Raw genomic sequence first — 72089 nt, forward strand, 5'->3', positions numbered from 1 at the left:
ATTGTTATTGGTCTGTTCAGATTTTCTGCATCTTCTTGGCTCAGTTTTGGTAGTTTGTGTGTGTCCAGAAATTTATCCATTTCCTCCAGATTTTCAAATTTGTTGGCATATCATTGTTTATAGTAGTCTCTAAGGATTCCTAGTATTTCAGAGGTATCACTTATAATATCACCTTTTTCACTTCTAATTTTTGTTATTTGGGTCTTCTCTCTTCTTTTTTTAGTTAGCTGTGCTAAAGATTTGTCAAGTTTATTTATCTTTTCATAAAACCAACTATTTGATTCATTGATCTTTTGTATCATTTTTGGGGTTTCAATTTAATTAAGTTCTTTTCTGATCTTAAAGATTTCTTTCTATCTGCTAACTTTGGTTTGGATTATTCTTGTTTTTCTAGTTCTTTGAGGTGAAGTATTAGGTTGTTCACTTGCCATCTTTCCATTCTTCTGAAGTAAGCATTTAATGTGATAAATTTCCCCCTTAGTACTGCTTTTGCAGTATCCCACAGGTTTTGGTATGATGTGTCATTGTTTTCATTCATTTCAATAAATTTTTTGATTTCTTCTTGGACCCATATGTCATTAAGTATAATGCTGTTTAATTCCCATGTGTTTGGATAGTTTCCAGAATTTCGTTTGTTATTGATTTCTAATTTTAATCCATTGTGGTCTGAAAAACTACATGGGATAATTCCAATTTTTTTGACTTTGTTGAGACTTGATTTGTGACCTAACATGTGATCTATCCTGGACAATGTTCCATGTGCTGATGAGAAGAATGAATATTCTGAGGTTGTTGGATGGAATGTTCTGTAGATATCTGCCAAGTCCAATTGGTCTAGAGTGTTGCTTAGATCTTGTGTTTCTCTGCTGATTCTTTGTCTAGATGATCTATCCAATATTGATAGTGGGGTGTTCAGGTCTCCTGCTATTATGGTATTAGTGTCTATTTCCTTATCTAGGTCTAATAGAGTTTGCTTTATAAATCTGGCTGCTCCAACATTGGGTGCGTATATATTTATGATTGTTATGTCTTCTTGATGGATCAATCCTTTTATCATAATGTAGTGGCCCTCATTATCTCTTTTTATGGGTTTTAGTTTAAAGTCTATTTTATCAGGTATAAGAATAACTCCAGCTTGTTTTTCATTTCTGTTTGCATGGTAAATCTTTTTTTTTTTTTTGTCTTTTTCGTGACCGGCACTCAGCCAGTGAGTGCACCGGCCATTCCTATATAGGATCTGGACCTGTGGCGGGAGCGTCGCCGCGCTTCCAGTGCCACACTCTCCTGAGTGCGCCATGGGCTCAGCCCTGCATGGTAAATCTTTTTCCATCCTTTCACTCTTAATCTATGTGAGTCTTTATAGGTGAGGTGGTTCTCTTGAAGGCCGCATATAGTTGGGTCCTCCTTTTTAATCCAGTCAGCCAGCCTGTGTCTTTTGATTGGGGAATTTAATCCTTTTACATTAAGATTTGTTATTTAAAAGTGTTGATTTTCTTCTCGCATTTTACAGATTTTTGTTTGGATGTGTTAAGTGTCTTTTGTTCCTTTCTTTGTGATTTACTGTTTGTCTTCTGTATTCGTTGTTTCCTTGGGTTGTAGATAAACTTTTTTCTTTCTCTTCATTGTTGGCATTTTTATTTTACTTGTGGGTTTTGATTTCTCTCGGGTTTTTATGGCAGTGGTAGTTATTTTTCTGGTACCAAACCCAGTACTCCCTTGAGAATTTCTTGTAATGGTGGTCGTGTGGTAGTGAACTCCCACAGTTTTTGTTTGTCTGAGAAATGTACTATTTGCCCTTCATTTTGGAAGGATAGCCTTGTGGGGTAGAGTATTCTTGGCTGGCAATCTCTGTCCTTTCAAGCTTTGAATATATCATCCCATTCCTTTCTGGCTTTTAGGATTTGTGATGAAAAGTCTTATGTGAGTCTGATTGGGCTCCCTTATAGGTGACTTGATGCTTCTCTCTTGCAGCTTTTAAGATTCTCTCCTTGTCTTTGAGTTTTGCCAATTTGACTATAACATACCTTTGAGAAGTCCTTTTTGGGTTGAATACAGTTGAGGATCTTTGATCTTCCTGATTCTGAAGATCTGTGTCTTTTCCTATACCTGGGATGTTTCTGCCACTATTTTGTTGAATATGTTTTCAGTGCAATCTCCTTTTTCCTCCCCTTCTGGAATACCCATGACTCAGTATTTGAGCGCTTAAGGTTGTCTGATATCTCTTTTAGATTTTCTTCAACGTTTTTAATTCTTTTTTCTTTTCTTTTTTTTTTTTTTGTCTGCTTGTGTTATTTCAAGCAGCCCATCTTCAAGGTCAGAAGTTCTCTCTTCTGCTTCTACAAGCCTGCTGGTTAAACTCTCTGTTGTGTTTTTTTATTTTGTTGAATGAATTCTTTAGCTTGGCAAGCTCTGCTACATTCTTCTTCTGAGCATCAATTTCCTTGTACATTTCTTCTTTCAGGTCCTGTATATTTTTTCCTTGTTTCATCATGTTGTCTAGCTGAGTTTTCTTGTATCTCATTTAGTTTCTTTAGAACCATCACTCAAAATTCCTTGCAGACATTTCAAAGGCTTCTTGTTCTATGGGATCTAGAGCTTGAGAGTTATTACCCTTTGTGGTGTACTTTCTTGACTTTTCATATTTCTGGTATCTTTCCTTTGGTGTTTAGTCATCGTGGCATGGGATTTCATGGTCCACTGGTTTGACACTATGGTCTGGCTAGGATGCTGCTGGTGCTGCCAATTTGGCATGGCTGCCTCAGTGTCTGCTCAGTCACCCACTGGTGCCTTGGATGCATGGTTACCTCGGGTCTTGGGTCTCTCTGAAGAGGAGCCTCTCTGGTCAGTGCACACTTGGCCAGGCTGGGGATGGAATGTGGCAGTGGCAAGGCCTACCTGCCAGGTCACACACTGCACCATGGGGTGCATGGTCTTTGCGGATCTTGGGCCTGTTCAGTGGGGTGCCTCTCTGGTCCTAATGAGTCTCTTTTAGAATATTTCTCTGGCTCTTAGGGCCTCTAAGGATCTTAAAGGCATTCTTTTGTCACAGATTCTCTTTTAAACAATAGGGTTTCAGAGTGATATACCTCATAAACATGTATAATTATTGCATGTCAATTATAAAATAAATAAATTAAAAAACACAATAGGGCTTATAAGAATCTGAAGAGCATTGTGCAGCAGTAGCCTCAAAGAGAGGTAGAGAAGGCTTATCTTGAAGAATTTTGTTGTTTGGCTTTTGTCTGGTAGAGAAAACTCTGCTAAGATTGATAGAAAACCCACAATGTTTTAAAGAGAATTTTCTAATATAAATACTTCCAGAGTGGACTGAAATAGAGACATCTAGTAAAAAAATAAGAAGAGGATTTTTACCATAAAATTTCTATTAATCAGGTTTAGAAAGCCACCAAGCTTTAAACATAGGCTACTTTTAATGAAAAGTCAGAAGGGGAAGCCAAAACTTTGGAGGATAATTCTAAGGAATAGGATTTAGAATGAATCAAGCAACTGGAAACACATGCCTAGCTGGATTTAAGAACCATTATGGAACAGTGAATGCCATGCAACACCTGTTCTTACATTTTTGAACACAAATGTCTAAAGTAGTCATTCTTTGTCCTAGCATTGTATGTTGGAGATGTGTGTGGTGAGATAATTTTTCCCTTTAGTTGAAGGAGTGCCACTCTGCTGAACTGGACTGTTCCATGTTCTATGTTTTTAGAATGAAAAGAATGCTTCTTAAAGAGCCATATCTGAGGAACCACACTTGAGGACTTTCATTCACACCTGGATCTAATTTAGGAGACAATTTTCTGAACCTTGAGCTTAAATCTTTTGCTGTAGAATGAGATCTGAGGTCTTAGGGGAGCAGATGAGTGTATTTTTCATGGGGGGGGGGGGCAGGACGAGAGTTTTGTCACCAGATGGAGAATTGTAGCAAATTTCATGTTCTAAAGACAGTTGAAAAAGTATCTCTCATTCCACATGCTCTTATGGAAACTTACCACTGTTCCATCAGGAGGTAAAGTCTGTTTCCTTGCCTTGAATTTGAGCAGTGTTCATGATTTGCTTGACCAATAGAGTATGGTAAAAGTGATGTTACATAACTCTGAGTTAGGTCATAAAACTGTCATGTTCTTCTGTTTTTTTCTTTTGTGATTTCAGCACTTGGAACCCAATCACCATGCTGTCAGGAAGCACAAGCAGCCTGAGGAGGCCTCAAATGGAAGAATGTGCCTGCAGTGTAAGGGAACCATGCTAGTTGAGACACCTTGTTTGATGCTTTGCAAGAAAGAGATGAGACGTCCCTGCAACACCCTGTCCACTCAATAGATTCTTGAGTAAAATGAATGATCATCATGGTTTTAAGTGAATGAGATTTGAGACAATTTGTTTTTGAGCAATAAATAACTGAAAGTTGATCATTTTAAGATACTGTACCATTTTATTCTAGCTTACATTCTTGCTGCTCAGAAGTCATCTGTCAGTCTTAATCATGTTCTTGTACCCTTACTTTGCCTTCATGCTTCTCTTAAGAGTTTTTGCTTTGTCTTTCATGTTTTCCAGTTTCATTCTGTTGTATCTAGGTGCCAATTTATTTTTATTTATCTTGCTTGGGACTCACTGGGCTTCTTGAAACTGTGCATTGGTCTTTCACCATATCTTGGAAAACTTTAAATATTGCCTGTGTTCCTTCTTCTCCTCTCTCCACCTAGAACTCTAAATACTTATGTTTTAGTGAATATTTGTTACTTATAACAATCAAATATCTAGAGTTCCAGCAAAGAAGAAAGAATGGAGCACAGGCAATATTTGAAGTGATAATGGCTGAAATTTTTTCAGATATACTCACTCTAATCTCCATGTCTCCTAACTGTGTTTAATATACTACTAAACCTCTCCACTGAATTTTTATTTTCAATTATATTATTTATTTTAAAAAACTTATTTGCCTCCTGCACAAGTGTACATGATCATTCCTTGTCATTTCCTTTACTTCATAGATATTTTCAAGCCTGGCTTTAATTTTTCCTCAGAAATATTGATTATTGTTCATGGTTCCTTATCTTTCGGAGAATTCATTGTGGGAAGTTTTATGAGGTCTGAAATAAAGACAAATTCCTCCATATAGGATTTGAGTTTGCTTTTGCCAGGTGCCTGGGAACCATCCCAGCCTTAACACTCCCTAAAACTAAATGCACTGCTTGAATTTGCTAATGTGAATTTGGGCAAACACTCTGTGCAAGTGTTAACTTCTCCTTTCTTCCTTCCTTCTTTCCTTCCTTCCTTCCATCCATCCCTCTGCTTTGCTTTTTGCCAAAATAACTAAGCAATTTTCCTTACAGTCTCCAGTAAGGGGTGGGGGGATAAGTTTCCTTCCAGTTAATTCTTAAACTGAAAGTAGAACTCTTTGGGATCCCAGCTTTATGAGGGGAAGGCCTATTAGACCACCCACCTTGTCTCTTTTCTACATGCCTTAATGAGAACTTGAAAATCACTACTCAAGTTCCTACTTTGGCAAATGCTCTCAGGCCAAAGGGGCTAAAGCACATTGATTTAGCTTATTGTAGCTTCCAGCTTCTACTTAGATTTTGGCCTCAGACTTTCTTACTATTTTGCAGCTCATCAATGCTGTTAGGTAGATGTATTTTTTGTTTGTTTTCATGAGCAGTTTTAGTCATTTTTCATAAAAAATTCAAATCTAATCCCCAGCCCACCATGGTACTAGTAATGCCTCTCTCTCTCTGTGGCACAGTCAGGCCTTCTAAGTGCTTTCAGGCACCATTTAAGTCCTGTGGGCCTTGTTCCATGTGAATTTTACAAACATTAATTTAAGCCAATGGCCAGATATGGAATATGGACTAAAAGTTTGCTAGCCCCATTAGAGGGAACAGATGGGATCTGCTTTCATTGCCGCCCCACCATGGAGAATTTTGAAAACTGAGGGGGCTTCGAGCAAAGTAACCAACGTTATATCACCGCCTTTTACACACATGGTATATTTAATCAGAAAACAGAATTAAAATCCTATATGAGTGGCCTTCAATAGTCGTTGGCTTTTGATTAGGGATTGAAAAAAAAAAGTCCCCTAAATGTGGTTGTTTGTTCTTTTACTGGCTTAGAGTTTCTAAATGCCATCTAGGGCAACTGTTCACTTGTGGTAGAGATGGCCTATTAAAAATACAGATGGCTGTCAGATGGACTTCATCTTTGTTCAGCTTAAACCCATAAGAAATTTCTAGAAGATAAGAAAATTAGATGATAATTTAAAATAGTGGAAAGAAAATGAGATTTGCTTTAGAATGTATGTGTTTAAAGAGTATTTGAAGAAACATCCAGGCACAATATTGCCTTAATTTCTTTTCCATCTTTCTCACAATCGTACATCTCATTCTGGAGTCAGTATTCATGATTTTGAGAAATGTTTATGTATATTTTGCAGTCTTAAGAAATACACAGCAGTTCCCAAGGGTATAATTTCACAAGAAAAAAAAAAAAAAACTACCCACAAAATTAGGATTTACTAATAGATAAAAGGAATCCTATAATGACATTTGAAAAGAACTATCAATTACCATGAACATAATTATAGATGATTGGGGCTAAGGACAGAAAGGATTTACACTAGCTCTGCACTGCATAGTTGATCCTTTTCCAAGTGCCTGCCACATATACTCTCTCCTTCTGAGCATAAAAGCAATAGGCTGTTTTGTATCTAGATTTCTGTGCATTGGATCATAACACCCTGTAGATTTAGCTGCTACTGATGGGACTGGAGATGGTGTGTGGACATTAGAAAGGTGAATGACTTAGGATGTCATCCTGCATAAGTAGCTGTGCCCAGTAGGGACATTCTGCTCTTGCTGGTGGTGACTTTAAAGATCTCCTCTTTTGAAAAATTTTGGTGTAAGATAAGAAAGATCAAAATAAATAGTAGAACATAACAGAATCCAAGAGATGCAGGCAGAGTAGGATATCAGCAGAAAGCAATAAAGCAGCAGAAGCTATGGATTGGCAGAAGCCACGAGGTAGCACAGGAAGCAGTGAGAGGCCATTTAGAGTGGCCACAGAAAATGGAAAAGGAGAAGCTGAGAAGAAAGTTGCTGGATAATAGTACTGTTGTTGTGACCCTAGTCTTGCTGTAGTTTCATGAACAGCATCCAGCTCTCCATTAAGGCTGTTTTCTTATTGCATCATTTTTTATCTTAAATTGTTCACGTATCATTCCAATAAACTCTCATTACTTAATAAAATGTGTTTCTTAATAACTGAAAGATATTAATCAAACCAGCTCTGAAGGAAAACAGACAATGATCAAATGGGCATTTTAATAAATATGTCATGAGTAAATTAGTCAAGGTGGCACAGCAGGTGCATATTTTGAGACCTTTTTCTCTTCAAAGAAAAGCAATGATATACTTATATATATGTGTGTGTATATGTGTATGTGTGTATATATGTACACAGATGCATCAGTATGTGTGTGTGTGTGTACACACATACACACACACACACACACACATATATATACTGATGAGAGTTAAACATTTAAAACATGAAAAAAAATTAAAGTGATGGCCACAATCTAATATCAAGATACATCCCTAAAACTGAAGCTGAGATAAACGTAAGTGATACAAGAGCACTTATAGAACTAAAAAGGATAGAGCTGTAGAGTCCAGGTGAGGAAATGGGCAGAGGCGCCTGAGTGTTCTGTTCCTGTGTGTTAACAGAACAAGTGCTCCGTGTAAGGTGGGTGACTGTGAGCAGCTTTGCTTCTTTAAAGCAAGTGAAAGGAAAAAAGCTGTGACCAATTTCTTCCTGAGGCCCCCATATTAGGGAATGAGGAAGAGGCAGATTCTACCTCACCAGTAGGATGTGGACCAAATCACCCATTTGCTCAGAGATAGGAACAATCATGTCCTTAATGTAACCTCAGGATAGAACCTTGAGTAGCTAGATGGAAGCAAATGGAAAACTGCTAGAAAGAGAAGGGTGATCTGAGAGCCAGAGAGAAAAACAAAGTAGCAAACAAACTTCTATTCAAACAGCACAGAAGATGCATCAAGGCTGCAACATCAACTTTTGCCTGAGTTTCCAGCCTCTCTGTGGGCCTTTCAGATTCCAGACTTGCTACCCTCATAATATTGTGAGCAAGTTCCTTAACATAATCATTTCTGCCTCTGTCCCTACGTGCACGTGCACGTGCGCATGCACACACACATACACATACATATACGTATACATATACATACATGAGGGTTCTTCAAAAAGTTCATGGAGAAATGGAATAGAAAGATAATATGAGTCCTTCCATGAACTTTTTGAAGACCCCTCATATATCTTATTGGTTTTGTTTGTCTGGAGAACCCTAGCTAATATGATAAGTATGGGTGATAGAAAGCCTGCAACATGGGTCCAGTTGGAGTTCCCACACGCATGCACACACACACACACGCGTGCATGCACACACATACACATCCAAAAACAAGAGAGGAAAGAAGAGGGAGAGGAAACTTCTGCTGTGCTCTGATGCCAAAAAAATTCTAGTATTCTGATATGTTAGCAATTTCTTACCTGAAAAATCCAACTCAACTCACTTGTCGGGGTTCTCTAAATTAAATTTCAGTCAGTGTTCAAAGCAGCCAGTCTAGTGCCCCTGTATATGGCATGCAGTAGAATATTCCAGAAGACTCTGGTCTTGGGAAGAGAAGAGCTTGTGAAATCATCAAGGCAAAAAAAGTCATTGGGCAGAGTGACCATAAAATGGAAATTTAGGAGGTCTCAAAATTCATTGCTCATCGATTGTTTCCTGTGACCTTTGTTTTCATTTTTCTTCTTCTCCAACCTCTACTTTTGTCCTTTTTCTTTCTTCCAAATAGAGAAAGACTGTGAAAGCACTAGGTGAGCACCCTCCGGTCTGTGTATTCATTCTGGGGAGCACCCTACTTTGCTTACCTGGAAGACAGATCCTGTCAATGGTGTAAGTTTAGAAGGTGTGTAAAGAGCACACCTGTAGAAAGGCAAAGATGTGAAATCACCCCTTCCTTAAGAAACTGGAAATCCTTTAGGGAAGATAGACCAAAGATTGAAATATTTCAATACAATGCAATGAGCACGGTAGGTAGGCAGCCCTTGGGAGAGACCAAAAACTCATCCCTGGAAGGTAGTGAGGAGCAGGCGGTAGGGCTTCTGGGCTGGAAGAGGAGTCACACGAGCTGATGGAAGTATAAGAGCTTTCAGGCTGTTAAGCTAGCTCACTTAAGGTCAAGGATCATTTTTAAGCTACTTAAAACTGACTACTTTTTAGCCAGATTTATTCCATCCTCAAATTCAGCAACTATATCATGGCAGTGAATTGTGTAGTTGGAACAGTCGAACACTTTACTTCTAACCCATTAAGTTGGACACGAAAACTCCCAAATAGCTGTAGCACATTAGCTGGATTTATTTAATGTCTTTATTTTAGGGAGATCCAAGCTTTATAGACAGTTTCATTTATTCTTACATCAAATGCCACTGAAAGGTTACATTTGGTGTTCAGTGACATTCTCCAGACAACCTTTCCAAAGCTAAAACTGAAGATAATGGATGTGGCATTTCTTCCAGGAAATCTCCACAACACCCAATCTTGAACCCTTAGAGGACTCAGCAGTTTTAGACTGTATCAAACCTGCTGGTTTCTTGTGATTGGAGCTCTGAATATTTATACTTCAAATGGAAAAAGTGTCAGGGTATATGGATTCCTCCAGATGGCAAGAATTCAAAGGAGGGAGGAAGGAAGGGAGAGAGGGAGGGAGGGAGGGAGGGAGACAGAGAGAGAGAGAGAGAGAGAGAGAGAGAGAGAGAGAGAGAGAGAGAGAGAGAGAGAGAGAGAGAGAAAGTGGCTACAGAACAATCTGTCTCTCCCTAAGTTAAGTTCTCACTGGATGCTTGTTCAAATCTATTTGTTCAACAAGTATTTATTGAGTGCCTGTTATATTTTAAGCACATTAAAAAGGACAGAGCAAAGAGTGTTCCTACTCTTATATTCAGTGAGGGGAATAAGTGAGGGGAACAATGCAGAGAATGTATCATGATGATAAGAGCTAAGGAGAATAATTATGCAGGTGCCAGGCAGGTCACTCCAGGATGGAGGGGTGGGGCTGTTATTTTGTTATAGGTGGGCAGGGAAGGCCTCACTGAGAAAGAACATTTGAGCAAAGACTTGAAGGAAGAGAGAACAGGAGCCCTGTAGGTACCTGGGAGAGGAGCCCTTCAGGCCATAAATACAAAAGCCCTCGCCTTTGGGGGTCAGAAAGGTGTGGCAGGGGCAGACTATGGAGTCCTTCATGGTCCTTGCAGGTCATTGTGAGGATCTAACTTTTGCTTTCAGTGAGTTGGTGGCACCTTAGGAAGGTTCTGAACAGAAGAATGATGTGTCTGACTTAGATTTTTAAGACTCACTCTGACATATGGATTGAGGATATTCTGAACGTTGGTGTTATGGGTTGAATTGTGTCCCCTCCAAAAGATATGCTGAAGTCCTAACCCCACTGTACCTGAGAATGTTACTTTATTGAAAACAGGGTCTTGGCATATGTCATTAGGTTAACGTAATGTCATTAGGTTGGGCCCTAATCTGATAGGACTGATGTCTTATTAGAAGAGGAGAATGTGGACACAGACACACAGGGAAACCTCCATATGATGACAGAGGCAGAGAGTGGAGTAATGCAGCTACAAGCCAAAAAATGACAAAGATTGCAGGCCACCACCAGAAGCTAGGAAGAAGCAAAGAAGAATTCTTCCCAGAGTTTCAGAGGGAGCACGGCCCTGCCGACACCTTGCTTTTGGACTTCTAGCCTCCAGAACAATACATTTGTGCAAGACAATAATCTATTGCTTCAAGCCACCCAGTTTGTGGTACTTTGTTTTGATGGCAGACAGTTGGCAAGGGTGAAAAGAGGGAGACTCATTCGATAAGCGGCAGACTCATGCAAGAAGCCACTTGAGAGATGTTGGTGGCTCAGACCAGTGTTAGAAATGGAGTTGGTGAGAAGTGGCTGGATGCTGTATATATTTTGAAGGTAGAACCAGTGGGATTTGCTGAGTGGAATGTGAGGTGTGAGAAGACAGGAGTCAAGGAAGACTCCAAGGTTCGGGCCCGAACAACTGGAGTTACTATTTACTAAAACAGGAATATTCCAGAAAGGGGGAGGAGTTTGATTCAGGCATTTGTTTTCTAAGTTTGAGATGTCTAGTCGGTATCAAAATAAAGACGTCAACCACAGAATCAGATGTACGTGTTTGGAGGAACGGCAGGAGTTCAGCTGGGAGGATAAAGTTTTGGGTTATCAGCAAATAGATGCCATTTAAAAGCATGAAACTTAGTAGGATCTTTCAGGTGCTAAATGTATAAAGAAAATAAAAGTGAGCCCAGGACTGAGCCCTGTGAAGCAGAGGAGACAGATATCGCATATTACAAACAAGAAAGTGAAGTCTCAGAAAAGTTAAAGAATTTGCCCCCAAAAAAGTAATTAGAAATAATGTCAGGATTTCAAATCAGTTTCTCTGCTTCCAAATTCTGTTGTTTTCTTTTTTTTTCTAATAATGCAGTGTTCCATAACAGGAAAAGTTTGGTCAATACAAACTCGTTTTAACCTGTTCCCTTTCTTACTGCAGTCCTTTGAAAGGGGTACTTACATTTAATTTCTAGATATTCTATAAACATAGGACTTTTTTCTCTGACTTTCCATAATAGTCTACGTTGTCACCTCGTCCATACATTTAACATCAGAAATAAGTTTGCACTTGAGACGATCTAAGTAAACTTCATCAGATACAGATCTAATTCTGGACTTTATTAAAATGAAGTTGTGCTTTGAAAGTCTTATCTGATGGCATCTCTTTGATGTTCTTCCTATTCTCATGTTGGGAATGGATAACTTATGGTTGGCTTATTGTATACTGCCTTGTGCAGTAGCTATTCTAAAATATTTTTGGTTAGGTGCTCAATGAAGTTTTGCTGAGTCAAATGCATTTCACATTCCTGCTTGGTACAGTAATTGTGTACTTTTAAAGCTGCACACCATTACAGCACAGTTAAAAAAACAAAACAAAACAAAAAACCAAAACCACCTTTCTTCTGAAAATTCCAGAAGCATAACTCCTAGAATGTTAGAATGGAAAGAGACTATACAAATCATGAATTTTAAACTTTTCTGTTTAGAGTACCTACAGCTTCACTTTGGAGAAAAAAGACCTCGAGGAGTTTAGATGACCTACCCAAGACAACACAGCTGGGTACAGGTCCTCTGGGTCTAGAATTCCAGCCTCCTGATTCCCAATGTTGGGGTCTCATCCCCTATATGAGAAAACTGAGAAACAAGGAAGGTGGATCAATGCCCTTGGCTGATGCCCTCAAACATCTCACTATAGTCTAGATTTAGAGAACAGAAGATCGGGAAAGAAATAAAAATGGCAAATTTTCTGCATTATTTGGAACTCAATGAGCAGCACAGCAAAGCCTAGGGAACAAACCCTGTCTTTACCACTTACTTAACAGGTTATTTCAACTCCCCGTGCTTCCATTTTCTCTTCTGTAAAATGGAAATAAAAATATTGAGGCTGTTTCAAGGATTGAGTATAATAACACACAGAAAACATTCAAATATGAGGGGGTCTTCAAAAAGTTCAAGCAAAGATTATATTATCTTTTAATTCCGTTTTTCCACAAACTTTTAAAAGTAGCTTCATAGTGCTTGGGACAAAGTAAGAGCTTAATTAATACTAGTTATTATTAGTAATACTTTTTAAAATGACAAAATCAATGTATTAGTCCATTTCTGTTGAAACTGGGCGATGTATAAAAAACCAAAATTTATTTCTTACAGTTTTGGAGGCTGGGAAGTATGTGGTCTGGAGAACACATGTGTTCTTCAGATGAACACATGGCCTCCTTCTTGGTGGGAACTCTATGCAGTCCCACGGAGACTAGGGTATCATATGGTAAGAAATGGCTGAGCAAGAGAGAGCTCACCTTCTCACCTGCTCTCCTTTTAAAGCCATCAGAACCATGCCCATTACTCCATGGATGGATCAATCTGTTCACGAGAGCACAGTCCTCACACTCTAATTACTTCTGAAAAGCCCCACCTTTCAAATACCATAATTGGGTTTCCCACCCTCATAGCACTGTTACAATGGAGATCAACTTCCCATACATGAACTTTTGGGGACACATTTGACCCATAGCAGTCAGAATGCAGTCAGATGTGCTAGCTCTTCCATGGGCCCTGTCATCTCAGATAAGTCACTGAACTTCTCGGAGCCTCAGTTTCTTTGCTGTAAAATGGGATCATTATACTTTGCCTGCAGATCTCATGGCGTGCATGAGGACTAAATGAGAATTGGAGGTGCAGGGGTCCTGAAAAGGAGAATTGCTTTATACAGATTCTAATTTCCATGACCTGTCTATATTGTTCTCTTCTCAAATGCCTTGTCTGAATACATTTTTAATCGAATTGTTAGCATGATTGTTTCTATATTAATTGAAAGAATTAAGAGAAAACTGCTTGTTTTGGTATGTAAGGAAAGGAAAAAAGATGCTGTTAAAGACCACATATTAGAAGTCTAAAGAATGTGGCTGAGTGGGGAAAACACTCACACGCACACAGAAACTGTTTCCTCTGCTCTTACAGCACAATCATTGTGACAGAAGACAGACTTCGGTAACCAAAGTCTGGGAATTTCTCCCCATGAGCAAGCAATTAAGCAGTTTCTCAATGGATACCAGCTGGGTGTCCTCTAATTCAATTCTGACACTATCTACCTGGAGACAGTGTCAGATCCCACAAATTGAGGGCTCAGTCCTCAAGACGTACCCCCCACCACCTTCTGATGCCAATTGCAAGCTACAGGTTGTTTTACCTGTGCTTCTGACTGACTGGCTATAAACTGGGGCTTTCACAACTCCTCCTTTGGTTTCCATTGATTTGCTGAGCAGCTCAAAGAACTCAGAGAAACACGTACTTAAATTTAGTGGTTTATTATAAAGGAAATGACAAGGGGTACAGAAAAAGTGATGCACAGTGTGAGATATGGGGAAAGGGACACAGAGCACCTATGCCCTACCCTGGTGCCACCCTCCAGGAACCTCCCTGTGTTGAGCTATCTGGAAGATTCCTGTACCCCATCCTCTTGGGTCTTTTATGGAGATTTCACTGGATAGGCATGACTGAAGTATGGGCAACCATGTATGAATATGATTGGACAAAAAGGGTATGATCTGATACTAACAGACTGGGTGGCAAAATCCAGCGAGGCCTGTTTGTTCAGTTTCTTCTTGACCTCTCTGTGTGGCATTCTTTTCTTGGGCATAGGGAAGACCTCTTCTGGGATGGGGATCTTGTGACCTACAATCAGATAAGGTGGGTCAGAAAATTTTTTTCTGGCCAGCTCCAAGATAGAAAGATTAGGGCTTTATGGATGGCTTTGGGGCTGGTTTCAGTGACCCACCCTGGGAAAGGGGGATTCTAGTTTCTCTGGCTTGCCTTAGCGAGACAAAAGAGCAGGTGAAAGGAGGGTGGGAGAAAGTCAGAGAGAAAGACTTGGTTTTCTGAGGCCCAAAGTGCCCCAATATTATAATAAAAGAATAAGAGTTATTGGAGTTATGAGCCAGGAACTGTGAACACACACACACACACACACACACACACACACACACACACACACACAATGTATATGTGTATATATATATATAAAATAATATCACAGTGGCCTAACAAATTATATCAAATGAAATTTTTCTAAAGTAATTAACAAAAAAGTACCCATTAATGTAGTTTTCCTGGCACAGGGACAAGTTTAATCAGCTTGGATTTTTAAAGCAGTTGAATGTATTTTATAAAATGTTAAAATAAAACATTCTGAAAGAATATGGTAATTGTGAAACTTCTCCTAATGGTTACATTTTAGAATCCATAAATGGGACAGAGAATGATCTTCATTAACCAGTGAATAATTAGGGAACCAGAAGACATGATGCTTGTTTTTGAGTTCCATTTGAATTTTCTCTAGGAACTTTCTTCATTTATGCTCCATTTATTTCATCTTTTAAGATAATTGAAAAAAAAGATACTGTTGGTTTTTAGCTTTTCTACCCACAACACAGAATTGTGAGATTTGTCTTCTAATAGTTCCCCTGATTTAGTAATAGAATATTAACTATTTTGATATCATTACTCTTGTGTGAAAATACTATTCCAATTGTATAAAGGAAACATGATTAAAATTACAAAACATAGATGTAGTATGACACACTTTTATGTATTTATAGTCTCACTTTTCAGTGACATCCTCATCATATTTTTTGTGTCATCTTTTTCACAGTTTTAAAAAATTAATTACTTTATAAATCAGGTTACTGGTGTCTAGCAAAAGATTTTACCTAAAAGTTTGAGTTGAGGAGTCAATATCAGTTTTTTTCTATCATGTCAAACATCAGACACATCAGATTTCTGTATCGATTTTCAATGAAATATGTTTTTCTAAAAGAAGTTCTAAAATAAATGGCAGATTAAGCAGACTGCTTAGTAGGATGTTCCCATGGTAAAATTGTGATGTATGTATAGTGTCTTGGCATCTGCTTTTCCTATTTCTGGGATCATTTCCCATTTTCTTGGTTTTCCCCTCAATTTCCCTTTGGCAGGTGGAAACTACTTTCTTCTTTCCCTCTCCTCCCTCTCAGTTTTATCAAAACAGGGACTAAAGAAGGGCTTTGATTTCAGTCCATTTTTCTGTACGTGAACTGAAGCTAGTGAGTTATTTCTTCCATGGTTATTTACATTTTGTCTTAGCAATAAATATTGAAGAAAATGCTTTTTTCCTGGTAACCTACATTTACATCCTTAACAGGCAGAGAAAGCATATTTTTAAGTAGAAAATCAAATCTTCTTCAGTCCCTCTATCATACATTTAATGCTTAAGATGGGTCATAATGACCAGGACCATAACAGACACGTCTATTCAAAATGCCAATGGGATAAAGAGAGGAGATATGTGAAGAATTTTGTCTTTGAGAAACAGAGGCATATCTGAGACATCTTTGCGGCTCTGAGAAATTGACATATTTAGTTCTGATTGAAACTCTCAAGCTTGGACTGAGGTCTTGTTCTCTTGAATTTTATCTTTCTTTAGCCAGAAAGCTCTGCATCCTCTTTAGTTGCTTATTTTATTGAAAAAGTCATTTTGTTTTACTTATGTGCTCATTCTTCCCAGAGAACAAGAAAGATGAGTTATATTTATATAATATATAAATGAAAAACATTCCAGAAGAAGAATGATCCTGTAAACACAGACCATTTGTTTCAGGTCAAGCCATCAGCTCATCAACGAAACTGTCTCTGACAGACAAATACGTTTCAATGGGAAGGAAAAACATTATACCTAGTAAATAATTGTTGGAAAATCAAATATGAAATCTGAATTATATGCAGGTCAGAATGTTCAGGATCTGTGTTCTCACCACTAGTTTAATTCTGCCCCCTTGTGTGTACAATAAACATCATAGGAAACAAGGCAAATCTAGTGTCTTTCCTTAAAGGATTTGATAAGAATAGCCTGCAAAAATTATTTTCAATGTGAATTTCTGTATCTTCCAAGATAATATTATAATGGTATTGATTAAATAATTTCAGAAGTATTCCTCTATGGAAAAATATCACACACTGTATCAAAATCATATTCAGGAGTAAAAAAAATCTTTCCAAAATTAGTATAAACTTTGTACTCCATAGTGAAAATGATATCCTGAGGATCAATTTGTACAATAGACCAATGGCGAAAAGATAAGACATATGAATCTAAACCCAGGTGGTTCTTAGGATAACTCCCAGACTTTATTACATTCTCCATTAAGGCTGTACTTACTGAAAGAGAAAACAATTTTGACTTAAATTTCAACTTAAAGGAATATTGGTTTTATTCTAATACATTTACTACAGCCACTTTAAATACCAAACAACTCTTAAGTTCTTTTAAAGTCAATGACTTTGTAAAGCAAAAATATTAACAGTGTACTGAAGTGTTTGTGATATATGTAGAGATAAAATACACAACGATAGCAACACAAACATGGAAGAGGCTGTAAATGGAATTATACTGTTACAAGATTCTTACCTTATATGTGAAGTTGTATAATATTAATTCAAGGTTGACTGTGATCAGTTAAAGATGTATAATATGATATATATCTAAGGATTGAAATACACAATATGCTATTCTGAACATGAAAATTAAATTAGCAAAATTACTTACATAAAGTAAATCTAGAAAATTCCCAAATATTGAGAAATTAGCAGCACAACCTCAAATAATTAATGAGTTAAAGAAAGCATCACAGGATAAATTAAAAATATTTTGAATTAAATGTTACAAAAATACAACACATCAAAATTTATGGGATGCAGCTAACTCACTGTCTGGAGGCAAATTCATGACTATAAATACTTAGATTAAGAAGCTATAAAAAGAAGCTTTAAAAAGAAAAAAATTCTTAAAAATAAGAAATTAAACCCAAAGTTGTAGAAGAAAATAAATGATAAACATGAGTAGAAATAAATAAAAGGGAAAATAATGAAACAAATCAACAAATTTTATATGAAAAAAATAATAAAAGTTAGAGTCCACTGTGTAAACTCACTCCCCCATTCCCCACATGAAAACAAAAAACAAAAGAGAAAGAAAATACAAATGACCAGTATCAGGAATGAAAGCTAACTCACTACCAATCCTATAAGCAATACAAAGGTAATAAAAGCATTGTGGGCAACGTTGTGCAAATAAATTCAACAACTTAGTTAAAATGGAAAAATTTCCAAAACAAATACAAGAAAAAATAGAAAATCTCTATAGTTACATCCATTAAAAAATTGAATGTTTAATTAAAAATCATACTGTAAAAAATTATCAGGCTCATGTCTTCCTTGATTAATTCTATCAAGCATTTAAGGAAAAATCATACTTATTTTACACAAATTATTTCAGAAAATAGAGGGAAAAAACCCCACTATTCAAACTCCTTTTATGGGACCAGTGTATCCTTCATACCAAAACCTGATAAGGACATTATAGAGAAAGAAAATTTAGACCAATATGTCTTTTGAACTTAGAATCAAAAATTTTCAAAAAGTTACAACCAAATCCAGAAAAGTTAATAAATGAATAATTCATCATGACCAAGTGGAGTTTATCCCAGGAATGCAAGGCTAGTTTAACATGTGAAAAATCATTGAATGCAATTTACTATGTTAACAAAGAAAGGGAAAAGAAAACATACAAAAATGTTTATATATGCCATGGAAGTATGACAAAATTCAACAGATATTCATGATTAAAAAAACTCTTAGCAAGGTAGGAATTGAAGGAACGCATATGTAAAACCTATAGTAGACTTTACACATAGTGCACATACATAACACCTCATACACATACATTATACATGAAAGAATAGGAAAAGGCAAGGATGTTTGATATCACTTTTATTTAACATTGTGCTAGAGAGTCTGCCTCATGAAATAAAGCAAGAAAGAAAAATATGCATATAGGTTTAAAATAAAAAGTAAAACTCCTGTCAGATAAGAGATGGATAGATTGATAAGACAGGTGATGAATCAAATAGGGTAAAATGTTATTGGTTGCACATAGGTATTGGTCATGTGAGTATTCACTACAAAAAAATATACAGAAAAGTTAAAAGTTTAAGTTTCCAGGGACTTTCGGTCAAGATGGTGGAATAGACGTTTTACAGCATCAATCTTTCTGACAAATCAACCAATTTACAACTATAAAAAAGCAATGACAGCCAAGCTGGGGCTACTAGAGCTTAGGAGAAGAGGAGGAGAGACCTACAGAGTACATAAAGGTGGGAGAAGCCACAATGAAAGAAAGAAAAAACCCCTCCAACTATTTCGCATCCTGGCTGTTTACAGGCTGGAGCTGCTGAGTGCATGGAGCAGGAGCTGGCAAAAGCTGCAACTGTGCCTTTCGAATGAAGTTGCTTGGAGATGACAGGGGAGAAGAGGGCCTTGGTGGCCCCCAGGCCAGGAATACCACTTATGGGGTTCCCATGGACCCACATAGGACAGAGGGGCCACAACAACTGAAAAAAATGAGCCACTCAGAGGCCAGTGAGTTATTGCAAGGGACCTGAGCATAGTCTGTCCTATGGGAAATGTTTGGTGCATGAGAGGTGGGGGAGATGGGCCCACTGGGGGAACACTGTAGCATAGTAAGGACAGCTGATCTGCCCCCCAATCAGTGTAGGACCACTCAAAGGAGACTGGTCAGGAATATAGAGTTGCATGCAGTGCAATTTGATGAAAAGACTCAGGCCCAGACCAGTATTTCTGCACAACCCAGGTGTACCAGATTTCACTTGAACCGGAAGTATCTATAAAGTCAACCATTAAAACCTGAGCTGCACAAAAAGCCTTCCCTAGGGAATCGGCAGCAAAGCAGCAATTTAGCTCGACCACAGAGCTCAAGTACTGGTCCTCACAGGAAGTTCCTCATTTTAGAAGTGAGCAAAGGACAGCAAATTAATTCCAGCACAGAGCTGGGGTGGTGGGAACAGCAAATAATCCAACACAGAACTGAAAGAAAAACCAAAGTACCCACAACCAGAGACAAAATTTGATATTAACTAGTAAGAGTCTCATTTCACCAAAGAACACCTATAACACCTAGAAGGACTGGAAGTCCCCTGGGCTACCAAACAAGAAAGGGGGGTGGGATGGGGGCCTCAGCCATGCCCCCTGACACTGGCAACCAGTCTCAAGGGTGGGGGCTGAGGGCCTTGGCCATGCCCCCCCAACATGAGCAACCAGCCCAACGACGTCCACTGAGCCACTGTAGGAAGCACCCCAGGCTCTCCTGGGCTTGGGCAGTGAGGGGCCTTGGGTCTTGGTCATGCCCCCCAGACATGAGCAACCAGCCCAGCTGGTACACCACTGAGCCACTGCAGGAAGCACCCTGGGCTCTCCTGAGCCAGGGTGGTGGGGGGCTGAGGGTCTCAGCCATGCCTCTCTACCACACCTCCAGCCAGTCCAGCAATGACCTCTGAGCCGCAGCAAGAAGGGCCCTGGGTTCCCAAGCTGGGGACGTGGGAGACAAGGGCTTTTACCACACCCTCAATGTCTGCACTCAGCCCAGCAATGACCAAGCCACCACTGGAAGCCCCCTGGTCACCCCTATGGGAATGTGGGGGGTGCCACAGTCCTCAATCCCACCCCTCCTCTTTCCTCCTTCTTCTATCACAGTTCCTTCCCCTTTCCCCTCTCCCCCTCCCTCCCCACTGCTCTTTAACAACATCCTAGAATGTAAAAAAAAAAAATTAATAAAATAAAAATTAAAAAATAAATAAAATATTTACTAATATTCTAACTGGAAAAAAATGTAGAGACATGATTATGTACAATATTATAAAGATATAAATCATCCCCAATTGACCTACAGATGCAACTTAATCCAATTAAAATTCCCAGCAGTGTTTGTTTTGTTTTGTAAAATGTAAGGAACTGTTTTTAAAATTTATTTGGAAATTAAAAAAAAGAAGAAAGAAAAACAAGAATGAAAAAAAAAAAAATTTGGAGGACTTACACTACCTGATCTTAGGACTGATTGTGAAGATACAATAACCGAGACACTGTGATGTGGGACTAAAGATAGATATTGCTGTGGTATAGATGTGGTTTTTCCCCACCAAAACTTATGTTGAAACATGACCCTCAATGTGGCAATGTTGAGAGGTGGGTCCTTGGGGGAGGATTTTGAGTCACGGGGGCTGATCCCTCATGAACAGATTAATGCCCTCCCTGGGGAGTGAGTAACCAAGCAGGGTGTTAAAAAGAGTCAGGATTTCTGGGTTTCTCTTTCTTGCTTCCTCTCTAACCATGTGATCTCTATGCACACACCCACTTCCCTCCTGTTTTCTGCTGAGTGGAAGTAGCCTGAAGCCCTTGCCAGATGCAGCTGCTCAATTGCACACTTTTCCACCACCAGAACTGTGAGCTGGATAAACCTCTATTTTTTTATAAATTACCTAGTCTTAGGTATTGTGTTATAGCAACACAAAATGAACTAAGACATATAGATTAAGAGAACATAATAGAGAATTTGGAAATAGACTGACCCATATAGGCTTAGGCTTTTTTTTTTTTTTTTTGATAAAAGCACCAAGTTAATTCAATGTAGAAAGGGAAATCTTTTCAACAAATGGTTCTGAGGCAAGTACATATCTCTTGGAAAAAAATAAGCTTCAACTCCCATACCGCATTACATATAAAATTTAATCAAAATTAATTATCAATGAAAATAATTAAAATCAAAAAGTATCTGGAAGAAAACAAAGGAGAATATTATTTTTGACTTTAGGGTGGGCCAAGTATTACTAAACAGGATATAAAAAAAGTGAAGGACAGGTCCTTCTTCTATTCACATGTTACAAACCCCAAGTGATTTTACCCATTTTTTATAGCGTGTTTTTTTTTTTTTACCAGAATTACATGGATCTTCAGCCCAAGCTTTTCCCTTGTATGTCTAAATGCAATTTACTGATACCAGACATCTTACACTAAAGATATAATGGTAAAATGCAAGTAGATTTACAAGGCAATCTTTAAGAAAATTGCAAGGTAGGTTAGAATGCTCGGGTAGAACTTCTAAGGAAATGAGAGTTGAATTGAACCTTGAAAGAGGGTGTATTAGTTTCCTATTGATGCTGTAACAAATTCCCATACACATAAATTTATTCTCATAGCTCTGGAGGTCAGAAGTCCAAAATGGGCTAACTTCAAGGTGTCAGCTGGGCTGCATTTCTTCCAAGGCTCTAGGAGAGGATTCATTTTTTTCCAGAGGCTGCCTGCATCCCTTGGCCCATCCTTCCATCTTCGAAGCCAGCAATCATAGCTCGATCTCTGCTTCCATATGCACGTCTTTCTTTTGTTTTTCTTTTGAATTGAAACATAATTGATTATATACATGTACATGTCTTTCTTTGACTGCTTCTCCTGACTCCCTCTTTCACTAAGAAGAACCCTTGTGATTACATGGGGCCAACACAGATAACCCAGGATTATTTCCCCATCCCAAAGCCATTAACTTAACCACATCTGTCAAGACCCTTTTGCTGTGTCAGGTAACATTATCACAGGTTCCAGGAATTGAGGCCACTATTCTGCTTACCACAGCTGGCTAGAGTTGGGAGGCTAAAGAGGAAGCATTTTCCAAATCATTAAATAATAAGTATAGTATGTTTTAGGGCAACGAAGCAGCTTTCTGGCTGATTTAGAGTCTCATATTAGGATGTACTGAATGAATAGATTAGTCAGGAGATGTAGTAGGGGTGACAGATTATGAAGAATCTCGTTTTCCAGATTCAGCAATATTTTGACAATATTTGTCAACAGGAGAATTTTGAAGTTTTTAAAGTATAGAAGCAACGTTTCTAGAGCTGTACGGAATCTTAGGGAAAGTTCTGACCCCATCTCCTGTCTTCAAGAGTAAAACGTGATGATGCCCATTTTAAAGATAAGACCACAAAAGTCTAGCCGTTGCCTTATCTGAGGCATAAATCTAGAGTATTAGCTAGACTTGCCTTGTTACTGTGCAGAGGATAATTCTGCTTTGGGAGTGGTGATACAAATTCTCTACACATTAACTTCCAGAGTTACTAATTTGTTAACTTGTTCTTGGCCACACGAGGAAGAGATGGAATGTGTCTGGGCTCTTCTGCCAGTCAAAGCTTAGAGTTACAAATGTGAATATCAATATAGGTACCACGCATGACAGTCAATTAGCATGTAATGTTTTTATATTCCACTGGAGATAACACTGAACCTTTGAAATCCATCTGGATTCAAGGGGGATTTTTCTAGACAACTTTAAAAGAATGCTTGCTTGGTTATCAAACCCTGAAAAGAATGTAATTCTAGTGAATATTTCCTACCTTCGACTTAATTTAACAAATTTCCTCTTAATGGTTTTACTCGTTAGAATTCTGTCTCTTTCTTGTGCCCATTTAAACACTCCACCCTTTATTTTCAGAATTTCCTATACTAGCATGACCTGCATATTCATGATAATAGACAGAATTTCATTCGGTAAGAATGTAATCAGAAATGCAGGGTTAAAGACATGAAACTTAAAAGATTTTAGAATTAATGTCTTTAAGAAAAGAATAAGGGAGTCTAATGTTCTTCTGTAGTTATCCCTTTCGATGCCTCTTTTGGGGTTACATTATTTCAAAGTTGGATCTCTATAATATCCAAGTTCAGACTTTTAAACATTCTATTCTAAATACATATTCATACATTTTCAAAAACATCTTATGAGAGATATATGCCATTTTTTAAAAAGGTAGAACTTTAACATCATTTATCAACATTGTTGTTATAGCTAACAAGTTTTTAATCCCAGTATTATCATAATACCTTCAGCAACTTATATCTCTCAGTTTCAAGCTAGGTACCACACCTATCACACCTTCTTTCGCACAGCTACATTATTTTTTGTCCACAAACAGAGTGACCTTACATCTTGGAAATGTTTCTTTTTAAAAATTTCATTTAATTTGATTTTATCTTATTTTTTTAATTTTAATTTATCAATATACAATATAGTTGATTTTTGTGTCCCTTTACGAATTCCTTGTTTTCCTCTCTCCCTCTCTCTCCTCCCCCCATCAACATCATAACTGTTCACTTGTCTTAACAAGATCAAAGAATTGTTGCTATTGGTGTGTCTTTTTCCCACCACCCTGCCCCATTAGTTTTTATATTTACTTATTTATTTTTATTAGCTCCCAAGGAAATGTTTCTTTCTGAGCATAGCCCAAAGTATGATTAGTTTCTAAAATCCCAGTGTCATTATTGACAACACAGTAATCTGGGGACTCAAGTTACTAACTGAAGGATGGTTGTCTCTGTGTTTTTCCTACAATGAAAGTGTGGGGAAATAATAACTTATCAGGTAAGGTTATTGCCATATGCAGAACCATCAGGAGATTTTCATCCTTTGATGTTTAAGTGTTACACATTGCAATTCAGGTGAAACAATACCGTTTCAGCATTGGGTGGCAAAAGAAAGAAGACTAACATGTAGAAACTTGTACATCAGTAGAATCTTGAAATAAGGGATGAAGGGCCATGTAGTTCTTAGGTCTTTGAGCTTTCATAGGCAAAAGGTAGTAGCAGAAAAAGTACAGGCCCCTAATTTTCAGCAGGGATTATTTTTAGTTAGTCTATGACAATGGATCCTCTTTAGCCTAGAACTGAGATTTTGATCACATCAGAGAGATGAGGAGGAGCAGAGGCATGTTGATTCTCTGCTGGGGTGTTTGGTCACAGATCCACATATTTTCCTTAGTGATGGACTTTCCTTAATGGATGAGAGACAGCTAGCAATGGCACTATGACAATGACTAGCTGCAGGTGAGATGACAGGCCCAGAGTAGGGGTGGATTATCCTTTGAAAAAAGTGATTAGATCAGTTCCCTCAGAGAATAGAGTATTGGTACATTAGTTCTGTTTCCAAATTTGCTGATCCTTGACCTTGCTTAAAAGCAGCCAAAGCTGAAAATTACTTTAAGAGATTAATAATGAACCTATAACATACAAGGCAAATTCAAACTTAGATGGAAACAAAATGAAGTTATGAAGTTTTCTTGTTAATGCAGGTCGGACAGAGGCCTGATTCTTTGGAGATTATTTTTGCATCACCTGAGAGGTTAGAGTCCCCTTGGAGTTGTCAACAAAGTTGATGAATAACTCTTGAACTTGGGCTTAGATTTTACTCTCTGCAAACTGTAGGTGAAATTTAAGATCTATTGTCTAAGTTTGTGTGGTTTGGGGTCTGCAAGGAATTTAGGTACACTGACACAACAGTGAGATATCTGCTCCCAAATCTGAGAGTCCACAACCATTTAAGAGCTTCTCGACAATGTCATCCTACTGTAGAGAGCTTGGACCCAGAGTGGAAAGCCTTGAGAGTTGACGGCAGTGCTAGTGATCAGTGGGTTTTGGTGAGGTCCTTCACAGTGGGGTTCAAGGGATATCTTTCTTTGACAAACTCAATAAATGCTCATCTCACAGATATCCACATCACAGGCTTACCTCCTTCAAGGTTTTGTTAAGGTGTCAACTTTTTAGTAGTTACTCTATTTAAAATTGCAACCCGATTCTCTACACCCTTTCCACATTCCTGATACCTCCTTATGCATTACCTTTTAATGTAGTATATCATTTACTATTTATTTTGTTTATTTTTTTATTGTCCATCTTGATTATAAACTCCAAAAGTGGAAGGATCATTGTTTTTTACAGTAGTGAAACCCAAAGACCTTTTATACATAGGTGTGTAGTAAATATTTCTTAAATTAATGAATTAATGAAAGGACTGAACTTGGTTTTTGATACACTTCGATAATGCTTTAAAATAACTGTAAATCAACATTAGGCAACACAAAAATGTCCTGCCACTGGAGGGCCCTAGGTCATAACAATACTGAACAATTTATCCATTAATATCAATGTGAGGAGAATCCCATACTTTTATCTGCTGAAGATTGCCAGCTCTTCAATCTATGGCTAGTGCATCTAGTAACTTTATGCTTTTGCAATATTTACTTTTTAAATAAATGTTTCATTCTTCAATTGAGTTGTTTATTTTTCATTTGTGAGATACAGTTTCCAACTAGAAAATCATTTTAGTATTGTACCTTCTAATTACTAATGATTACATATATTTATACCAGTTTCTAAGTCTAAATAACAACCTTCTATGGAAGAAATTCATTATCTGAAGGATCCATGAAGATCATCACACTTTGGCTATGAGAGGAGAGAGGGTTTGTGAAAATTGAACTTTCCTAGAAATTCTGAGTTTATATTGGTTTCAGGTTGTTAAAGATTTGCTTGTACTTAATTACAACATGTCAATAATTTCTAGCTCTTTCTTAAAAATTCATATTATTTTTATTTTTAATATATAAACACAGACACATGCATGTATGATACATAAGTATATCATACATATGTATGGGTAATATAAACATACATATGCATATTTAATATTAGAGATTTTATTGAGATTTAAGTTTTCTGGTAATTCTAGATTCCATATTGACTGCAGAATTTGTATGGTCAGTGTAGTGGGATGATTTTTTCCTTGCCTGAGAGTCCCCTTAAAGGCAAAATTATATTTAAACTTCAAAAGCACTGTCTTTGTATTTTGCTTGAGAGTTTTGACATTCACAATTTTTTGTGTTTTTTTAAGAAACTTATTTTTAAATGAAATATATTGATTGTTCATATTTATGGGGTTCAGAATTATCTTTCAATACATGTCTACAATGTGTGATGATCAAATCAGGATAATTAGCATATTCAAGTTCACGAACTTTATAATTTCTTTGTGATGAGAACATTTGATTTACTCTCTTCTAGCCATTTGAGAACATATGATAAATTATTCTTAATTATAGATGCCTAGTATTACTGTACACCACTAGAATTTATTTTTTCTTTTACTGTAATTTTGTGTTCATCAACCAACCTCTCCCTATCCTTCCTCCCCTCCCCTTTTCAGCCTCTAGTAACCACAATTCTACTCTTCATGTCTAAAAGTTAAATTTATTTATTTTTTTTTAGCTCCTACATATGAAAGAGAACATATGGTATTTATCATTCTGAACCTGACTTATTTCACTGAACAAAACTTCATCCTTGGTCATCCATTTTGCCACAAATGACAGGATTTCATTCTTTTTCATGCCTGAATAGTATTCCATTTTGTGTGTGTGTGTGTGTGTATATATATATACTATTTTTTTTTTTTTTTACTCATTCATCTGTTGATGGAAAGTGAGGCTGATTCCATGTCTTGGCTATTGTGAATAGTGCTGCAATAAATGTGGGAGATGCAAATATCTCATCGGTATGTCCTTCCCTTTGGATAAATACCCAAGAGTGGGATTGCTGGATCATATGGGAGTTCTATTTTTAGTTTTTTGAGGAATTTCCATGCTGTTTTCCATAGTGACTGTACCAATTTACATTCCCACCGATGGTGTATAAGAATTCTTTTTTCTGCATCCTCACCAGCATTTGTTATCTTTTGTCTTTATTGGTAATAGCCATTCTAACTGGGGTAAGATGATATCTCATTGTGGTTTTGATTTTCATTTCCCTGATGATTAGTGATGTTGAGCATTTTTTCATAACCCATCTTTATGTCTTCTTTCAAAAAATATCAATTCAGATCATTTGCCCATTTTTTAATTGGATGGTTTTTTTTTTTTTTTTTTTTTTTTTTTTTGCTGTTGAGTTGTTTAAGTTCTTTGTATATTCTGGATGTTAATCCCTTGCTGGATGAATAGTTTGCAAATATATTCTCTCATTATGCTGGTTGTCTCTTCACTTTGTTGACAGTGTCCCTTGCTGTGCAGAAGCTTTTTAGTTTGATATAATCCCATATATCTATTTTTTCTTTTCTTGCTTGTGCTTTAGAAGTCTTCTCAATAAAGGTTTTGCTCACACCTGTGTCTTGGAGTGCTTCCCCTATGTTTTCTTCTAGTAGTTTTATAGCTTCAGGTATTACATTTAAGTTTTTAATCCATTTTGAGTTGATTTTGGTATATTCTGAGAGATAAAGTTTTAGTTTCTTTCTTCTGCATATGGATATCCAGTTTTCCCATCACCATTTATTGAAGAGGCTGTCCTTTCTCCAGTACATATTCTTGGCAACTTTGTCAAAGATGAGTTGGCTGTAGATCCGCGGATTTGTTTCTGGCTTCTTTATTCTGTTCCATTGATCCTTTTTGCTCAAGATTGCTTTGGCTATTCTGGGTCTTTTGTGGTGCCATATGAATTTTAGGATTTTTTTTCTATTTCTGTGAAGAAAGTCATCAGTATTTTGATAGTGATTGCACTGAATCTGTAGATCACTTTGGTAGTATAGTCATTTTGACAATATTAATTATTTTAATCCATGAACATGGAATGTCTTTCCATGTTTTTATGCCTTCTTTAATTTCTTTCATCAGTGTTTTGTAGTTTTCATTGTAGAGATCTTTCACTTTCTTGGTTAAATTTATTCCTAGGTACTTTATTTTTTGTAGCTATTATAAATGGGCTTGCTTTCTTGATTTCTTTTACAGCTAGTTTGTTGTTGGTGTATAAAAGTGCTACTGATTTTTGTATGTTGATTTTGTATCCTGCAACCTCACTGAATTTATTTATCAACTTTAGGAGTTTTTGGTGGACTCTTTAGCATTTTCTATATATAAAACCATGTCATCTGCAAACAGGCACGATTCAATTTCCTCTTTTTCCAGTTTGGGTGCCCTTTATTTCTTTCTCTTGCTTAGCCAGAACAAATTTATAATTTCCTAATGGAAGACTTTAGGGCTCCCAGCTCAGGACTCTTACTTAGGAAGAAAAGAAAAAGTCACACATTTCAAACAGCAGAAAAAAATGAGAAATTTCATGGCAGCCTGTTGTGAACCAACACAAATTGCCTGAGTAGGGGCTGATATTAGCACAGATCCAGGTAAACCAGGCAAAGATTCACCTAGTGCAAAAGAAATGCTATCAGCAGAAAAAAATTGGCTTCCAGGACAGAAAAGGACACTAAAAAGAAAAGAAATCTTTTATTTGCAAATGTACCCTCTAGGGTGGCAAGGACACTTCTGTGGGGAGGAGGCAGGATCAGATGGTTGACTTTACCACCTGCCGACACCAGGAGACCATTTCAGATCCCCGCCCCCTGCTCTCCACATATGGGCATTTTCTTATACCTCTCTCCACCATGGAGGGCTCTGCACCCATGTCACACATCAGCCAGGGAAGAAACAAAATCTTTTATACGGATTGTTTTAAGATAAGTAATCTACCATTGTCTTATGTTTATCATACTTTATCCACTGGAAGAAGCAGAATTTAGGCCTCTTGTGTTAAATGAAAGAATCCTGACTTCACAGATGCCAGTTTGCATACAGCTTTTAATTACCGTGCAATGCTTTGAGATGGAATGTGTGTTGGGGAGTTTCATTCCAAAGGAGATAACATCAAACCATTGAAGCCCACATGGATCCAAGAGGGACACTAGTGAGGACACTTTCCTCATTCCTAAATAGCAAATTGAATTTTATTCTTGCAAAGATTTTCCGCTTTAAACTTTAAACTGTAACAGGGAATTCCATACCCTTCTTGCCCTTTCATAAACAGCTTCTTATTTTTTAGAATTACATTAACTACAGCCATTTAGGAGGGCTGGCAGACACAAAACTTCAGAGAGATTCCTTTTGTTTTTTATAATAAAGTCCTCCACCATGGATAATTTCACAATCACTGCTCCAAAGAACCCCAAACAGTTCTGGACATGGAATTGATGTGCACAGTAATTGCATTTAACATTTTGTTTTCTTAGCAAGTTATTGCTGTAGGAGACCGAGATGAATGGGGTTAGACCCATCAGACTGTGTAGGGACTGTGTTGTCCCACATGACCCTTTGAGAAAGCTAAAGTATTTATCTTTGCATTTTTGTATGTCCACTGGTTGAGGATTCTTTGCTTCCGGGGCATTCTGGCACTTCCTCCGGCTCTGCTCACATGCTGGGCATGTTCTGTTGACCAGAGAAAGCCTTCAGGCAGAGTTATAGATTCTTGTAGTAAAAAGCCAAAGGTAGGTAAGAAAATGGTAAGGTATGAAGGGATACGGTGGGGACTGGTCAGCACCTGCTGATGTCAGTTATTGTATAAATAAACCCTAGAGACAGGAGAGAATATCAAGTGTAATTCAGGGAAGTTTTCTTGGATGAAGTTTACTGTGTGTGTGTGTGTGTGTGTATGTGCCACTTGTCTTAGAATATTTTTCCTTAATTTGACTTTTTTACTCAAATGTATTTAATGGTGAACTTTATTTTATTTTATTTATTTCTTAATTTTGTATTGAAATATAGTTGATTGTACGTATCTGTGGGGTACAGAGTAGAATACCAATATCTGTATGCAATATGTGTGTGATGCTCAAATCAGTATAATTAGTATATTCAGCCTTGTACAATGTAATATTTTTTTGTGGCCCTTTACCAATTCCTCCCTCACTCCCCTCCCTGTCCCCCTTTCCCACCTCTGGTACCCTCAGTTCTGTTCTCTTCTTTTGAAAGTTCAACATATTATTGTGATTGTTATATCTTTCTTTCTTTTATTTATTTTTTTAGCACCCACTTATGAGTGAAGATGTGATATTTCTCTTTCTCTCTCTGGCTTATCTCACTTCACATAATTTTCTCTAAGCTCATCCATGTTGCTGCAAATGGCAGAATTTCATTCTTTTTTATGGCTGAGTAGTATTCCATTGTGTAAATATACAACACTTTCCTTATCCAGTCATCTGGTGATGGACATTTAGGTTGGTTCCAACTCTTGGCAATTGTAAATAGAGCTGCAATAAACATGGCAGTGCAGGTATCCCTTCAACACAATGATTTCCATTCCTTTGGGTATATTGGAATTGCTGGATCATATGTTCAGAAAAATAAAATACCTAGGAATAAATTCAAACAAGGAGGCAAAAGATCTCTGCAATGAGAACTATAAAACACTACTGAAAGGAATTAAAGAGGACACAAAAATATGGAAAGACATTCCATGCTCTGGAAAAATTAACATTGTGAAGATGTCCATATTACCCAAAGTGATCTACAGATACAATGCAATCCCCATAAAATGCCAATGATGTTCTTCACAGAAATAGAAAAAACAATCCTAACATTCATATGGAACAACAAAAGAGCCCAAATAGCCAAAGCAATCCTGAGCAAAAAAAAATAAAGCCAAAGGCATTATACAACCTGACCTCAAATTATATAACAAAGCTATAGTAACCAAAATAGTTTGGTACTGGCATAAAAACAGACACTCAGACCAATAGGACAGAATAGAGAATGTAAAAATTAACCCACATATCTAAAGCCAACTAATCTTTGACAAAGGCACCAAGAATATACATTGAGGAAAAGACTGCCTCTTTAATAAATAGTGCTGTTAAAACCAGACATCCATATGTAGAAGAATGAAACTAGACCCGTACCTCTTGCCATAAACCAAAATCAACGTAAAGTGGATTAAAGACTTAAATATAAGACCTGAAACTATAAAACTCCTTAAAGAAAACATAGGAGAAACATTTCAGGAAGTAGGATTGGGCAAAGATGTATGAATAGACCCCAAAACACAGGCAACAAAAGAAAAAATAAACAAATGGGATTATATTAAACTAAAAAGCTTCTGCATAGCAAAAGAAACAAATAACAGAGTGAAAAGACAACACACAGAAGGAAAGTATTTGCAAACTATGCATTTGACAAAGGATTAATATCCAGAATCTACAAGGAACTCAAACAACTTAACAGCAAAAACCAAACAACCCGATTAAAAAGTGGGTAAAGGGGATGAATAGGCATTTCTCCAAGGAATATATAAAAAATACTCAATATCACTAAGCATCAGCGAAGTTTACTTTGAATATGGATATAAAGAATATGGAATATTATATATAAATATGGAAATTACTATTTCATCACTTTTGAAATTCCACTTTTGAAAAATTTCTTGCTTAATTTAAATCTACTCCTCATCCCCAGTAACTTAGCTGATGGGAAATTCTCTCTTGGTTCTGTTTTATGGGGGCTATTCCCCTTCCTAAGACCGTGACTGAGTCGCAGGCCAGAACATTTTAGTGATGAGCCCACTGGCCTTGAGCTTACTTTGATATGCTCTGTTTCCAAGATCACGGGGCTCCTTGAAGGCAAGTGGTTCTGATGTTCTGTATCAAGCTTGGACAAAAGAATCTTTGTCAATGTAAAATCACCTTGCAGCTTTTTCCATTTAAAGTTCCGAGGCTTTCTCAAGCCAGTTGGGAAAGTGAGACCTTGGTCCAACAACTTGTGGACCTAGAATGTCCTTACTCACCTCCCTCCAAGCCTTCTATGTTGATCTACTTCTGTCCTCTGAGATGCTGAGGCCATCTGGGAGCCTGGGTATTAAGGGTGCTTGGAAATTTCTGTTTTTATTTCTAGGATCCACAATCCTGAGGCAAGAAACTTAGAATTCAAAGCACGATGTTCATTATGCTTCTTGGGGTGAGAAAGGAAAGTTATCTTTCATTCTTTTCACAGGACAAGTGCTCTTTGTCTATGAATATAAAAACCTAAACTTACATCTCAGCAGATTGTTTTTCAATTGTCACGACAACCCTATTAGGTAATTTTACAATGCCCATTAAGTTTGAGAAAATTGAATCTCAGTGAGGTTTTAGAAATATACCTAAGATTGTATTGTTTGTAAGTGAGAAGTGTGTCTAACCTCATGGTTATAACATATAAAAACCGTACGTAGTCATTTAGATTTGATTTGGAAGTCAACTGCAGGCCTTTGCAAATTCTGAGGTACTTGTGCAAGGTTAAGAAACAGTCTTTTGAGTGTTTTGGAGCATCGAGAGAACAGAGACAAGAAGAAGTTCAAAGAGGCTGGTTCAGCAATCCATAGGTGAGGTCATGACCATCAAAACTAGAAGACATCGTCGAGGATGATCCATTGATTACTGAGAGGAACAGAAGAGAGGAAAGTTGAGAACAGACAAGGGTAACAAAGGTTTAAACATCTGTTCTCCCTAGACCCCTGCCTTATTAAAATATTTAAGTTTTTCCTTACATAATCCTTACATAAATGGCTGCATGGACCAGTTAAAATCTAATAATCCTGTCATCATGCCCCCAGACTAATTCACTTATAATTACCATTGAATCCAAGTATTAAATCTTTATAATGAACTTTAAGGTCAGTTTGCCAATGGAACAAACCCCTTGGAACTTTGAAATTGTATTGAATTTATAGGATACATTTTAGATGAGTTGGCAGGTTTGTATTATTAAGATTATCCATGTTGGAGCATGATATGTTTTTCTATCTTTTCAATTCTTCTTTTATGACTTTCAATAAAGTTAAAAATTTTTATTTTATATTGGGCTTGCACATTTCTCATAAAGCTAATTCCTATACAGTTTATATTAACCATTGCTATTATAAATGGGTTTTATTTTCATTATATTATCTAACTGATTATTGCTAATATGAAACAAAGCTATTAATTTGTTATATTTATCTTATATTTGACCACAAAATACTTAATAGATTTTATGAGCTCCAACAGTTTTCACTATTTTTCTGGATTTTCTAGAAAGATAAATTATATTATTTGTAAATTATAATTTTCTAAGAGTAGTACTTCTTTCCCTTTGCCTTAATGCATTGGCTAGAAACACAGACAATGTTGAATAATAATCATTAAAAGACTTTTAAACTTTTATAACAAGTGGTATAAGTCTGGTGAAACCTAAACTGTTAATGATGTCAAATTTCAATTTATTGTTTTGGGTTAGGTTTGTGAATAAAGGACTGTAGTTGTGTCCTGAAACCATAATTCCAAGGCAATTATTTCTTTAAGCAAACTCATCATGAATGGGAAATGCCTGAATTCCAAAAGACACTAATGTCTTCATGAGGCAAGATCTCAGTACCTGGAATATCTGTGACATGAAATATGGTTGAATGGTTCATTTCCAGGGAACTTTTGGCTGACTCAAATGCATCTCTACTACTTTTAAAAATGTTTCCTTTGGGAGAACGTCATGCTGGGAAGTTTATACTGTCAAAAGGAGCAGTAAATACAACATATAATTTGTTTTTAAAGGGACTTGGGAGTATATTCACATTGGATGCTTATTTCAAGCATGGATATATGATTCATATGATTCACTTTTATTCTTTCCCATATGCTCAAATAAAATGACATCATTAAAGATCATCTGAAAATAATTAGAATTGTGTCACTACTTGGATTTAGAGGACACAAATAGGCACATTAGCAGTGAAAGTCATCAGAGGTGCTGGGGAAATACCAAACATTGGAAGAGGCAGAGATCTTTATGATCCCACCTGAAGTGGAGTCATGTGCTCAGAGGAAGGATGCTGGAGAAGTGAGCTCACTACGGATTACTGACCCTGGCCAGGAAATGAAACAGGTGTCTAAAATCGAAAAAGGCAAGTTGGCTCTTAGGCTGGGACAGGAATTAAATCCCACAATACAGAGGAAGAAGGTGTCATAACCACTAAGACCAAACCTCCAAAGCTAACATAAAATGAATGCTTGGAACAAATTTGTCTTACTGGTGTCTTCATATTTTCAAGGACATGCTTTAGTGGTGATTCTGCAAGATTATAAGCACCCAGGAGTTCTTATCTGATTGATTCTAGACACTAGAGTCTTCCCCTTGGTTTTATACATGAGTTCCTAAATAGGAGAGTGACACCTGAGAACAGAGCTCCGGCTGAGTCTACACTGTCACAGTAGCTTGACAAAGAAAAAGAGGCACTATTCTGAGAAAAATTGGCACAAACAAGTTAAAAAGGATGGATGATCCGATAGAACAAAAAAGAAATGACTTAAGTGCACATAGTAGATACATAAGAAATGGTGAATGTATGGAATTGAATTAATGGTGGTATATGAAATACAATCCCTCCTTGCCTCGTACTAAACAGGTGTTCTCTAGTACTTGGATAGCATCTGAGAAATCTATCTTGGCTGATCTGTAGTGTTAAATGTGCACCTCTTTCAGTGTTGGCCAATAGAGTCTATTAAGTAGATAGTGCACTCTATGCTCTATGCAAATGTTTCCACAATTTTCTTTTTTGACCAGACATTTACTTGTTATGAAGTAATATTTCCTTTACTGTCAGTGCAATACTCATGACAAAAACAATTCTATTAGTTGTATTTGAATAAAAGCATAAAATCTTCCTCTTATCCAGAATATTAAAGTGAGTATTTTCTGGTAAACTGATTGCTATGGATTGAATGTCCTCCCTCCAAAACTCATTGAAGCTTGACCCTCATTGTAAGTGTGAAGAGGATGAAAAATCTGATTGTCGAATTTGCAAAGTGGGGTCACTAAGAGGTGATTGTGAGGACTGTGCCCTCGTGAATAGATTGATCCATTCGTGGAGTAATAGGTGTGGCTCTGATGGCTTTATAGAGAGGGTGAGTGAGAGGTTTAGCTCTCTGGTTTGTACCATTCTCTCACCATGTGATACCCTGTGTTGCTGTGGAGAGTCACCACCCAAAAGAAAGCCTTCACCAGATGTGTTCCCTGGACCTTGGGCTTCTGAGCCTCTAAAAGTATGAGAAATAAATTTCATTTCTATTGTAAATTACCTAGTTTCGGGTATTCTGTTATAAGCAAGAGGAACAGACTAACAGACCAATGCTTTTGGTTATGTGAAGATTATGTATTGACAATGCACACACTGAGCAAAAATAACATGATTTAGTCAATTTCTGATTGTCCACAGGGTCTTGTGATTCCTTACGTTCCTTATTTTGCAATAGTAATCATTATATGGCATCACGTATGAAATATGGTCATTTTAAATTTGGTATAACTTTATTTAAATTTTAGATAAATAGACTTTTTAATATGTAATTATGAATTAATTTCCAGAGGGTCAAAAAATGACACAAAAGGGATGAAATTTTCTTGAAAGAGGGAAGAATTTTTTGAATGTATTTACTGCAAAGAAGATATATTTCTAGGAAGGTGTATGCCTCAGAGAACATTATAGCAGAGAGGCCTTATTATAATGAAACCAATAAAGCTTATTTCAACTTTGAAAAACAAAAGGAGAACCCTTCAGTGACATGAGTGGGCTTCTAGTCCCTGTGATCTTCAGAATCTTCCCAGTCTCGTGGTACATTAGGGTGAAATCTGCATGAGTTTGGTACAAGTGAGCAAGAGAGACCAAGTGAGCAAGAGACCAATTCAATTTTCATGACATTAAGAGCATATTATAGCAAAAATTAGTGGTGATTGTACAAGATTCTAAACACTTTCCATATACCAATAAACACCAGAGCTGAAAGAAAATATGTAATTAATGCCATAGAAGCCCTGAACCACTGCCAAGCTCTTTGCCACTCATAAAAGAAGTTCCACACCGCTGCACTGTTATTATATGCGATTCTCTATGCAAATATTTTGTTTTCAATAAAAAGACCCATATGGAGAAAAAATGCTTAGCTTAATTTTGAAAGTCCTTTGTCATGCCCCTAGGATAAGCAGCAGAGGAGAAACCTTCAAATACAAAGTCGCACAGCACTTACAATGAATTTTGTGGAAGCAGCTTAAGGTGTTTCTTCTGTAGGTGGGACTGAAGAAGTGCTATGTGACTAAAGCACCTCTTCTCGCTTTATCCTTTTGAAGCGAAGCACCTGTTGTTGAATTGACCAGCACCTTTGCCTCTTTGAGGTCAATTCAGCTCTTTTCTGGGAACTGCTTATTCCTTGGCCAGTGATAGTACCCGTTCTGCCAACTTACCCCTCCTCTGCCAGAGACACAACAAAGGTATAAAACGCAAACCAGGCCACTCAGTTTTTCTTTTAGGATTTTCCAGTTGTGACCTAGAGAAGAGTGGTCTTTACTCGCAGGTGGCAAAAACAAAAAGATATATGTCCCGGGAGGCTTATGGATCATGGAGAAAGTTAATCTGCCACAGGAGATAACAAAGCTGACAGTTGGTATCAAGCAGAAACCAACCATGGAAGTGTCTTACAGCTTCAAGTCCCAGATTCCTGCTATCTGCAACTCTACCAGGTCTTGCCCAGTGGCATGAGCCAACAAATTCCCCTTTTTGCCCAAGTTGATTTGAAGTGTGTCCTAATGAATTACCTCTTTCAAGGAACAGAATCATGCTAGCTTTTATTTACTGGCCTGTAACCTTGGACAAGTTACCTAACCTCTCTGAATTCAGTTTTCACATCTATAAAATGGGAACCACCAGGTTTTTGGGAAGAATAAATGGGCTACTATAGATATATGTGTGTGTGTGTGTATGTATACACACTGAAATGTGTGTTTATATACAAGAGATTTTCAAAAAGTTCATGGAAAGATTTGTATTATCTTTTTTTAAAAAATCAATTATTAGAAATTTAATTCAAAATAGTACTTCTAGGATACAGGGTCAGTACAGGTTCAGGCTAATCTCCTACAAATTAATTAATTTTTTCTACATATGGGTCTTTTTATTGAAAACAAAATATTTGCATAGAGAATCACATATAATAACAGTGCAGCGGTGTGGAACTTCTTTTATGAGTGGCAAAGAGCTTGGCAGTGGTTCAGGGCTTCTATGACACTAATTACATATTTTCTTTCAGCTCTGGTGTTTATTGGTATGTGGAAAGTGTTTAGAATCTTGTACAATCACCAAATTAATTAATTAATTAATTTGAGAAATGAGTTTTGAGCTTGATTTCAATCTCCCATAGCAAAGCCTGTCAAAGAAAATGAATGATAGTTGCATATTTAATAAGTTACACAATATATATAAAGATTTTTATATACTAAAATAATTATGTAAAGTTAATGTTTGATTAAAATATTTACATCAATGGTTCATTGTAGACTGCTTAATAATCTTAAAAAATATCAACAAAGTTTGTAAACCTTTATCTAGATTGACCATGAAAAGAGAGAAGACAGAATTTACTAAAATCAGAAATAAAGCGGGGGAATGGTGGAGCAATTGCTTCTACTATTACTCTGGAGTAGGCTTTGAGGAGAGAGACATCTTTCTCCATTCTCCACTGGTGACTCTCCTTGTGTCACTGCAGTCGGGTGTCTGTCAGGCTGCCTGCATGGTAGCTCTGGCTACTGCTGTGGTGTCAAAACACTTTTGTGGCAGCCATGGCCGTGTTAGTGGCTGTGGTGGGCCATCTGTGAGGAAGTGGTATTTTTGGTGTGCTTCTTGCTTGTTTCCCAGCAGAGGATGCTGCCGGTGGCTCCTGCCTAAGAACCGTGGGGCATGTTTTATTTTTTGCCTGCCTCTGGTTGGAGGGGAATGGCCCATGGCTCCTGCCTTAGGACCCTGGGCATGCTCTTGTATTATCTTTATTATGTTTTAATTCCATTTTTCCACGAAATTTTTGAAGTTCCCTCATTTTTACACACATACACATGCATACACACACATAATTTGTGGCCAATAATAAGTTATACATTTGCTTTTTGATTTTTTTTAGCCAAAGTTATTGTTTCTTTGTTTCTTTGTTTTTTAGCTCTTTTTAGGATTTCCAAACTGTGGACATGATGATTCATTCAAACAAAAAACAAAGCAAAACAAAAACAATTTATTTATTCATTTTAGTCATCTGCATACAAAATTTTATTCATCATCCTTCAAGTATCAAGTGTCATCTCCTCCATGAAGACACATATATCATTTCAAGTACGTCTCCCAGAAATTTTATATTATAGATACCTCTAGGTATGATTCCTGGGTCAAAGGGGTTTTGCATTTAAACATTTATTTGCTCTGCCATATTGTCCTCACAAAGTGTTAGAACAATTTACATGCCCACCAAAAGGATATAAAACTAATTATTTATGTCATTGTCAACATTAGTTGTTATCAAACTTAAATGTAGATTATAGGCTAAAATGATCTTATTGCTTTAATCCCCATTTTTCTGAGTTAAGTTAAGAAACATTATTGCAAGTGTTTTAACACGTTTATCTGAAGTGTTAAAATTAGTTTGGGCAAAAATATCATCGAGAAATTTTTTGCCAACAGAATAGTTGCCTGTTATTGAAAATGTATCAGAACAAATAAGAGAAATTTTATAGCATCTGGATATAAATCAACATGCAAAATCATTGGAATGCTATTAGCTAAGTAGTAATAAAACTATTTGTCTTTTGTCTAATTTATATGATCAATAACTACCATTTCTGTTGCTTATAACAAAATACCCAGAACTGGGTAATTTATAAAGAAGCAATGTTTATTGCTTACAAATTTGGAGGCTGGGAAGTCCAAAGTGCAGGGAACACATCTGGTGAGGAGACTGCAGCAATGCAGGGTATCACATGGTGAGGATGGCAGAACAGGGAGAGAGACAGCTTCTCAGGCACTCTCCCTTTAAAGCCCTCAGAACCACATCCATAATCACCATTACACCATCAATGTAATCACTTCATCAAGGCCCCACCTTTCAATTACCATAATGGGATTTCGCACTCTCAACAGTTACAGTGGTGATTGTTTTGGGGGACATTCAATCCAAGGCAGGCACTAATCATACACAGTAAAATTTACACCTGATGACTTATTTTTTTTTTTTATTTTTTATTTTTATTTTTTTTAAATTTTATTTTGTCGATATACATTGTGGCTGATTATTGCTCCCCATCACCAAAACCTCCCTCCCTTCTCCCTCCCCCCCTCCCCCCCAATAATGTCCTTTCTGTTTGCTTGTCGTATCAACTTCAAGTAGTTGTGGTTGTTATATCATCTTCCCCCCCCCGGTTTGTGTGTGTGTGTGTGTGTGTGTGTGTGTGTGAATTTATATATTAAATTTTAGCTCCCACCAATAAGTGAGAACATGTGGTATTTCTCTTTCTGTGCCTGACTTGTTTCACTTAATATAATTCTCTCGAGGTCCATCCATGTTGTTGCAAATGGCAGTATTTCTTTCGTTTTTATAGCTGAGTAGTATTCCATTGTGTAGATGTACCACATTTTCCGTATGCACTCATCTGATGATGGACATTTGGGCTGGTTCCAACTCTTGGCTATTGTAAAGAGTGCTGCGATGAACATTGGGGAACAGGTATACCTTCGATTTGATGATTTCCATTCCTCTGGGTATATTCTCAACAGTGGGATAGCTGGGTCGTATGGTAGATCTATCTGCAGTTGTTTGAGGAACCTCCATACCATTTTCCATAGAGGCTGCACCATTTTGCAGTCCCACCAACAATGTATGAGAGATCCTTTTTCTCTGCAACCTTGCCAGCATTTATCGTTCATAGTCTTTTGGATTTTAGCCATCCTAACTGGGGTTAGATGGTATCTCAATGTGGTTTTGATTTGCATTTCCCGGATGCTGAGTGATTTTGAGCATTTTTTCATATGTCTGTTGGCCATTTGTATATCTTCCTTAGAGAAATGCCTACTTAGCTCTTTTGCCCATTTTTTAATTGGGTTGCTTGTTTTCTTCTTGTAAAGTTGTTTGAGTTCCTTATATATTCTGGATATTAATCCTTTGTCAGATGTATATTGTGCAAATATTTTCTCCCACTCTGTTGGTTGTCTTTTAACTCTATTAATTTCTTTTGCTGTGCAGAAGCTTTTTAGTTTGATATAATCCCATTTGTTTATTTTTCCTTTGGTTGCCCATGCTTTTGGGGTCGTATTCATGAAGTCTGTGCCCAGTCCTATTTCCCGAAGTGTTTCTCCTATGTTTTCTTTAAGAAGTTTTATTGTTTCAGGGTGTATATTTAAATCCTTAATCCATTTTGAGTTGATTTTAGTATATGGTGAGAGGTATGGATCTAGTTTCATTCTCCTGCATATGGATATCCAGTTATCCCAGCACCATTTGCTGAAGAGGCAGTCCCTTCCCCAGTGAATAGGCTTGGTGCCTTTGTCAAAGATCAGATGGCAGTAAGTGTGTGGGTTGATTTCTGGATTCTCTATTCTATTCCATTGGTCAGTGTGTCTGTTTTTATGCCAGTACCATACTGTTTTGGTTATTATAGATTTGTAGTATAGCTTAAAGTCAGGTAGTGTTATGCCTCCAGCTTTATTTTTTTTGCTCAGCATTGCTTTGGCTATGCGTGGTCTTTTATTGTTCCATATAAATGACTGGATAGTTTTTTCCATTTCTGAGAAAAATGTCTTTGAATTTTGATGGGGATTGCATTTAATTTGTATATCACTTTGGGTAGTATGGACATTTTCACTATGTTGATTCTTCCAATCCAAGAGCATGGGATATCTTTCCATCTTCTTGTATCCTCTCTAATTTCTCTCAGCAGTGGTTTGTAGTTCTCATTATAGAGATTTTTCACCTCCTTGGTTAACTCAATTCCTAAGTATTTTATTTTTTTGGTGGCTATTGTAAATGGGCAGGCTTTCCTGATTTCTCGTTCTGCATGTTCACTATTGGAGAAAAGAAATGCTACTGATTTTTGTGTGTTGATTTTGTATCCTGCTACTGTGCTGAAATCATTTATCAATTGCAACAGTTTTTTTGTAGAGGTTTTAGGCTGTTCGATATATAGGATCATGTCATCTGCAAACAGGGACAGTTTGACTTCATCTTTTCCAATCTGGATGCCCTTTATTTCCTTCTCTTCTCTGATTGCTCTGGCTAGTACTTCCAACACTATGTTGAATAGGAGTGGTGAGAGTGGGCATCCTTGTCTAGTTCCTGTTCTTAAAGGAAAAGCTTTCAGCTTTTCCCCATTCAGGATGATATTGGCAGTGGGTTTGGCATATATGGCTTTAATTATGTTGAGATACTTTCCCTCTATACCTAACTTATAGAGGGTCTTTGTCATGAATGAGTGCTGAACTTTATCAAATGCTTTTTCAGCCTCTATAGAGATGATCATATGGTCCTTGTGTTTGAGTTTATCTTTACCTGGTTTTGGTATCAGGATGATGTTTGCTTCATAGAATGAGTTTGGGAGATTTGCGTCCGTTTCAATCTTTTGGAATAGTTTGTAAAGAATCGGTGTCAATTCCTCTTTGAATGTTTGGTAATATTCTGCTGTTAATTAATTAATTAATTGATTAATTAATTATTATTTTTATTGGTTATAAATATTCATGGGGTGCAAAGCTGATCATCACCACTTGTGCCCAAGATGTGATGGCTGTATCAATACTGGCAGCATGCCCAGTACCACAAATTGCCATTGTACCCCGTGTCCCCCACCCAGTTATCCCTGCCCTCCCTCCCCCTCCCCCTTTCCCTCACCCCACTTTGCAGCCCTAGGTATGCTCTCTCCCTCTGCAACTCCAACACATCACTGTGGTCTTTCTTTCCTTCCTTCTTTCTCTCTTAACTCCCAGTTATGAGTGAGGACATGGTGTTTTTCCCTCTGTGCTTTGCTTATTTCACTCAACATTAGTTTCTTCAAACTCATCCATGTTGTTGTGAATGGCAGAATTTCATTCTTTTTTGTGGTGGAGTAGTGTTCCATGGTGTATATATACCATATTTTCTTTATCCAGTCACCCATCAATGGACATTTAGGTTGGTTCCATGCCTTGGCTATTGAAAACAGAGCTGCGATGAATATGGGTGTGCGGGTATCCCTTTGACATGATGATTTCCATTCCTTTGGGTATATACCCAGAAGTGGGATTGCTGGATCATATGGAAGATCTATCTGTAGTTGTTTGAGAAGCCTCCATACTGTTTTCTATAGTGGTTGTACTAATTTACTTTGCCACCAACAGTGTAGGACCATTCCCTTCTCATCCTTGCCAGCATTTGTTATTCGCTGACCTTTTGATTACAGCCACTCTAACAGGGGTGAGGTGATGTCTCAACGTGGTTTCAGTTTGTATTTCCTGATGATTAGTGATGTTGAGAACGTTTTACATGTACCTGTTAGCCATTTGTATGTCTTCCTTGGAAAAACGTCTATTCAGCTCCTTTGCCCATTTTTAAACTGGGTTATATGTTTTTTTTTTAACCACGTAATTGCTTGAATTCCTTGTATATTCTGGATATTAATCCCTTGTCAGATGCATTGCAAAAATTTTCTCCCACCCGATAGGTTGTTGTTTCACTCTGTTGATTGCTTCCTTTGCTGTGCAGTGCAGAAGCTTTTTAGTTTGATAAAGTCCCATTTCTTTATTTTTTCTTTTGTTGCTTGTGCTTTTGAGCTCTTGTTCATAAAGTCTGTGCCTGGACCTAGTTTGTGAAGTGTTTCCGCTATATTTTCTCTTACTAATTTTACAGTCTTAGGTCTTATACTTAAGTCTTCAATCTGTTCTGAGTTGATTTTGGTAGATGGTGGGAAGCACATGTCTAGTTTCATTCTTCTGCATATGGATGTCCAATTTCCCCAGCATCACTTACTGAAGAGGCAGTCTTTTCCCTGGTGTATGTTCTTGTCAAATATCAGATGCCTTTGTCAAGTATCAGATGGCTGTGAGCCTGAGGAGTGATTTCTGGGTTCCCTATTCTTCTCCACAGGTCTGAATGTCTATATTTATGCCAGTACCATGCTGTTTTGGCTACTATAGCTCTGTAGCATAAATTGAAGTCAGGTAGTGTTCTGCCTCCTGTTTTTTTTTTTTTTTTTTTTTTTGCTCAGAATTGCTTTGGCTATTCGGGTCTTTTGTTTTTCCATATGAATGTTAAAAATTTTTTTCTCATTTCTATGAAGAATGTCATTGGTATTTTGATGGGGATTGCATTGAACCTGTAGATCACTTTGGGTAGTATGGACATTTTTCCAATGTTAATTTTTCCAATCAAAGAGCATGGAATATCTTTCCACCTTTTTTGTCTTCTTTAATTTCTTTCAATAGTGGTTTGTAGTTCTCATTGTAGAGATCTTTCACTTCCTTTGTTAAATTGATTCCTAGGTACTTTATTTTTTTCACGACTGTTGTAAATGGGCTTCCTTTCTTGATTTCTCTTTCTGTTCGCTCATTATTGGAGAGCACAAATGCAACTGATTTGGGGGCATTTATTTTGTATCCTGCAATGTTACTGAAATTATTAACCATCTGTAAGAGTTTTTTGATAGAGTCTTTAGGTTTTTCTGTATATAGTATCATTTCATCTGCAAATAGGGACAGTTTGACTTTATCTTTTCCAATCTGGATGCCTGTTATTTCTTTGTCTTGCCTGATTGCTCTGGCTAGTACCTCCCGTAGTACGTTAAATAGAAGTGGTGAGAGTGGACACACTCATCTTGTTCCTGTTCGTAAGGAAAAAGCCATCATTTTTTCCCCATTCAGGATGATATTGGCTGTTGGCTTGTCATAAATGGCTTCAATAGTGTTGAGGTACTTTCATTCTATACCTAATTTGTTCAGAGTCTTTATCATGAAAGGATGTTGAATTTTGTCAAATGCTTTTTCTGTGTCTATTGATATAATCATACGGTTTTTGTCCTTGATTTTTTGGATGTGATGTATCACATTTATTGGCTTTTGTATGTTGACCCATCCTTGCATCCCTGGGATGAATCTCATTTGATCATGGTGTATAATTTTTTGATGCATGCTGTATTCTGATTGCTAATATTTTGCTGAGGATTTTTGTAGGTATGTTCATCAAGGATATTGGCCTGTAATTTTCTTTCTTTGTTGCATCTTTATCTGGTTTTGGTATCAGAGTTATGCTGGCCTATAGAATGAGTTGAGAGAATGGCTTCTGTTTCAATTTTTTGGAATAGTTTGAAGAGAATTGGTATTAATTTCTCTTTAAAGATTTGGTAGAATTCAGCTGTAAAGCAGTCCAGAACTGGGCTTTTCTTTATTGGAAGATTGCTGTTACTTCTTCAATCTTGTTGCTTGCAATTGGTCTGTTCAGGTTTTTGATCTCTTCTTGGTTCATTCTGGGCAGTTTGTATGTGTCCAGAAAGTTATCTGTTTCTTCCAGGTTTTCATATTTGTTGTCATACAGTTGTTTATAATAGTCTCTAATGATGGTTTATATTTCTGTGGTATTGGTTGTAATGTCTAACTTTTCATTTCTGATTTTTATTATTTAGGTCTTCTCTCTTCTTCCTTTTTTTTTTAAACTAACTAATAGTTTGTCTATTTTGTTTATCTCATCAAAAAACCAACTTTTTGTTTCATTGATCTTTTGTATCATTTTTTGGATCTCTGTTTCATTTAGTTCTGCTCTGCTCTTAATTATTTCTTTCCATCTACTACATTTAGGATTGGAATGTTGTTGTTTTTCTAGTTCTTTGAGGTATAGTTCTAGGTTGTTTATTTGATGTCTTTCTATTCTTTTTTTGTAGGTGTTTATTGCAAAAAACTTCCCTCTTAGTATTTCTTTCACAGTATTCCATATGTTTTGATATGATGTATATTTATTTTCGTTAATTTCAAGAAATTTTTTGGTTTCCTGTTTAATTTCTTCTTGGACCCATAGGCCATTCAGGAGCTTATCATTTTATTTTCATGCATTTGTATAGTTTCCAGAGTTTTGCTTGTCATTGATTTCCAGTTTTAGTCCATTGTGGTCTGAAAAGATACTTGGAATGATTTCAATTTTTAAAAATCTGCTGTGACTAGATTTGTTACCTAATATGCAGTCTATCCTGGAGAATGTTCCATGTGCTGATGAGAAGAATGTATATTCTGTAGTTGTTGGGTGGAATGTTCTGTATATATCTGCTTGGTCCATTTGGTCTATGGTGTAGTTTAAATCCTATGTCTCTTTGTACACCTGATGACTTTGACTCAGAAAATATTTACTTGGTATAAGCAGTGGCTGCAGAAATAAAGTCACAATGGCAATAGCTCAAATCGATAAAATTGCATTTAAGCTGTTTGCTCCAGAAAACAAATTCACTCCAAATCCCAAATAGATTGTCATAAAATCTATGAACACCCTTTGAGGAAACACACATGCGACACACACACAGACACATACGCACATAAACACACACACATACATAACTTCATGTACACTATCCCATATATTATCAGAGATTTCACTGAATAAAAGCCCTGTGTTGGTAGAAAATATGTGAACTAAATTGTTAGTTAGTCCTGAGAAGTAAGCAGCATTCCCAGGTGATTGCTTTTACTCCCCAGGTTTTCAATACTTTTGTACATATTTGAAACTTCTGCATTTATTTATCATTGTATTTGACTATTTTAAATGTATGTCATGCTCAGTTTGAGAGTTCTTAGCATGTAGATGGCATTTTGAGTCATGAAAGGTAGAAGGTTAATTGACAAGACAAGAATTTCCAGAACCAGGTCCTCAATCACTCCAGAATCTCTGTATCTTTCCAGGGAGAACTCATGAAAGAAGACTGAAAATGAAGAAATTTTTCTGGTACAGGAAAATCAGGATATTATGGGAGTGTGATGTCATGAAGTTAAAAGAAGAAAACATTCAAGATCAATGGACTGGTCAACTGTGGTGAGTGCCATTGAGATGTTAAGTAAAATGAGGATGTGTAAGTCACTCATTCAATATTAAAAAGTAAAAGACAGAACTATTAAAATAATAGCTATAACAATTTAAGAGATACACAATATAAAAAGACATAAATTGTGACATCAAAAACATAAAATGTGGGGGGTGGATGAAGTAAATATGTTAAGTTTTTTTATGTGATCAAGTTATGAGCTTATAACAGCCTGTTATAACTATAATATGTTTAATGTAAGACTTATGGTAACCACAAAGCAAAAATGTATAGTAGATGCATAAAAGATAAAATAGAAGAAAACAAAACATAGCAAAGAAAACCATCTAATTGCAAAGGCAAATAGAAAGAGAGGAATAAAGGAACAAAGAATCTGCAAAATAACCATAAACAACTAACAAAATGGCAGTTTTAAGTCTTTACCTATCAATAATTACCTTGAATGTAAATGGACTAAATTCTCCTACCAAAAGACATAGAGTGGCTGAATGGATTAAGAGAAACAAGATTCAACTATATGCGGCCTACAAGAGACTCACTTCACCTTTAAGGACACACATAGATTGAAAGTAGAAGGATGGAAAAAGAGATTCTATGTAAATGGAAACCAAAAGAGAGGAGAGGTAGCTATATTTATATCAGATAAAGCAGACTTTAAGTCAGAAAATGTAAAATGAAGAAAAGAAAAGGGATTAAAAAGGGATCACTTTATCAAGAGGATATAACAATCATAAATACATATGCACCCAACACAGAAGCACCTAAATTTATAATGCAAATGTTAATGGACCAGAATGGAGAGGTAGAATGCAAAACAATAATTGTAGGGGACTTCAATACCCCCCTTTTGGTAATGGACAGATTATCCAGACTGAAAATCAATAAGGCAACATTAGACTTAAACTACATTTTAGATCAAATGGACCTAGTAGACATTTACAGAACATTCTATCTAACAGCAGGAAAATACACATTCTTTTCAAGTGTACACAGAACATTTTCCAGGATAGGTCATATGATAGGTGACATAAGTCTTAATAGATTTGAGAAGACTGAAATCATATCAAGTATCTTTTCTGATCATAATAGTATAAAAGCAGAAATCAATAACAGGAGAATTATTGAAAAATTCACAAACACATGGAAATTAAGCAACATGCTCCTGAGCAACCAATGGGTCAAAGAAGAAATTAAACAAAAAATTAACAATTATCTTGAGACAAATAAAAATGGTCAAAATATAACAAAACATATGGGATGCAGCAAAAGCATTTCTAAGATGGAAGTTCATAGCAATATATGTCTACATTAAAAAAGAATAAAAATCCCAAATAAACAACCTAATGTTATACTTAGAGGAACTAGAAAAAGAACTAGCCAAAGTTAGTAGAAGGAAGGGAATATTAAAGATCAGAGCAGAAATAAATTTAAAAACAGTAAAATGAGTATGGATAAGCAACCGTTGAATTTGCAACATTGAAGCTATTGATGACAGTGACAAGATGGTAGCTATAGTACGGTGGATTGAGGAGAGAATGGAATATGAGGAATTAGAGACAGTTACAATGGAGAGATCATTCAAAAAGTTTTGTTTGAAGGGAACAGATGAATGGGAGGTAGGTGGAAAGGGATGAACGGGCAAAGAAGGAAATTTTTAAAAAATTGAATATACTAGGGCTTGTTTGTATACTAGTTTGACTTATTCAGAACCAAAAGAGAAATTGATGAGACAGGAGACTGGATTATTGCTGGATTGAGGAAGTGAGACTTGATGGGATCCATAGTGTTGGTGGAGGGGTTGGCTTTGATAGAAGGGGAGACATGCCTTCCACCATAAGAAGGAAAAAGGCAAGTCTGGTGTATACATCATAGAAGATTAGTAGATTTGGAAGGGGAAATAAGAAAGTTTCCTTCTTTTTTTTTTTTAATAGTTTGTGTAACATATGGTCATCAGCTGAGTGTATGGGTGTGGAGAAGTGGCAAAAAGTATTTGAGGAGGAAGAAAGTAAGAAATAACCATTTTGGAAAGTGAGAAATCAAACATATTAGGCAAGTGTAGGAATGGTGAGTTGCCCTGGATTGAGTGTTCTCCCAAAACTTGACCCCGCTGTGACAGTTTTAAGAGGGTGGAGAATCCTATTATGGTAATTGAAAGGTGGGGCTTTGAGGAGGTGATTAGATTGTAGGACCATGCCATAGTGAATGCATTAAAGATGGTGGTCATCAGTGTGGTTTGGAGGGCTTTAAAAGGAGAGTGAATGAAGAGGTTAGTTTCTCTGCTCCACTTTTTTGTAATGTGATACTCTGCTGTCACTGTCACCTGCCTCCAAGGCTCTCACCAGATGTGTTTCCTGGACTTTAGACTTTAAACTCAGAAACTATAAGCAGTAAATTTTGTTTTCTTTATAAATCACCTGGTTCTGTGTATATTGTTATAAGCAACAGAAATGGGCTAATACATGAGTCATGGTAAGTTGTCTCTTGAGAATTTTGATAATAAATTCAAAGTGAGACCAGATAGCAGAATTTTATAGTTTTATCCAGTAACATTCAGCTATTCAGGTTCAGGGGAGAAACTGGGGGAGTTTGGAGCTTTTCCATTTGCATATAAATGGAAGGAGAGGAGTCATGGGAGTTAAGAGTGTTTGCAAGAAAAAGATTATAATGATGAACCATATAATTTAAATTGGGTAAAAGAAGAGATGGAGACATCCAGGTGAATATGGATAGGGAAAAGATTGTATGGTCAATAGGTTTTATATTTGGTTAAGAAAAATGAATACTAGAATTAAGTTATAAGCTGGAATAACAGAAAGTGTTTATTGTTAAATGAGATGCTTGAAACTGAATATTTCAAGTTAATACAAATATAAAATATGATGAGGCCAATTAGATGATTGTGGGATTGCTAATGAAAGGCAGGGAATAAAATCCCTGGAGGTGAGAAATTCAAAAGATGGAGGGGCAATTGTTGAGGGATAATTTATATAAGTGCTGTAGCCAAATAGAATCATGAAAGAGTAGAAGAAAAATATAGTGTTACAGGTGCAATAGTCATCATTAGAGAACCAGAGATATGATTGGAATGTTGTTAGATAATGACAAGCGAAGGCTCACTGAGTAGCAAAGTCAGACGATGTGACCTTCTCAGATAATGCAAGGTTTGAAATAAGGAGATGAGATGATTTGGAAGCAGTAGTGAAGAGCATGGGGAAACTTTTCCCACCTTCATGTAAGATGTGAACAGCCATGTCCAACAGTCCATGCTGAAAGGCATGAACAGCATCCACTGAAGAGGGAGCAGAGAGGCAGTATTTTCAGAGGACAGGCAAGAAGGTGAAGGAATTTTTCATAGAAGAAACTGAGGCCACATAGGAGTTTGTGGATGACCCAGCACCCAGAGGGCACAGTTCAAAGGCTGAAAATGAAGAGGGTTAAAAAGATGGGTAAAGTTCAAGGAGGTATAGAGGCCAAACACTAAAGGATGACCGGGGAGGCTCAGCCTTCTTTGGATGATGATTTGGGGGGAAGGCTGGTAATGCATTCAACCTGGAAGTTCTGGGGCCATAGCTGTTATGACTTTGAGTACCTGTTGTGTGCAGGGGCAGGCTGGAAGATGGCGGCAAGGCTCCACAGAGAGTCAATTTCTTGGGCAGCCAAGAACAGGAGACTCTTGGTGTCTCTCGCGTCATGCAGAAAAGTGGTGAGGTAGATCATGGATTGACAGTATCACCCAGAGTAGGCAGCTTTGAAATGGCTCTTGCTTTCCTTCTCTCCCTCTATGTGATTCCAGGGCATCAAGTGGTAGAGGGTGAACGTCTGGTCAGATGGAGCTTCACTGTCTCCAGATCTCCATACACAGTGCCATGTGATCACACCCCTCCTCCAGGGCACACACTGGCATAATCTCACTCCAGAAACCCTTGCATAATATCACCCTCTTAGAGGTCTTCTCTCTGAGAAATCATGAGCCTCTTCCTTCAAGGTTATTTAGACCCAAATCTGTTTCAGACAGAGGCTGTGTCTTTGTTGTCTGCTGTAGAGGCAACCGTGGTGAACCATTCTTTTCTCAAGACCAAGAAGAATCAGTGAGAGAATGCATTAAAAAAGCAGAGGCCACATCAGCCAGGAAGATATCGCTGGGTGGAGAATTCCTTCCTCTGGGGGATTTAAAGAAATGGTAATGAAGAGGAAATTCCAAAAGCCTAGGAGATGATCTTGAACACTTCAGTTCCATTGCTGGATTGCTTATGTGTAGCCCCAGTTCACTGCCAATCACACAGTCCTGGGCACATGGCCAAGTATCAGATCTGGGTCAACTGTTTGTCTTCTGTATGTTCACAGGACAGGAAAAATCTCATACTATTTTGTGTGTCTGAAACACCACGTCCCTGAACTCAGTGTATTCTTGAAACTTTCTGTCCTTGAATTCCTGGGGCTGTTATTCAAAGGACCCACCACATTTGCTCAACTTCTCACAGAGCTGCTCTTTGTAAGAACCCTGACTATCACTGTAAGTATTTCCTAAATTCTTCTCCCATTATAAAAGTTTTAAAATAATAACCTCTTTTTAGTTGGTGTAATGGACAGGGAGCTAGTCTTTGAGTCAGGTTATTCCTCATTCTGGTCTCAGTCCTGCTACAAATTAGTTGAATGACTTAGAAGAACCACACTTTGCCTTGCTGGCCTCAGTCTTCTCATCTGCAAAACGTAAAGGATTAAACCCTTTCCAGTTCTAACATCTTGTGAGCCATAAAATAGAATTTCAAGAGGAGAGCAGGTTGTGCACTGTTCTCTTAGCATGGAAGATTGTGCCCTTTTGGTAATCAAGGAAATGAAAAATTAAAAGAAAGGTCATTTCAACTTTTGCTCATCAAGATAATAAAGGTAAAACAAATGAGTGGAGTTGTTTTGAGTGCAGAAAAATAGACCCTCTTAAGTATTGCTGGTGAGGGTGTAAAGTGGAACATGAAATTGGAAGCAATTTAACAACAGTATCAAGAAAATTAAAAACATATGAGCCCAACAATTTAACATCTGAAATACCTGTTTGTATTTTCTATAATAAATATGTACTGATAAGCTATAAGAAAAAAAAAACATGGAGGAAGTTGCTAAGAAGAGAAGGGAAGGAAGGAGGGAAGAAAAGAAGGGAGGAAGGGAGGGGGGTAGGGAGGAAGAAGGAAGGAAGGAAGTTAGGAAGTTAGTTAGTGTTGGGCCACAGGCATCCACGGACGATGATGGCTTCTGACCACCTAAGCACACTCACTCAGCCACACATTTTGCCTTATGAAGGAATGAATAGCAGTCTATAGAGCAGAAGTGATATGTTAGGGCAACTAGCATATACATTTTGAGTTTTTTAATCTTCTAAGAGCAGTGAATTTTACTGAAGCTTCTTCATTTACTCATTGAACAGAAAATATGAAGCATCTTCTTAGTACTGAGCTTGGTCTTAAGCATGGTGGATAGAGCAGTGAAAAACACATATAAAGTCTCTGCCCTTATTAACAAATGAATATTCACTATGATAGATACAGGTAAATGTTGGGGAGAAGGACTTGAAGGATAGAGACTGCTGGTGCAGGAAGCTGCTAATTTTTAGGATGATCATGGAAATCTCTCTTCAAAGGTGGTATTTCAGCATCTATCTGCATATGGTGAGGAGTAATCCACACACATATCTGGGGGAAATTGTATGAGGCACAGGGAACAGCACATGCAAAGGCTGTGGGAAGGATAATACTTGGTATGTTTGAGAAAGAGCAAAGAGGCTAGTGTAGCTGAAATAGAGTGAACAACAGGGCTGCTACCTCCTGGAGTTACGGAACCCATATGAATGCATATGGTGGCCCTGGCAGAGACAGTAGTGAGAAATGAAACCAGACAGCTGGAGGGAGTGGTGAAGGACTGTGTGTGGGCAGATCATGGATAATAAGGTAGACCATATAAGGAATTTGGATTTTACTCTCAGATAGAAAATCATTAAAGAATTTTGAGCACAGTAGCGATGTGATCTAATGTAAGCTTCAAAAGAAACATTATGACTTCTGTGTTGAGAGCCAATCGTAAGAAAGCAAGATAGGGCAAGGAGACCAGATAGACAGCAATTGAACTGACCCAGGTGAGATATCATAGTGGTTTAGCTTAATTTGGTTGTGGAACTGATGAGAAATGATCAAATTTGGGACTTGGTCCCCTAGTATATTCAACGTAGAGTTGTTAAATGGATTAGATTGGAAATGGGCCGTGAGACAGAGGAGTTGAAGTTGAGGACAACCAATGTTTTTAGTCTTAATAACTGGTAGAATAAAATTTTAATTTGTAAAATTTACTAAAATGAGATAGAATGTAAGAATGCAGAAGGAGTATTTTTGTCTTATGTTTTTCTTTTTCTATTTGTTTCTTTTTCTTTTTCTTTTTTTGGCCAGGAAGAATCAGGAGTTTAATTTTTGACATGTTAAGTTTGAGATGAATATTAGACCTACAAATGGAGTTATTGAATAGGCTTTTGTGTATGAATAAACTGGATATACCCATTCTTTTATTCCAGGCTTTCTTTTACCTAATGGCATAGCTCATGACTTGGTTGTGTTCGGAGTTTGGGTTTGGATTTTGCAGTAGAATTTAAATATAATAATATAGACGTAGGCCCTAGGGGATTCAACGTTCAATTGATCATAAGTTTCCTGGTCATGTCAGCATCCTTGATGTATTTAAGATTGACACATTTTGGTACAAAGAAAATTTCTCATAACACAAATTCCTCATAGATATTTCTATTCTTGTTTGAGAAAAGTCTATACTTCTAGGTTTTCTTCTAGATGGAGCACTCCTATATTTAGAGAAGACTGCAAATATGCACACAGAATGTAATAGAGTTGAGGGTAAAATACACATTTGCAAAGGTGTCCACCAAGATTTACCTCATTCAAGAAATTCCACCATGGGAAGCAGGAGAAACAAATCTAATTGCCATCCTGAAGCATTTTGCTGAAATTGTGTCTGCTTTGTTTCAAGTCAATCCAAACTGAAATCTCTTTCTTGAAATGAGAAAAAAGTATTATCACTTTACTAAGAAATAACAGATGGCTGGTTAAATCACTAGTAAGAGAGAACTGACTGTGGTTTAACTTTGCAGTCTTTGCTCATTTTTGACATTTCCTTTCAGAAAACCGAGCGGCTGCACCCCGTGCATATCTCACAGAGCAAACCGCTGCAGCAGAGGTGGTGCTGGAGGCTGAGGGCCTCTGACATGTGACCAGAGGAGTCTGAGGGAAATTGGGCGCCTCACCTTTGGAATGTGCATGATTTTATGAACCTGTCGGTTTAGGAAAACCGTGGTATGTTATGAAGGATTTTTAAAAAAACTAAGTTTGCAATAATTTCTTTTTTTTTACTAAAGTAAAAAAGTTTTTTCTTGGGGTAAAACACGTGTAACATAAAATTTTCCATTGTAAGCATTTTTAAACATGTAATTGCACATAGTGTAAATGTATCCAGATATCATATTGTACTTCATAAATATGTACAATTACCATGAGTCAATTAAGAAAAAATAATTAAAAAGAAAAAGTTTCAGAGACAGAAGTATATTACAGGTTACCGGAAATACCCGGGGGCCAGGTGGGGAGGAGGGAACAGTAATGAGAAGTTATTGCTTGATGGGTACAGAGCTTGCGTTTAGGATGATAAAAAAGTTTTGGAAATAGAGGTAGTGGTTACACAACTTTATGAATGTAATTAATGATAATAATTAAGAAATTTTTTTTAACTTAATGGCAAGAAATTGCTGCAAATATTTAAATGACATATTGGCACTTTTCTACAGAATATCAAATCATATTCAAACATTTACATAGGACAAGACTCAGGTTCCTACTTTAGTAGGGATTTTTAAATTACGAGTGAAGGAAACTCCTCGTGCCCGAATCACGGAAGGGAATTTGTTGGCTCACACAACACCAAGTCTAGGGTAGATATTATGAGGCAAGGCCAAAGCCAGGTACTCACACAATGAAGTCTAGAACCTGTGTCTTTCCAACTCCTGGCTCTGCTTTTTCTATATTGGGTTCATTCTCAGACAGTCCTTTCCTTTGTGGTGGAAAAGATGAATCTGAGCAGATGCAGCCCACATTCCAAAAGCTAAGCAACCTCAGAGGAGAAAAGAGTGCACCCCTGCTCAGAATTCCAGCCCAAAACTCTAGGCTACTCTGATTGGCCTGGTTTGGGTGGAATACTGGACACCGAGCTCATCTCTGAGGTCTGGGGTAGACTTTATGATTGGATGGGCAATGGTCACATGCCCACAACTGGAATTGCAGTATATATTAGTCCATTTCTGTTGCTTATAACAAAATACCTGAAACTGGGTGATTTATAAAGAAAAGCAAAATTTATTGTTTACAGTTTCTGAGGCTGGGAAGTCCAAAGTCCATCTGGGGGTGGTGACAGTGACCTAGGGGTCTCACATAGCAAGATAGTGGAAGCAAAGAGAACATAGAGCAGAGAGAGGGAAAGACAGAATCTCTTATTTTAAAGTCCTCAGAACCATGCCCCTGACCACCATTTTTAACCTATTCACTACATGGTCCTACAATCCAATCACCTCTTCAAGGCCCCACCTTTCAATGACCATAATAGGATTTCCCATCCTCTTAACAGTCACGGTGGGGGCTAAGTTTTTAATATGTATAACTCGGGGAACACAATCCAAGTTTCAGTGAATTTTGGGGGGTCATAATTCAATCCACTACACAGCATTATGGTTAGGATCATTCATACTTGTCCATCTTACAGGCAAGTTGGTTATTGTATCAGTTTGCTAGGACTGCTATAACAAAAAAATCAAAATATCCAAAGAGGATTACACAACAGAAACTAATTTCCTCACAGGTCTGGAGGCTGGAAGTCTAAGATCAATGTATTTGCAGGTTCGGTTTCCTCTGAGGCCTCTCTCCTTGGCTTGCAGACACATGCCTTCTTGCTGTGTCCTTACATGGCTTTTTCTCTGGTATCTTTCCTATTCTCATAAAGACACCAGTCCTAAGGGGTTAGGGCCTTGCCCTTATAACCTTGTTTAATCTTAATTGTCCCTTTAAAGACAATATCTCCAAATATAGTCACATTGGGGTCTAGGGCTTCAACATATGAATTTGGAGGGGACACAATTCTGTCTATAAAAAGTGTTGAGTTTTCAAAAGGGAGGCTAGACAGGCCGAAAACCTGTGTCCACTGCAACTTTGGTAAACCTTGGAGGGTGAAAACAATGAGAAAAAGCACTGGAGGATGCCCCAGGGGCCAAGTGATAAGACATGGGAGCGTCTTACTTTTCCAGAGCACACAGAGTGGGGTGGTCAGAGTAAGAGAGAGCGTCCTAATCCAGAGGGGATGGCCAGAGCGAGAGGAACTGAACACAGCAGCAGGAGCTGTGATTCCCTGAACGACAGCTCTAATAGAAGGATAAGGCTGGGACATAGTTTGGCTTCTTGCTTCTTATCTAAACATATGTACACTTCCGCAGGCCAGATTTATATTTCTCAGGGCTTGCTTTGCCACTTCTCTCACTTTTGCACATTAACAATAAGAAAACTCACAAAGCTATTTTGAAGGCTATTATCATTAATGAGGATTTTATTGAGGGTTTCTTAGGAAAAAGCAAGAGGAGAGTTATTTTGTACTTTACCTAACAAAACCTTATGAATATCTTATTCGAATATGTCTTTCATCACTTTGCTGCTGATCTCCCCCCACATCTCCTTGACTCGTTCCTCTTTCCTTTTGGGAGGGCGGGGCTAGCCAAACAGCTTCAACAAGATAAAACCCCCAGGTGCATGCAAACCCTGAGATCTTGGAGGTCTTCCATCAGTTCTCTAGGAGGTGGGTGGGAACACATTGCTTTTGATTTCGTTTGTTTGTTTGTATGTGGTAAATACGTAGAAATAGATCTGATTTCTGACTTTCTATTTTGTGACTTCACTAAATTCACTTTTTAATCCTAGAGTATTTTTGTTTGTTTGTTTTTAAATTTCTGGAGATTTTTAAAAGCCATCAGATGCAGGCATCCCGAGGAAAGACATGACCCTAGGCAAGTCATCTCTTTCAACGGAGGCAGAGCCTGAAGGAAGTGCCCACTGGAGCGCCATCTGTCCACCACGCTCCATAGCTGGGAAGCAGAGTATTCATTGAGGGGGGATGGGGGCAGCACGTTTCCATGCCTGTCACAATCCACCCCTTGTGCAGGTTTGATCCAGTGCTTTACATATGTCTGGGGAGTGGTTTCTCAAGTATTCTGGTGGGCCTCTCTTCCTGAGGAGAAATTTGGGAGGAGGTTAGTGAAAGAACTGTAGTTCCCCACCACTGCAATTATTCTTTTTATTTAATTTAATTTATTTATTTAAATTTATCAATATACGATGTAGTTGATTTTCGTGTCCCTTTACCAATTCTTCCTTCCCCTTGTCTTCCCCCATCAACATCATATCTGTTCACTCGTCTTAATAAGCTCAAGGAATTGTTGTGATTGTTGTGTCTTCTTTCCCCTCAATTGCATTTATTTGTTTGTATATTTAATTATTTATTTATAGCTCCCACAGATAAGTGAGAACATGCAGTGTTTCTCTTTCTGTGCCTGACTTGTTTCACTTAATATAATTTTCTCTAAGTCCATCCATGTTGCTGCGAATGGTGCAGCCTTTATGGAAAATGGTATGGAGGTTCCTCAAACAATTACACATAGATCTACCATGTGACCCAGCTGTTCCACTGCTGGGAATATACCCAGAGGAGTGGAAATCTTCACCGCAGTTATTCTTAGAGCTGCCACTGACATTCATCTCCTTCCCCCACTTTATGTGCTAACTGCCATCAAAATCTGGTACCACCCCTGCTGGCCTCAGTGGCTATTTGAGGTCCTTCGAGATTCCATATGAATTTTAGAATGGTTTTTCTAATCCCGCAAAAATATCATTGGAAGTTTGATAAGTATTGCATTGAAAGTGTAGATTTATTTGGGTAGTAGTATCACCTTAGCAATATTAAGTGTCTCACTCATGAACACAGATGTCTTTCCATTTATTTATGTCTTCTTTAATTTCTTTCAGTAGTGTTTTAAAGTTTTCAGTATGCAAGTCTTTCACCTCCTTGATTAATTTTATTTCTAAATATTTCTTCTTTTTAATGCTATTGTAATGGAATTGCTTTTTAAATTTTCTTTTGGATTGTTTGTCATCAGTGTATAGAAATTCAAATGATTTTTGTGTGTTGATTTATATCCTGCAACTTTGCTGAATTTGTTTATTAGCTCTAACAATTGTATTGCGAAATCTTTAGGGCTTTCCACACGTAAGGTTATGTTACCTGTGAACAGAGATAATTTTATTTCTTCCTTTTCTATTTGGATGCCTTCTATTTCCTTTTTCTTTTTTGCCAAATTGCTCTGGCTAGAGCTTCCAATACCGTGTGGGACAAAAATGACAAAAGAGGATGTCTTAGTATCTTTTTTGCTGCTATTACAATACCATTGACTGGGTAATTTAGGAAGAAGAGAGATTTACTTGGATCACAGTTCTGGAGGTAGAAAGGTCCAAGATTGAGGCACCACATCTTGTGAGGACCTTCTTGCTATGCTATGATGTGGTGGAAGGCATTACATGGTGAGACAGCACTTGCACACGTGTGTGCATGCAAAAGAGAGACAAAAGACAGAAAGACAGAGAGATGGAGGGGACTAAATTTACCTTTTTTATCAGGAGTCAGCTCCTGTGATAACTAACTCATTTCCATGATAATGTCATTGATCCATTTGTGAGGGACGATCCCTCAGTACCCAATTACCTCTTAAAAGTCCCACCTCTTAATATTGTCACAACAGCAATTAAATTTTGACATGAGTTTTAGAGAGAACATTCAAACCATAGGAATAGGCATCATTTTCTAGTTCCTGATCTTAGGGAAAAGATATCAGTCTTTTACCAGTATTGATGATGTTAACTATAATATTTTCATATATGATCTCTGTTATGTGGAGGTAGTTTCCATATATTCTATGTTTGTTGAGTGTTTTTAAAGTGAAAAAATATTGAATTTTGTCAAATTTTTTCTGTATCAATTGAGATAATCATGTGTTTTTTTTCTATTATTCTGTTACGTGGTTTATTACACTGACTGATTTTCATATGTTGCAGCATCCTGGAATTACAGAAATAAATCACATCCGGTCATGGTGTATAATCCTTTTACTATGCTGCTTTATTTGGCTTGCTAGTATTTTGCTGAGAGATTTTGCACTAATATTCATTAGGAATGTTTCCTTTCCTGTAATATCTTTGTCTGGTTTTTGTATCAGGGTAATGCTGGCCTACTATAATGAGTTAGCAAGTGTTCCACACTCTTCAATTTTTTGGAAGAGTTTGAGAAGAATTCGTGTTAATTCTGCTTTAAATGTTTGGAAAATTCACTAGTAAAGCCAACTATCTGGTCATGGGCATTTCTTTGTAGATTTTTGATTACTAATTTAATCTCCTTAATTATAGGTCTATCCAGTCTCGGTAGTGTGTATGTTTGTAGGAATTTGTTCATTTTATTCAAGTCACTCATTGTCTTACAATTGTCCATAGTATTCTTTTATAATACTTTTGATTTCTGTAGAATCAGTAGTAATGTCCCCACTCTCATTTCTGATTTTAGTAATTTGAGATATCTCTCTTTTTTTCTTAGCCAATCTAACTAAAGTTTTGTCAATATTGTTGATCTTTTCAAAGAATCAAATTTTATTTCATTGATTTTCTTTATTGGTTTCTATTCTCTATTATATTTGGTAACAGTTTTTTATTTAAAGTCTATTTTGTCTGATATTAATATAGCCACCCCTATTCTCCTTTGGTTGCTATTTTCATAGAATCTTTTTATATTCTTTCCTTTTCACTGTATGCATGTCCTTATCTCTAAAGTGTCTCATGGACAGAACTTAGGTTAAAAAAAAAATCCATTCTGTCAATGTATGTCTCTTGAAAGGGGATTGTAATCTGTTTACATGTGATAGAAAATAACTCACTATTGCCATTTTGTTATTTGTTTTTGGTATGCATTTTAGCTTTTTTGTCCCTCATTTCCTCTCTTATTGCCTTCCTTTGTGTTTAGTTGACTTTTTGTAATGATAATTTTGATTTCCTCCTCATTTCCTTCTGTATATATTCTATAGTTTTTTGTGTGGTTACCATGGGTATTACACATAACACTGTAAGGTTATAGATATTTATTTTAAGCTGATACCAACTTAAATTCAATCTCATACAGAACTCTACTCCTCTACAGCTCCATACCCCCTGTATGTTATTGATGTCACAAATAATTTTTAATTATTTTAATTAATATTTCTGATTATTTAATTTTTGTACATATTGTGTACTCGATAATATAGATTTATACTTATTTTTATGCCATTGCCTTTTAAATCTTGTAGAAGAATAAAAAATAGAGTTATAACCAAAATTACAGTAATACTTATTTTAATATTGTCCATGTATTATTAACCTTTACAAGAACTTTTTATATCATATGACTTTGAATTACTGTTTAGTGTCCTTTAATTTCAAGTTAAAAGACTCCTTTTAGTTCTATTGGTAATAAACTCCCTGAATGTTTGTTTATCTGGGATATCTATATTTCTCCATGGTTTTTGAAGAACAGTTTTGCCAGATATAGAATTCACAGTTGACAATTTCTTTTCTTTCAGCACTTTATATTTATCATCCCACTGCCTTCTGCCCTGCAAGATTTCTGCTGAGAACTGTACTGCTGATGTTATTGACGATCTCTTGTTTTGTGATAAGTTGCTTTTCCCCTGTTGCTTTAATAATTTTACCTTTGTCTTTGGCATTTGAAGTTCGATTATATATTTTGCCTCCAGGTAGTTCTCTTTGAGTTTATCCTTTCTGGAGTTTGTTGAGTTTCTTTTTATTTGTATATCCTGGTATTTCCTCATATTTGGAATGTTTTTGTGACTATTTCTTCAAATAAATTATTTACTCTTTCTTTCTCTCTTTTCCCCTTGGACTCCCACGCAAGTACATTGGTTCACTTGACGATGTCCATTAAGTTCCTTAGTGTCTCTTCACTTTCCTTCAGTCTTTTTTTTCTTTTGCTTCTCAGACTAAATAATTTCAAATGAACTTTCTGAAAGTTCATTGATTCTTTCTTCTTCCAGTTAGAGTCTGCTGTTGAAAATGTCTAATGATTTTTTTTCAGTTCAGGTTATTGTATTTTTTAGCTCCAGAATTTTTGTTTGGTTCTTTACAATTTTTGTTTCTGTTGGTGTTCTTATTTGGTTTATATATACTATTTTACCGATTTTCTTTTTTAATTCTTTGTCAATGTTTTCCTTCAGATCTTCAAACATATTTAAGGTAGTTGTTTTAAAGATTTTGCCAAGTAAGTCCAATGCTTGTGTTTTTTCATGGATGGCTTCTGCAGATTTACTTTGTTTATTAGAATGGCCATGTTTTCCTGTTTTTCTTTATACCTTGTGATCTTTTTGTAAAAATTGGGCATTTGAAAAAATGGCAACCTCTTCCAATCTTTGCAGACTGGCTCTGTGCAGGGAAAAACGTTCACTAATCGGTTCAACGTGAAGACTTAAGTTCTTTTTAGGCCTTTAAAGCATATATCTTCCCTGAGCTTGTGTGTGTGCTTTTTCTAATTCTTTTATGTACATAGCTGCTTTAAATGTCTTAATTTTCCTAGGAGTCTCACATGTGCTTTTTCTTGGGATATTAGCTTTTAAATTTAATTTCCCAATTAGTAATCTCTTATTCAAGCATCTATGGGTCTGTAGTTTTCTTGTAGTTTTCACAAACAGTGCTTGCTGCTTCACATGGCCTCTGCTAGCTCGAGATCCCAGCCACTTTTGTGTGTCCGAACTCTAAGTAGGTGACATAGAGACCAACTCCTCAAGCAGCCTACAGACAGGTGAGAACATTGTAAATTTGCTTCATTCTGCTCTTGCTGGTTTATAGAAGGCAACTGAGGATAGAGCTGCCACTTCACCCAAACTGTGATGTGCTATGCTAGGTAGGTGGTGGGACAAGGACAAGCAAAATGCTGTGAAATTTCCTACCATTTTGAATGTGGCTTTTTCTTAACTGGGCGTTTGCTTAGTTGCTGTGGATCTTTGACTGATTTCTAGAGCTCCTATAGTGTTATTTTAGTCAGCGTCTAGTTGTTTGTTTAATGTTTTCATGGGGGGAAAAAATACCTGGAATTTCCTGGTCTGTTATCCTGCTGACATCACCCTCCTTTTTTATTAAATATAATAGAAACTTGGACCAAAACATGGGATATCTGATAACTGATGTATGTTCTTGCCAAAGTGAGCTCTCAGCTTGGCTGGCAATTGGAATGGATGCTTAACACATCAGTGGGATAACTCAGTTTCTACTTTGAATGATTACTATGCATTCGTATCGACACTTCTGAGAACTGGAAGGGCAGAAGCAAGCAGTCTCAAGAAGGCTTCCTTTGTCAGGCGTTATATTTTCCCAATTAACATTTAGTTCAGACTTCCTGTTAAAGATGGAAAAATTAGACAAAATTGGCTGCCATTGTAATTGTCTCCCTGACCTTTTTCTGAAAACGGAAAGTAGGGCCATCAGTTCAGATTTACATCAATTTATGAACCAGAGTGGATTATTGCCTACTAAGTGTATTGCAGAGGAATTAACTTTTAATTGAGGTTACCCAGAAAGTGAAGCTGTTTCAGCAGAGACCTTCTGCTCCAAGAAATTGGCTTTTAATGAGCAATTTCCTTTCATGTCAACTCACTAGAGGTGATTAGGTTCAGGAAACTTTTATCCACCTCTGATGCAGGAGAAAGTATAGGCACTAGTTAAATTTGCTTTTGTGACAGGGAACTGAGAATTCCGTAAGTCTGCTCACATATGTCAGAAAACGAAGAAAATATTGTGTGTTGTTAAATAATAGAACATCTAAGTGATTAAGCTCTTGACCTTGAAGTTCCCTTATTACAGAATAGCTTATACTACTAGGACCTACAAAATGACTGTGGAAATGGGAAATAAAGGTCACTGATTACAGTTGGTATATAACTTATGTTTCTCCTGCTTTTGGACAGTTTGTCTCCTCTCTTTCTTATATTCTGATACTACAAAAACTGATACCCATAGAGCAGCCCATTTGAAAATTAAGTCAATGAAAACATTTTGTTTCTAAATTTTTTCCATTTTCTATTCTTCTAGTGTACTTAGTAAGAATGTGTCAATATGATGAAGTTATGAAACTGTTTTCTTGTATGATTTAAGAAAACGTTGCACACTATTTTATAGTTACCACCCACGTGGTAGGACCATCAAGTAACGACTGTCCTTTTTTTTTTAAATGAATAAGTTCTGGAGATTTAATGTACAGCATAGTGACTATAGTTAATAATACTGTATTGTTTACTTGAAATTTGTAAGGGAGATTTTAAATGTTCTCACCCCTACCACCCTCTACACAAACGGCAACTATGGGTGGTGATGAATGTGTTAATATGACTATGGTAATCAGCACACAAATATGCACATCAAATATGTATATCAAACCATCACATTGTACACTTTGAATATATACAATTTTGTTTGCTAATTAATTATTTAAAATTTAAAAAATTGATTATTTACATTTCACCATTTTATTGATTGAATTCATGGTGGAATTTTGAGGAAAGTATCCTTGCAGATAATTTGTTTTTAAATTTTCTCTTCGTATTTTTTTTTTTTTTTTTTGGATGATGACTATCCATTTTTAAGGAAAAAAGAGAGGGCTTATTGCATTTGAAACACATGCTAAACAGCATGGGATTATTTAAATTCTAATCATTTTCTTATACTGACCCCCTTTGTGATTTTAAAAAAAGTAAAGGAGCACACAAATTGGAAAGGGAATAGCCTACCAAATGAAACAACTGACAAACAAACAAGGAAGTGCTATGTATAAATATGTATGGGGTGATCTTGCTTTGACACCCTTCTAATCGAAATAATGGTTCTTTTTTTCTTCTCACTAACACTTATTTTCTTAGGTAAGAGTAATAGACAGAATAAAGGATGAAGGAAGTACACTGAATAATTTCTTTGTTTTTAATGTGCTTTTTCAATTGAAATTTCCAAGTGCTATATATTAGTCATGGTGAAGTACATTATGAATCATGCATAGAGTTTTTTGGTGGGGGGAGATTTTAAAAACTACTACCTGGATAAAGATAAGTATTCTTTTACCTCAGTCATGACAATAACAATCCAGGATTATAGTCAGAAACTTCTTTGTTTGAAAGGAACCCTGAACACATGCAGATGCTGGCAAGTAGAAAGCACTGGGAGTGTCAGTTTCAGGACAAACAGTATTAACCCCACCCACCTCTTGAAAAATTGTTTTATTTTGATATCCCAAAGAGCAAGCCCTTTTCACTGGTGAATGCAGTCATCACTGCAATAGCTAAACACACAGGGAACACATCAGAGTGGAAAAATAAACATCGATTTCCTTGCTAGAATCAGTAAGACTGCCTATTCCGTTTTGTAAAGGAAAGACTTTAGCAGGGAGTGTTTCACTCTTGATTGTAGCTACTTCTTTCAATCTTATATTCTAAAGTTTCAGGTTTGCAAAAAGCTACATATATGAAAATGAAATAATGGTTCAAAGTCTGTAAGTGTCTTGAAAGCCAGGGACATCATAAGACTCAGAAGTAAATTTCCCACAGGATCAAACATACATTTGGGAATTGGTAAGCTCCTCTCCACAGGCAGATTCCGGTGGTTGGGAATGAGGAAAATTTACGATACTAGTAACCCAAACATATACTTTATTCCCTCAGAAGTTTTCATAACAAGATTCCCAAGCCCCATTGATTGCCCAACAAGCAATATCTGATAAAGGAAATTTATCTTTAATAAATAAACCCTCAGAGTCTTCTAGCAATATTCAGATCCATTTGCCCTAAGACTTTTTCTCTCTTTCTTTGAACATCAGTGTTTTGCTCCTTGGATTCAGGGAAGCAGTGTAGGAAAGGCAATGCTGTTTTATAGGCCCCAGGTGAGTTATTTTAAAACAAGAAAGTTATGTGCAGGAAACCTCCTAGTGGGAATCTTTGCTTGAATGCTGCAGGTCTTTGATCTCTCTCCTCACTGCTCAGCATGAGGAGAGGCTGCTCCCAGCTCTTACTGATCCAGCTGTGTTCTCAGCCATAGCACTATTTTGATACCTGTGGTTTTCTCAGCCTCTAGAGGTAATGTGTTTGCTGGTGGGAGGGTAAAGGAAAAGAAGTTCTGCTTGAGGTGTGGGATTAAACTCTAGAAGTGAAGTCTGAAAAGTCTAGAGATCTCAGACCCAGCGTTCTGACCACTTATCTCTACAACCTCATGAGATTTCACTACTACTAGCCTGCAGTCTGTCTTTTGCAGAAAATTTAGACTGAAGCGAGCAAAGCGCCACAGCTCAATAAAGTAGATTGGTAAAATTAATAATATTATAATGTATTGATATAATAATAAATAATTAAGTGTATTTAAGTTAGATTAATCAATTAAGCCTTTGCAAAAATTGTGGAGTACCTCTATGTGCATTTGTCCATCTATCTATCCATCTGTAAAACCCAAACCTGTCTCAGGAACATTCCACTGAAATGTAATAAATAGAATTAGATGAATTCACATAAAGCAATTCCAGGAAATAATTTTTTACAGCAAGTCAAGTAATACCTTTAGCTCTTGTTTATATGTGGTTGACTTGGAGTGAGCTTTCTCAGTGTTGCAACCTGAGGCAGTTAATAGGGGCCAAGAGGAGACAGAAATCCTGCCCAAGAGGAAAGTAGAGATTTCTTAATTACTTCCAGTGCCCAAGAATAGTCGTGGAAATTGAGGAATAGAAGGTGAGATGGTCACCTCACATTAAGACGAATGATCTCTTGGAAATGAAGAGAAGGTGGTTTCTCTTTGGTTTCATTTGTATAAGTCAGTAGCATTCCCAGGATTTTCAAAATAATGTCATATTCCACTGCAGTGATTTCTAGAAACCATAGCTTCAGTTAGCTATCTTTTGAACATATTCATGGCTCTGCTGATTTTGTAACTCTGGAAATTCATTCACACAAGAAAATATGTTCTAAAAGGAGCCAGGAAACTTCTAGATGGTTACATAGTGCAATATGGGGAGATGAGTGCAAGGCTGTTTATTAAACATATATATTTTTTGGCTTCTGGAAAATTTATTGGTAGTAATATTTTATTTACCAGTCAATTAAAGTTTCTTTTACTGGAAGTAAACAATGTTTAATTGTTTAGCTTCAGTCTTAGAATTTCTAATATCAATTTTGAATGGCCTTTGAATTCTCCTCAATACTGTTTCCTTCCTTCCTTCCTGCCTTCCTGCCTTCCTGCCTTCCTTTTCGTGTATTCCTCAAACATGCCTATCCTACTGTTTCCTTAGATAGAGCAAAGAAGACCATCCTAGACCACTGGGCTGTTGAGGAGCCAATGTCTAGTGAGTTTGTTGATGAATAATTTACCATAATACTTATATGAATAACAATAAAAGAGTTTGAAGTGCACACTTAACACCAGAGGAATTAGTACAGCAAATCAAGGGGGAATAAAAATGCATATGAATCTTGAAGTGTGTGCAACTAGCTTGGAAGATTTTTGAAGTCCTCCCCACCCCCCCAAAATCTTATTTTGAATTCCCCAAAGTAACTGGAATATGTTTGGTGGCTATTCAGCTGATGCTTGTTGAATGAATTCCACACAATAAAACATTAAGAGGCAACAGACCATAAACTGCTGTCCCGTAGGCTTGTTGTTGGGGCATATTGAATTCAGAATGTTTTGACAGAAGGTTAAGTTCCGTATGATTCTTCTGTTTCCATCCTCCATCTATTTTCAGCTATTTTCATGACATTACCCACATCTCTCAAGAGTTTAATTCTTTCTACTTTTTTTCATTGTTCTAGACAGGTTTTTGTACTTTAGAAATGCTCAGCAGAGTGCTTTTTTAATTCACTGTTTTTCAAGTAAGATTAATTTTCTCATTTCCCGCAGGTTTAGTCTTTAATCTGCTACGATACATGAGTAGAAAAATATAGCAACAATGGGCAGACGAGGTTTTGAATTTCAAGACTTGGAGCCAATTTGAGAATATAATAGAAGAGAAAAAATCCCCCCCCCCCATAAACATCAGTAATGTGCTTTATGAAAACTTCTAGGTAGCTAGCTTCCAAATTTAAGCCAAAAAACCGAAGAGTAAGCAAACTAGGGCATCTACGAATAAATAAGCAGAGAAGATCAGGCCCATTCTCAGTGAATTTGTGTGATCTGTATATTCCCTCCAGTCTTAGGCCCAAATATTTCTTTATTACTTCCCAAGAAGCATTAAAAAAATTTTTTTATTAAATAAAGTGACTTATTTTCTCAACACTGTTATGTTTGTAACTAGGCAAATGATCATCTCCAGATCTTTGGAGAGGGTCCTTGACACCCATTTTTAAAAGCCACTTAATTGACTCATCCTAGGAAATGTACCAACTCTTTTTAGTGTACTCAGTGACATTAGGGATTTTACTTATTATATTTCTACCAAGAACATATCAATCTGAAAAGGTTTAACAATAGTTCTTTACACAAAAGAAAATCCCTTAAATACAGTATTTTCCATTTGCTAATGCTAACAAATGAAAAGAATACAAGGTGGTCTGTCCTTTTGCCATTGGATGACTTATAAGGTGAAAGAAAATAGTCTAAGTAGATTGGCAAATGTGGTAAAGTTAAATAGGAACTGGGTCAGAGTTGTCAACATGGTCTTACAGAGGGACATTCTGAATTCTGAACCTTTGTTTCTAACAAGGCTCTTTTCTGACATGACTATATATGATTCTGCCACGTTTTTTCCTTGCCTAAAGGAGCATGCACCTCAGACTAGTCTGCCAAACTCTACAGCTACGGACATGTCATTGCTCCTTTCTTTCACTCTAAAAATTCCTCAGAACTCTCTACTTCCCCATCCTGCATTCCCTCTGCATCCATGGTAATCTGACTTCTGCTTTCACTCTTCCACCAACGCATTCGTTTCTGGGAAAAACAAAAAAAATAGGAAAAATTTTGTACTTACTTTATTATGTTTGTTTATGTTTTAGAAAGAATTGTATGCATTTTCCTTTAAGACAGACGAATTCATCTTAATGACCACCTGGTTTTGAATTTTGAACAACTGCCTACCCACTCATGTTGAGTTAAGGAAAACATAGCTCTTTATTTTTATTTATTTATTTTTTTGGTATAAAGAGGAAAGAAGCTTCTGCAAAATAAAGAAAAGTTCACTCCTTGGACTCTGACCTAGAGAACTGGCAGCAGTATTGCAGAGGAATGGCGTGATGTGATAAAAGAAGCTTGGAAGAGAGATGGTGAAAAGTGATCATCTGATAGCTTTTTCTCAGAGCTCATCTTCTGGGCATTTCTGCATTCTTTAACACTCTTTTCCCCAACTTTTTCTGGAAACCTTGTCCCTCTTCTCACCTCCACTGACTTTCTTCCAACAAAGCCCTGTGGTTTTCCACCTGCTCCTTTTCAGTCTCCTTCTTGGCTTATCTAATCTCATCTTTCCCTTCAATGACACAGTTCTCCAGGACCAGGAGTCAGTTCTCTCTCTCTCATAGCACATCCACTCTTATGCGTCCACTGCTGCCCATATGCCATGGGTCCCCTCTCACTCTTTCCATACCCAGCCCCTCCTCTCAAGAAATACGTTTTCATTTTCCCAATGCACGTCTCAACTTGCTTATCTCTGAAGCATCTTATAGTTAACAGGTTCTAATTAGTCTTTTACTCCCTCCACTTTGCTTCCCCGAACCTGTGTCTCCTCCTAAATAAACTGCCCCAGATAATGGAATTGTGTTGCCTCAGTGTCTTCTTTCGCACCTTCATTCTCCATACCCAACTAGCCCCAAATTCCTCATCAGGTCTACTTCCTAAATAGCTGCTCAGTCTGTTTTCTCTTATCCCCATGACCACTCACTATGCGTCACCAGATAGTCTCTTGCCTAGGCCCCCTCTCCCTAGTTTCTTTCTTCTCCAACCCACCTCCTACCATAACTAAAAATTCTAGAGTGGCTTTCAGCCACCCAGAAATGTAAGATAAATGCAAAACTTTTAGCTCATTTTACAAGAACTTCCAAGCTCTGTCTCTAGTCTAGTTGGCTGGCTTTATCTTTCACAAGGTCTTCCTCTGCACCAGGTCAGGCACAACAGGGTTGTTTGTGACTCCTTGCAAGTTCCTTCACTTGGAAAGCCCTCATTTTTCTGAGTCTGATTAAAACTTACCTGTTCAATAAGACCCAGATGGAATGTGTGCCTTGGTGATGCCTTCCCTCAATCTTCTCTCATTCCAAAGGTGTTGACCCATGCCTCTGTTAACAACAGTGTAGAAGATACTCAGTACATCTCACCTGTAACTGAAGGAAGCCTGGGTTTACAATCCATCAGTCTGGCATAGGTTGCTGGCTTACCTGTTGTGTGACCATGGATAGGACTTGTAACTTATCTTCAAAACATATTTAATAATAAAATACCTAATAAATGTGTGGGAATTAAATAGAAAAGCACGTGAAAAGACTTTGTAGATTGCATTTGGTAAATATGTTATTGTCCACTGTTCACCAAGGTTGGTCAGGAATAAATCTGATGTTTCCCACCTATTTATGAATCAAAAACAGACAAGAGTAACTTTATGACTGTTAGGTTGGCATGTCTATTCCTCACTTCTGGTTTCCATGAGGAGAAATTCTTCTGGTTTCTCTCCACCCTGTACTTCTTCTGACTGAGGATATGGAATGAATTACCTGGTGGGTGAATTTCAGAGTAACACCCAGCACGTATTTTGAGTTTTGCTTCACTCTTCTTTGTGGTGGGGTCTCTCTTCACAGAGGGGATGAGTTTTCTCCTGTTCTTCAGAAACCCACCCCTGTGGAGATGGGACATGTGGAGGAAGACCTGCCCACTTGGCCAGGACACCTGAAACCATGGCCTCCAACCTGAATTCTATTAATTATGCAGGTGACATTTAGGTCTCAAAAGGTCCTTTTCGTTTATTTCCAACTTGCTGGAATCCAAGAGAGAAAAAAGGGTGCTATTATTAAGGTGTATCCTTGGAAACCTTAACCATGTTTTCCCCTGAAAGTTTACATTAGTGAAAATACTGTACAGTCCATCATAATATAAGTGGTCATATAGTTATTTTGAAGATTCAGCGATCTAAACATAAAACACTCAGAACAGTGAATGGTAAGCACTCAATCCAAGTCATCATTGTATTACTACTAATGGAAATGGTTTGATCCAGTCTGTGCCTTCTGCTTTTCCAGTTCATGTATTTTAGTTCTTTGGGCTTTCAGGCTTTGGTTTTGGTGGCTTTCTGATTCCTTTGTTTCTGACACAAGAATACTGCTTGTTGCAAATAACTCAAGAGCTTCCTGCAATTGACTGAATGTTTGTCCCCCCACCCCCAATTCATATGTTGAAATCTTAAACCCCATGTGATGGTAGCAGGAGGTGAGACTTTTGGAAAGTAATTAGGTCACAAAGGTGGAGTCCTCGTGAATGGAATTTGTGCCCTTATAAAAGGACCTCAGAGAGTTTTCTCTTCCCCATCTTTCAGTCATGTGAGGACACAATAAAAAGTCAACCATGTGCAACCAAGTAGAGGGGCTTCACCAGAACCTGACTGCTGACTGACACCCTGATCTTGGACTTCCATCTTCCCAAACTGTGAAAACAAATTTCTGTGTTTTATGGTAAATTGTTACAGCAGCCCAGAGTGAGACTCCACCGTTCTTCTTTCCTCTTACCCTTCTCCTTTTCTCTTTCCAAAATCCAAACCAAGTTTGAAGCTGTGTTGAGCATTCAGAAAGAGGAGACAGGGTTTAGTAAGGGGTCTGTTTGAAAAGCCAACACTCCGTTGCTCTTATTTGTCTTCTAAATTGTCTCTTTATTTCTCTATTGGTATGAACTTTTTTTCTGGCCAAACTGCCCAATCTTACAACTATAAGACCTTTTGTATTAAGTGAGCCAAAAATGGGTTCATGTGTCAAGCATTTCTATTTTGCATCTTGATTTTATGACCAAACTAACTTGTCCATGATTGTTTCACATTAATATTATGTCCTTTGGAATTTTAAAAAGTAGCTCTTTCTCCATCAGAGAGAATGTACAGTACTATTTTTCAGTATAGTCATATGTTTTCAATTTTTATTACTCTATTTGAGACATGTAGTATGGATAAATCAGGTGAAAAAGTAAGCTATGTAAGTGATGCCTAAAAACTTTGAAATAGATGGATATTTCTGCCCCCAAAACTCTCTCTTGTTTATCACTTATTATAACTTATGTTCTTCCTATTATTACGATTAAACATTTTCTTCATGGGAACTATTCTCTTTCTAGACATGAATAGCTACCTAATTTCATGAAGTGGCAGAAAAATATATGTTTATGTCATGTACCATATTTTGCTTTTGTTACTGTTGCTTGTATATTTGACTCTTCTTGACTATTGGACCTCATGTTCCTGGGGCAGGAGACATTCTCATACTCGGCATTGCAACCCCCACAGTGTCCTGAATATTCCAGAGGCTCATTTAATATTTAGTGAATTGAAATTGTAGCTCCATATTAGATTATTGGAATTAGTGAATGTTAGAACTACTGCATTTTTGTATACTTTAATCCAGTGGTTCTCAACTAGGGTGGGGCTGATTTTGTCCCAAGGGGACATTTGGTAATATCTAGAGACATTTTCCATTGTTACAGTTGCATACATGTATGTGTACATGTATGTGGGAGACGCTATGGCATTTAGTGAGCAGAGTCCAGGGTTGCTGCTCAACATTCTACAGTGCAGAGGACAGCTCCCTGAAACAAAGAATGATCTGATCCAAATATTGACAGTGATGAGGTTGAGAAATCCTGCTTTAAACCAGAAAGATAAGCCACAAGAATACCTACCTGGGCCAATATAGTCTTGTAATAGCAATAATAACTATAAATATGAAATAAATATCATTTAAATAGGCCTAGTATTTCATCAGAAAAGCAATGTGGTTATCCTGGGGGATTTCTGAAATCAGAAATTGCTCTGAGAACTTTTCTAGAGTTTTTTTTTCATCCTGATATAAATTTTATTAACCTCGTAGCTCATCTCGACTTATGATATACTTGCAGGTTCAGCAGGGGAATCTTTCCTTGCTCTAAAAATTGGGCTTAATGGTTCATAAAAATGACAGATACTAATCTGCATACTTTTTAAAAAGTGAAGTCAATAGCCACTGTTTACCTTTTATAAATACAATCGTAGAATAAAATGTTCCCATGATTATATTTAGTTTTTTTATCTTTTAAATATTAGGAAATAAAAGTGAAAGCTATGCTGAGGATAAAGACATAGGAAATAAAATTCTTTACTTTTGCTTACGACCTAGGATATCCATTTACCACTTCATCAATCTTAGGTAAACTATGGTATTGGGAAAGAAGTGGCAGGGTGGTTAGGTTGGGAATCAGAGAAAAAACTGCGACAAACTCATTTAAACTAGAAAAAAGAAATACCCTGTCACCTTCCTTCTCGTTTGCTAAGGGTGCGGCACTCCCTGGTAAATAGCTTGATCCTTTACCTGGACTACATTTCTCTGCAATCCAGTAGTATTTTGGGAATACTGGAGCTGTGACATTTCTGTCATCTGCCTGTGGAGATATTGTCATATTGTTTCTTTGACTCTGGGATCACACAGGGGAAAAGAAGAGGAATTAGTTTTCTACATCAGGAGGTTAAGTTTTCACTTTATACCTTTCAGGTTGACAAAAGTCAGGGTCCATATTTTTCTAGTCTTCTTTTTTCATTAAAAAAAGACGATAATCATTATCATCTTCATAATAATACTATCCTACATCAGTGAAACTGCTGGTTT

Source organism: Cynocephalus volans, chromosome 2, assembly GCF_027409185.1.
Source record: "Cynocephalus volans isolate mCynVol1 chromosome 2, mCynVol1.pri, whole genome shotgun sequence".
Taxonomy (NCBI): Eukaryota; Metazoa; Chordata; class Mammalia; order Dermoptera; family Cynocephalidae; genus Cynocephalus; species Cynocephalus volans.